Source organism: Castor canadensis, chromosome 10, assembly GCF_047511655.1.
Source record: "Castor canadensis chromosome 10, mCasCan1.hap1v2, whole genome shotgun sequence".
NCBI classification, from domain to species: domain Eukaryota; kingdom Metazoa; phylum Chordata; class Mammalia; order Rodentia; family Castoridae; genus Castor; species Castor canadensis.
Genome location: NC_133395.1, coordinates 117,074,012 through 117,145,687, shown reverse-complemented (window position 1 = coordinate 117,145,687; position 71,676 = coordinate 117,074,012). Strand labels below are relative to the sequence as shown.

Genomic DNA, 71,676 nt, shown 5'->3' with positions numbered 1-71,676 from the left:
TGTGAAGGACTCACCAAAAGGTGACTTCAACAGGGGATTTTAATAATCAGGTGGGTAGAATGACTCATTCTGTGAATAACAGTTGGTCTCTTTCCCCAATGACCCTGTCGCCACCCAGTGAGCTCATGAACAAAGTGGCCATGGTGGCAGGGATGGAGGTTACACATGGGCTCATCAACATGGTCTTCCACTCACCAAGTCCAACCTGGCTACAGCCACCACTGACTTTCCAGGCTTCCATAAGCAGAAACTAACACTGAGTTCCTGATATGACACAATTCTCCCAAATGGTAAGCCAGCTACCTAGGTTGATTACAATGAACCAATTTTATTAAGAAAGGGCAATATTTGTCCTTAAGTAGAATAGATACCTACTCTAGATATGGATTTGCTTTCCCTGTATGTAATGCTTCTGCCAGGAAAAAAAAAAAAAAAACTACCATGCACAGACTTCAGGATGCCTTATCTACTATCATGGTATCCTATAAAACATTGCTTCTGACCAAAGAACTCGTTTCACAAAAAAGTACAGCAACAAGCCCATGCTCATGGAATATCCTAGACTTACCTCATTCTGCTCCATCCTAAATAGGCTGACTTGGCAGGATGATGGAACTGCCTTTGAAGATCTCAGTTACAGCACCACCTACATGGTGATACCTTGCAAGGCTGGGCCAAGGTTCAACAGGAAGCTGTGTATGCTGTGAACAAGCATCCAATACATGGTATTGCTTCTTCCACAGCCAGAATTCGTGGGTCCAAGAATCAAGGTGTGGAAATTGGAATGTATCATTCACTTTTGCTCCTAAAGGTCCACTAGCAAAATCTTTGCTTCCTGTTCCCACGATGTTATGCTCTTCTGGCACAGAAGTCTTAGTTCTTAAGGAGCTAAGGGAACACAACAATAATCCTATTGAACTTGAAGTTAAGACTGCCAGCCAGTCAGGTGGGGCTTCTCGTGCTTCTGAGTCAACAGGCTAAGAAGGAAAAAATGACATTGGCTGTAGTGAGCGAGTCAGACTACCAATAGGAAATTGGACAACTACTCTACAACAAAGGTAAGCAAGCTTGTCTGGAATCCAAGAGAGCTCTTAGAACATCTCTTAGTTTTACCATGCCCTGTGAAAACTACAACAATCCAATCCCAGCAGAACTACAAATGCCCTGGCCCCTTCAGTAACAAAGACTTCAGTCACCCAGCCAGGTAAAGAGCCATGACCAGCTGAGATACCTGACGAAGGCAAAGGGAACACAGAATAGGGAGAAGAAGGTATGATAAATACCAGCTACAGTTGACCATGTGACCAGTTGCAGAAATGAAGACTGTAATTGTTAGGAATATTTCCTGCCAATTTTGTTACGAATACATTTGTTCATGTGTGTGCACACTAATCAAGTCTTTTTTCTCTCTTATTCTTATATATAAGATGTATTGACTTTATATCAGTATCTAAGTATTATTAATTATACATGATGGTATTTAAGTCATAGGGCATCATGAGAAGAGTAACACACTCAAAGATTTTAATTCCTCTTCTGCGGAAAGGATTAGTACACTTTTGGTTATAGGTAGGATAGCTATATCGCGTTAAGCAGATGTATAGCCTTGTTACTGTTATTTGGACTTTAATTATGGTCTAAGGAAATATGTATTTATTTGTGCCAAGCTGACAAAGAGTGGGCTTGTGGTGGTTACTTTTAGGTGTCAACATGACTGGGTTAGAGAGCCAAGAAAAAATTATTTCTGGGTTTGTCTGTCTGGGCATTAGCATCATTCAATCTACCGAAGGCCTAGATAAAATAAAAATGCAAAGGAAAAGCAAATTCATACTCTCACTTCTGGAGGAGAGATATTCCAATTTTTTCCTACCCATAGACATCAGAACTCCGGATTCCTAGGCTTTTGGACTTGGGGACTTGCACCAGTGCCCTCCCCCCAAGTTTCTCAGACCTTCAGCCTTGAATTGTTATGCCACTGCTTCCCTAGGTTTTAGGCCTTTGGATTCAGATGGAAGTACAATAGTGGCTTCCCCGGTTCTCCAGCTTATAGGTGGAATATTTGAGCCAATTACCATAATAAATTCTCCCTTCTCTACCCACATGAACCCTACTGGTTCTGTTTCTTTTGAGAACCATAGCCTTATCAATAGAAATCACAGATGTTTTCCTTGAGTATTACAGTAATTGCCAATATCTCAATTTATCACTTACAGTTAATACTATTTTGAAATTCTGAAATTCTGGATATTAGACTCACTGCTTGACATAGTTATTTAATGTACTAATTAAAAAGCATTAATGTTTTAATAACTATTCCAATATAGTTGATTTCCTTCATAATCATATGTATTATATTAAAACTTTCTTTTGAGAAGAGGTACACAGGCTTCTCCAGGTTACCAAAGGAAGCCAGGACACACACACACACAAAAAAAAAAAATTCAGAACCTCTGTTCCATTGAATTGAGCACTGTGTCCCTAGTATACAGGCAACACCAAGGAGATGGTAATTTCTAGAGCCAAGAATAGGGATGCTGATGAATCAAGATCCATTGCAGCTCATTTCCCTTCAGTCCTGACCCTTTTCTCCTCACTGGGGGAGCTACCTGTTGAAATGCAGATTTGCCTGGAAGATCCTAAAGGAAGGGGGCCTACAGTGTCTTTGCTTCGTTCCTAACTCTTCCTTAATCTGGGACTTTGTACAGGGTGAGGTGAACAATGGCTTCCTACTTGGGAGAATGTGGTTCTTAGAGCCTAAAAGGTGTTTTAATTAATGGAGGTTTTGCCCCACCTGCACTGTCATTCTCAGGCAAGGGTCCCCAAGTGCCATGCTGGTGGTTTCCAGGCCAGATGCTTTATGGTGGCTGACGTTATGTCTTCCTGCTGGAGTGATTTGCACTCTGACAGTTATCCAGCTTGGCATGCCCAACCTTTGCATGACCCGCCCTTTATCACAGCTGCCAGTTTGCCCAAAGCCATTTGTCCAGACTGCAGCCTCCTGGCTCCTTGTGACATGACTCCCATACGCCCTCTGGGGAGCCAAAAGAAATAAAATGTCACATCCACAGGATGAGCAAAGGTCATTCTTTCTCTGTAGCAACAGAATATTTGCCCTGGGGAGATGACTTGATGACCATTTCATCATTCGTACTGATAAAAACAGTCAACTTTTTTACCCTATTGTGCTTGGCCATAGAACATAGCCAGGGTCTGTGAAGGAAAACCAGGAGATCTCACACGCTTCTAGGGGGTCCAACATTGGCAGTGACTGGGTGGATGAGAGTTCAAGTCATCTGCTACCCCAGCCTGGAGTCGGGAGAAATGTGCCATTTTCGAGCTTCTAAGAACATTGAATCCACCACTAATTCCTTTCAGGAGTTTTATAGTAAAGCTGCCTGGGCTTTGGGGTAGTGCTTTGCACCTGGAGTTATTTGGCTTGAGTATAAACCCCACCACTTGGTAATGTAATAAGATGAGCACACTCAGAGGGAACGGACTATACAAGCAAATGAGTACAACGAAGTTAGAACCACTGGCAGCCTTCCACAATGGGTAGTTCTTGTGAAACTCTGTTCAGACTTTTTGTATGCATTGCATTTCCGATTTTTTGTTGTTGTTGTTCTTTTGTCTCCAAATCACAAATACAGTTGGCCCTCTGTGTCCATGAGTTCCACATTCATGGATTCATCCCAGCACGGATCAAAAGTTTGTCTTGTCATTCTTCCCTGCACAAGGCAGCATTCAACCATTTCCATTGTGTGTACATTGCATTAGTTATAAGCAACCTAGAGATGATGCAAAACATACGAAATATAGCAGGGGTTACATGCAAAAACTGCACCATATTATATATGGGACTTGAGCATCTGTGGGTCAACAAGAGGTCCTGGAACCAATATCCACTTGATGGATACCAAGAGACAATTGCACACTGTAGCCCAACCCCAGAGGTTCTTAGCCTGAGGTCTGTGGACATTGGGACTTTTGGAAGTCTCTTAAAGCTAGGGGTCAACACTGGGTATCTGTGGAACTGCTACAAGAGGGTCTGTAGTGTTCTCGAAACCCTCCCCCAAAGTGCTTGTGAGGCCTCCGTGTTTCAAAAATGCTCTCAGATGGCATCAGAAGACAAATGGCGGTACTGGCCAGCTGCATAGCAGATGGAGCTGGTGGAACTAAACTGGCCTACTCTGAGATGATCTCATCCAACAGATAGAGAGTGGCCTGGAAAGAGGAACAGGGGAGGTAAAGGTACTAGGTACCTGTCAGGTTTGGAGGCCAGGGTTTGATCTGTTTTTCCCATGCTGCTTTCATTGCTACCCAATCTCACTGAGAAGCAGAGCTGTTTTAGTGACTGCTCTGCAAACATGGATCTTTGCAAGCAGATGGCCATATATGTTGCATTAACACAGTGTTCTGACAGGTAAGATCCATTCTCGACTCCTTCCTTTCACCTCCAGTTTTTTTTTTCTTCTGACTTGTTGAAAAACCTTGCATCATACTAAAATACCAGGACAGACAGTGAATAAGCAGTCACTTAAGAAATGTTTACTGCAAAAGGAAGATGGGCTAAAGATGCAGGCTGTCCCCTGGATTAAGCCACTTTTGCAGAGGTGGTCCCCTCCAATTGAACCAAGTATATGACTGAAATGCCCCAACGAGAAGCATATTTCATTTTCCTAACCCTTCAGCACTGTCAAGATATGTGACTTATCAGTTTCTGATAAATGGAAATAACAATAATAGGTCCCACTCCATAGGACTACAGGGATTAAATCAGATACTAGCTATGTGCACTTAACTCAGCACCTGTCCCAGAGTAAGTCCTGAAAAAACAGAGCCTGGCAATCTCTTTTCCCCTTTAGAATTTCTAAAGTCCAAGGAGCTTAAGCAAGATCACAGCTAGTGAGAACACATGGCTTTTCACTGCAGAGTATGTACTTTTAATTACTGTGGTACACAAGAATATTGGTTAAGGACCCTGGAGTAAGGGTCCTTGGTTTGAGTCTCCTCTCTGACCACACCAGGTTTAACCTTTCATAACCCACTGCCCTCTCAAGGCCTCATCTAAGCAGGTCAGGCTTGCTCAGAGATGCTTAGAGACACAATAAACTTGCTGTCCTACCCTCTAACCTCCTCCACAGCTACCCATGGCAGACATTACCAACAATCACAGCACCTAGGGAGGACAGAGTGAGCAGGCTTGTGATCCATTCTCTCTACAAGGAATGCCTTGGAAAAGAAAGTAAATTGCCCAGTCAGTTTCTCTCCTAAGTACACGAGTGACATTCTGGAAAACAAAACGAAGATGAGAGACTTTATCCATAGAATGCTTTCAGCAAGATATACCTGAGTGCCTGAGTTGCTTATGGCAAACAAATCTGGAATTCATGGGTCTATGGCACATGTCTCCCAGGAAGATGCTGTGCAATCTTTGTCATTGTTGGAATGACAGAAATAGCTCTCTTTCGTGGCAGTGTTGCTACCACCAGCATTGCGTAAGGAGGTGGGCATCCTGGTGTATATTGGCGGCCCCAGGCTTCTCCCTGCTTGCTTGGTATGCTTAAAGTTGTCAGTAAGCCCTAGGTAAGATCTCTGAGTCTTCCAAGTCTGATTTGGCAGGCCAGCCTTCTGTGATATGTCAGCACCCCGAGGCTATGTGATGTGAGCTGCACACACTATAACATCACGGACAATGACCTCGAGGCAGAGCCTCCCTCATGTTTCTGCTTCCCCAAAGCAGGTGCTCTGAAAACACAGAATCAATACTTGCCTTTCTGGGCCCTAACTGTCACCAGAAACCTTCAGTGACTATACCTCAAGTAGGGGGCAGGGACGACATGGAGGAGGGAATTACACTCCAGACCCATTTTGAAACCACTGAGCTCCTACGCAGACATGGCTGCCAAGGTGACAGAGCCACCTGACCAGTGGGAATGCCTCTCTGAAGCAGTCTCAAAAGCTCAATAGGTTTATTCTCAGTCACTGTCTTCAAAAACTCATAAATCAAAAAGTTATTAGTGACCAAAGTTATTACAACCCAAGAGGCTGAACTTGAGAACTTTGGGGAAACAGCAAGTTTTAAAAGCCTGTGAGGTCCCTGAGAAATAAGTTTCCCAAAGCTTCTCTTGCTAAGGAATAAGAGGACCAAATACCATTGTTTTATCCCCAACAAAATTTAATAATTAGCCTAGAATATGTTTTATAGGGCCAGAAATGGCAAAGAAAATGCAGTGGGTTTGGTTGATCCATTTGTCTAGGATCTGCACATCTTTTGAAAAAAAAATAATGTGGCAAAGAGAGAGAAAGCACTCAGAAAAAAAATGAGATTCAACATTTTATTTGGGGATAATTTTCTACTGCAGTATAATAATCCATTAACCCCAGAATAAACCCAAGTTAACGATTATTATTTTGAAGCAACATCTCACATTTTCCAAGGCAAACAAAACCATCATTAAGTACAACAATGTCTCCTTAGAAGCTCTCTAATGTTCATTCTTGGTAAAATAAAATTCATTACCAGAGAAGGAAATGCCCAGTGCTAAGTACAAGGTTGCATTTTATAGTTCAGTGCCAAGATGGCATCACACACCTGTTTTAATAGGAGAAGGGCCCTGAAATTGAATTACTGCCTGAAGATTAGGGGGTGAACAGGACATTGGGAAAGGACCTGGCCAGATCACAGACTGTTTTACAAGCATCTCAGAGCACACGTTTATATCTCACAGATTTTATGCTAGAGCAAAAGAGGCCTGGGGCTGTGAGCACCGAGGTGTCAGAAAACAGAGATACACTGAAATAAAATGCTGTCTCTTCAGCCTCTGTCATAATTCAAAGTTTACACAGTGATGCTGGAAAAAAAAGGAGAGTGAGAGAGAGGAAAAGAGAGGGAGAGGGAGTCGTATCTCCTAGAAGATGCACGGGCAGGCCTGTTCTATTCCTTAGTTAATGAACTGCATTAGGGTTTCTCAGCCTTGGCACTATTGACATTTACAGCCAGCCTATTCTTCACTGGGGAGTGGGGAGTGGGGGGGTGGGAGCATTGTGTGCATTGTAAGATATGCAGCTGCATCCCTGTCCTACTAGTGATGCCAGAAACACCACCCACCTCCCAGTGTGTCATCAAGAATGTCTCCAGATATCCTCCATGGGCAGAATGGCCTCCGTTAAGAACCGCCGATCTGAGGGACTGTTCGGTGGGTAGCAACAAGTAAGAAAGGAAAGCATGATGAGGGGTGAATATGGTCAAAGTGCATTATATATGTGTATGTGAAAAATCACGTAATGAAACCTATTAAAGATGTCAAAAAGGAGCAAGCAGAAAGGACAAGTATTAAAAAGTAAAATAGTGTGAATTTGATAAAACTACATTATGTTGCATGCATGTATATATAACAATAAAACTCCTTTGTACAATTAATTTATGCTAATAAAAAAATTTTGACCAAGGGCCTTCAGAACTATGAGAGGTAATTCTCTTTTGTTTATAAGCTAACTAGTTATTGTATTTTTGTTATAGCAGCCCAAACAGACTAAGACAGCATTTGTTCACTTTCTCCTTTTTTGAATCATTTGGCAAGTAATTATTGTGCTCCTGCTACTTACCAGGCAGGGGCTACATTTTGGACGACAGACATTTGGAAAGTCAGAGGTTCTGTGAGCCAACTAGAACCCAAAGCTCTTCTGAAAGAAGTTATGGGATCCTGGGGCAAAGTCAGGTCAGCCAGGCCAGCTCCCTGTAAAATGTTTAGGAATAAGGCCAGCCAAAACAGGCAGGTAGATTGAAAATGAAAGACTGAGGAGGGAGCATTAAAAGGCAACCACAGGGCTAGAGGAATGCCTCAAGTGGTAAGAGCACCTGCCTAGCAAGCATGAGGCCCTGAGTTCAAATCCCAGTACCACAAAAAAAAGAAAGGCAATGACAATCCCATAAAAGTGGACCAGAGAAGAAATTCATTTTAATGAATTATTACCTAAAATAACAAATGAGAAAGTTACAATAACCCTCAGTACTTGGGTATGGAGGCTGCCTTGCTGCTCTAATTAACAAAATGAGGAATTAATTTATAAACCAAATGTTCATATTAAAAATTCAGAGGGTGGCAATCAATATTTTTCTGCTTATGCTAAATTCATTTAATTTTCTGTAATAAACAACATTTGAACATGATTGTTGAAAAATTAACAGAATATTCTATTGAAGCACTTCTATGTGCATGCTAATTTAGGGGGCTTGTTAGTGAAAAACACTGTGATGTCACTGGGTCCTCATTGAGTCATGCAAAGGTTCAGTATGAAAGTCATGGTGACAAATCAACAAGAACCATTTAGGGAATTAGGAAATGAGAGATAGCTGCCTTTTTTTTTTAAACAAAAAAAAAATTAGGTTTTGCCTCTTCCCACCCATGGAATCTGAACTCAGTATTGACCTTAGCTAAGCCAACTGGTTATTATTTCCCAGGACTTTGGATCTTAGAGACAATGCCAGGAAGTACAGTGGAAGGTGTATTATCCCATTTTGATAGTGACCCACTGCTGCCTGGCCCCAGCAAAAAGCCTAGACTCTCAACTATTTTCAAGCCCTCCACCAATTCTGAGAATTCTCATGTCCTGCTAATAAATTCCTTTCTGCTTCGGATGGCCAGTGTCCATTTTTTTCTGGCAACTAAGAATTTTGACTGAGACATAAATAACTTGAAAGAGGAGATAAATCATGCATGAATTAAGTTTCCCATTCAGGTTGGGCTCTCTGTGTGAAGTAAGAGGAGCTTGCTTTTAGAAATAGGGGAGGTGGCAACAAGAAGCTATTTAGCTTTGATAAATGTGGGGAGTGTGGTTTGGAGGGCACCTGTCTCTGACTGAAATGAGAACAGAAAAGAATTATGGCCAAAGAGAGGTGGGAGAGGGCAGTTGATCCATTTACCAGAACACGTGAAATGAAGTCATTATCCAACAAACAAAGGGCAAAAGTGCTGTTTAGACTGGCACAATTACTTGAGGCCCCTCCTTAAAAGAATTATTAGGAAGAAAGACAAAAATTCAGGGCTGGTTATGAATCAAGACTGAAACTCTTCCTGGCTTGTCTGTCTAATTCCTAACTGTGCTCCTGGGGATATCTTGCCTACGGGGCTCCCACTGGAGAAGTCCTAAGCCAAGGCATCACATCACAGGTGCTCAATAAACATTTGTTGAAAAAATGCACAAATTGTTACTTCAGTGTTAAGCTCCTTCTTATGAAAAGGAACAGTAATACACTCTCTAGAAAATGGTTCTGCCTGTAGCCATTTAAGAATATGTATCGCCTATTTAAGGGTACACATCTAATCATTTCATTCTTGTATAGGTTAGTTGTCGAAGCCCACCTCCAAGATGGTCCCCAATGACTCTTGAATCCTAGAATTTAATCCATTGTATACCCTCCCCCACCCTGATCAGGGATGAATAGGGCTGAACAGAGTAACCAATAAGATATTGCAGAAATGATGAAATGTGACTTCCAAGTCTACATCATAAAAGATACTGCAGTTTCCATCTCGCTGTCTTGATAACTTGCTTTGGAAGAAGCCAGTTCTATAGGTAAGAACACTCTAGCAGCTTTTTATGAGGTCCACATGGCAAAGAACCAAAGTTTTTTGCCAATAGCCGGCACGAATGTGCCACACAAGTGGGTAAGACATCTTGGAATCTTCCAGCCCCAAACAAGCCCTTTCAGAATACTCCAGTGTCATGAGAAAGCACAACACAGAACCATTCAGTAAAGCCATTTCCTATCAACAGAAACTCCAACCCTAAGAATGGAGGAAAAGAAGAGGACGAACTCTGTCCGAAGTCTATACTCCAAATGGAAAATATGAAAAAAAAAGAAAAAAAAACGTTAAACCTGACCTTTCATACAATGAGGTTCAACCCACTTTCTCTCCAGCATGTCTCCTATGTTATTATACTGAGTACATCACAAAGGCCAAGCCAGTCTAACACCTGGAACCAAACAGCTGGTTCCAAAATAAAAATGATTAGAGAACTCCAGGCTTCTCTCTTCTGTGATGAATGTTTTAGCTGAATGTTTCTCAAGCACAAAGGACGCTAGTCTCTTCTTATACCCAGAGTAGAAAAACAAAAGACTCTAGGCACTAAAAAGGGAAGGAATGGCTGTGTTCCTTAGCCCCTTCTTAGAGGTCTACAATACGCATTCATATCCTACAAGTAAGACTTTCAGTAAGGAAACCTGGGGAACCCCAGATAAACAGAAGACAACAAACATGGTTTTAATTCTTGTACCAAGAGAGTTCTTTGTACCAAGAGAGTTCTTTGAGAGGGGACAAAGAATTTCCACTAGGTGGAAGTTCACGTAGAAAGGTCTCTATGCAGTATAGCCAAGCCTGAAAAGAGAATGCTTTTTAAGATGTGCAAAGCAAGTGTAATAGTAAACATACTAAATAGGAGTGACCTGTGTCACCATCAGGTCATTACAGAAATGATGCAATGTGACCTCCAAGGCTTGGTCCTAAAAGACAATGTAGCTTACACATTGCTCTTTCTTGGATCACTGTCTCTGCAAAAGCCTGTTGCTATGTCATGGGCACACCCAAGCAACCCTCTAGAGAGACCCCAATGAAGAACTGAGCCTCCCACCACCAAGCCCAAATTGGCCAATCATGTAAGTAAGCTCTCTTGGATACAATCATCCAACCCTAACCAAATCTCCAGGTGATTGTAGCCCTAGCTAACACTTTAACTACAAACTCTCTTGAGACCCTATGGGTCTGAGCCTGAATCACACAGCTAAGCTGTTTATAAATTCCTGAACCACCAGCATTATGAGAGATCATCAGTATTTATTGTCTTTTGAAGCTGCTAAGTTTTAGGGTTGTTACATGGCAACAGATAACTAATAACCAAGGCTGAGTTACCAAATGACCAGTTAATAGAACCATCAAGGAGAGGAATAGGCTAGCACATCATGTCCACAGCATTGGACCCCCACCACTCAACCTCCTCCTGGCAGGCAGTAGCCAAGCTAATTGAGAAAAAAACAACAACAAACTTTGGGTATCTAGTTTTTTTTAAGTTTCCCCAGTGGTCAGATACCAAAATGCAATAAAATCAGTTTGCACCTAGTTTGGGGTCCCTGAGATGGTCCAGAACAGAAGAGGGAGAAAGGGAGGTGACAGGAGCAGCCCAAGTGCATTGGCAGCATGAAGGCCTGGAAGTTTCCCTCACTGATTTTAGCCAGAATACCTGGCCCTAACGTGCCCCACTCCTCTGGAAGAGTCCAACCTTTTAAAGCCACAATAAAACCCTCTCCTTGTTCAAATATCTCAGATCCCCTTCTGTCTAGTTCTGCTCCAATTATGTGAACAAAGGCACACACTGGCACCCAGAGTGGAAAGCTAAGCCCATATGAAAACTTGGATAACCCCTGGTCCTGATAAAGGTCGGTTGTGTGTGAAGAAATTACACCCAGCAATAAAACATGTGTTTGGTAGAAGGAAATTAAGACATGAATGTATTTGGCAAAGATTACTCCCCGTAACCTGAAACTGCCAGCTCTTTGAACAAGCATTCTTGCAAACATTTGTTTTCAACATATATGCTTTGTGGGTGTGGACAGAGAGAGGAAGAAGCAGAAGAAAAGGCAAGAGAACTTACTTCCAAACATGGCACAGGGGATGAGTCTTTACCAAACACTTGCTGGCCTGGTTAGCTGGGCAGGAGATAGGGAATAAGATCCAACCACTGATCAGAGGCAACATTGGGTAACACAAGAAGGGAATCCCCCATTGCATTGGTGAGTACTGACCTCCTCCAAGGAGAGAGATGTTGAGTATCAGAACACATTGGTGCCCATCCTCATGGAGAAATGCCAGACAGCCTCATATGACAGGAAGAGCTAGGAATGGGAGTGTATGACCATGGGCAACCCCTTTAACTTCTCTATACCTTATCTGTAAAACAGGAACAACAATTATTATACAACATATAACATATTGACCATTAACCATGCATCAGGCAGCAGGCTAAACAAACATACTTTGATTAATTCCCACAACCCTAAGAGCAGATAAGAAAGTTAAATAACTTGCCCTGATGTCACAGCTAACCAAAAACCAAGCTGGGCTTTCATCTCAGGTCTGAGGCCAAAGCTTATACTCCTAACCACTGGGCTACACTGTCTCACAGGATCAAGGCAGTTAATGCAAATGAAACCACTATCTCAACTATAAGATGTCAATAAGATACCAGAGCTGGCTATCATTATTATTACTATAATAGCTAAGAGGATGATAGAGAATACAGTGGTAGATTCTAACAAATAACAGTCCAAAGATACCACGTTGGATACACACATTTATAAAATATAGACAAGAGGAGGAAATGTAAAGCAAAACTTTGACAGGTGAGTGGAAGCTAAAAATAAAGAAAAGGGACTAAAGTCAAGTAAAAAGTCATAACTGGCACATCTTCCTATTCAGTTAGGCCATGTTTCCCTGTCTGCTGAGCTCTTGGCCAGTTTTGTTGGTGTCTGAGAGATAAAGACTCCAGGCGAGCCAGATGCTGATGGCTTGTGCCTGTAATAGTAGCTACTTGGAAGGCTAAAATCAGGAAGATCATGGGGCAAATAGTTCCCGAGACCCCCATCTCCAAAATAACCAAAGCAAAATGGACTGGAGGTGTTGCTCAAGAGGTAGAGTGCCTGTTTTGCAAGGGCAAAGCCCTGAGTTCAAACCCCAGTTCCCACCAAAAAAAAAAAAAAAAAAAAAAAAAAACCAACTCACAGGTGAATTTGAGTGAATTGTATAGACACAGCCTTCTGATAAAGACCGAACTTCAGTTGACACTGTTCCTGAACAACATTTCTTTTCAAATACAAGGGTTTAGGTCCCCTAACAAGCCAGTATCCTTTAACAGAGACCCTACACAGTGATCCTAGGCATGCATCGACCTATTCTCTTTATGGACTTAGGTCACTGTGGGCTGCTACAACAGATTTCAACCATTGTTCTAGTGACCATATGTGTCTAGAGATGGAGGCTAGGAGTGAGGATGGGACCAGACAAAAACCAGAAATGGTGCCAGGAGGATGAGATTTGGCTCTAGGAAAATGTATCCTCTGAGCTGGTGAATCAGGATCCTCCTAAAGGCAGCTGGATTTTGGTCCTAGAATCTACCCAGAACCCAGATTCATTCACAGAGTTGAAAGAAGACAAACTGCCTTCTCCCAAAAAATCTGCTCCCTGACACAAGTGCTGGGAGTGTACTTCCCAGTCCATTCACTGGGGTAAAGAATTGCAGCAACATGGAATTCTGAAATATTAATCTGAGAATCGGCCTCACAGAATCACTGAATTCCATGTACTCTCCAATGTCAGGAATTCTCTCTGCATCACTGCATCATCCAGAGTTTATCTAACCTCCACAGAATTGCCTCTGGAAATCAGAACACCCATAAAGTAGGAGCATTCTCTCCTGAACCCTAAATTACAAGGAGCAAGAGGCCTCAGTCAAAATTAAACCCACAAACTTCTCCAAATACACAGCACCTGCCACATAAGGATGCCCAAGAAGCAGTGAGGAAAGGAAAGTACAGCAGGGAGAGGGCAGGAACAATGGTAGGAACAATGGCTCTGCCAGGGCCCAGCGCCTGAGCCAATGGAGGCACAGCTCAATTCCCCAGCCTGTGTGGGCTATGGATTCAGGATGAGCTGTAGCCCTAAGACCCTAACCTTTGATTCCTTTGCTGCTTTGCTCCCACCATAAAAACAAAGGCATTTTAAATTGCTCACCCTACTTCCCTCTTCCCCAAGACTTCATCGCTTAGCCACAGCCACTTGTGGGGGAGTATACTTCAACTGAGAGGCACAAGAGCCCTCATTAGACTTGACATTGAGGACATATTTTAATTAATGCACTAACACCCCCACATTGTCCCCTGGCCACTCAAAGAAATAATCTGGCACCATCTCTCTAGCTCTGTAAGGTCCTTCTTTCTGCTCACAACTAAGGGCTGATGTTCCACGCTCATATGTGCCTGTCAAGAAGTCACAGATAAGAAAATCCACTTCTCAGCAGCCCCGAGGGGCCACATCAGCCTGACTCGGAGGCAGCAACTGGCAGAGGCTGGAGTGAGGGGAGTGATTGGCAAGTCTCAGCACTTTCCAAAACTCTAAGTGTGCTTTTCCTTTATTGTGTGGTTGGGCAGCCATCCAACAGTACCAGCTGCCTGGAGAAGCTGCTTCTGGAACAGCTGAATGGGCTTCACGGGATGGGAGCAGCTGAACCGTGATGTGATTACATACAAGCTGCAGATGGGGGTTATTCAGCCCCCAGCAGTGGGAAGGTTGGGGCAGGATGGCTTTGGGAAGGGCAAGGGCCATGAATAAAGCAGTAGGGCTTTGTCCTCTTTGGACAAAGGTTCAGGAGAATCTAATAAGGTATTTAATAGGAGAATGAAAAATGAGAAATTTTCATTGCTAATGGTACCAAAGAGCCTATCCAAAGCCGCCTTTTCAGTTCACAGCAAATAAGCTTGTGGAAGCACCTGCTGTGTGCTAGGCCCTGTGTGATGCTGTATACATGGCTTAGAAACAAATTAGGTATCTATGAGAGACTATTTAGTACTATTTCCCAGCTGACAGAGCCCAGTTAAATCCCAGCTCCTCCATTCATTGACTGTCCCTTTCTGTTATCAGACCACTCTGTGACTCGGTTTTCTCATCTTAAAAATCGTGTCTCTTACAGATTGTGGGGATTCATGTAAAGGACATAGCAGAGTGCCTGCACATCATCAGCACTACAAAGTTGTACATGATGAATTTTAGGAAATTATTTTTTAATAATGTCCAAGGCAGGCAGTGCTTACCTGGGAGAAATTCAAAAGGAGAGAAAGGGACATGAGATGAGGCAGGGAGGCCTCATGAAGGAAGAGACAGGCAAAATGCACAACACCTGGCCCATTATTTAAGGTCCCGCTGAGGAAGGCCTTGAATTTACACTCTTATTTTAATCACTGGGCTTGAAACAATAGAAGTGTCTGCAGATAAAACTGTACCAGAAGTGGAGGTTATTTCAGGAAAAAAAAAAACCACAATAGCTGTTAATGATCAATGTTTAACTCTCATGTGTCATGGAATCTAAGATACACCATTATTTAAACCCACAAAATGAACAATGAGACAGAGGTGTTTTAATGGCAATTATAAAATGCATCCCAATTTCAGATATGTTAAAAGGTAATAAAAAAGAAAGCACCTGAGAATCAGTGAAATATAGTCTTATAGACTACTTGTCATAGTCTATAAGAATGCAAACTAAAAATTGTGAAGATTTTTCATTGAATCTTCACAATTAAATGTGTAGAATGGAACCTGTTTGACAGATGGGGAAACTGAGACACCAAGCAGTGAAATAATTTACCTAGGATCCTGTAATAAGTAAACACTAAAGTTGGCAATCAGATTTGGAGTTTCCCCTAACCTAAATCCAATGACTGATCTATCATATTGTACACAAAACATATAAAATCCACAGCAGCTGGGTAAAAAGGAAATGGGAAAAGTATGGCAGCTGGTCCAAATTTATAGAGAGCACTGAATGCCAAGGTAAGGAAGGCTTCCCAAGCCCTGTGTTATGGCAGACACTGTGCTGGCCCTGAAGGGAAAGCAGGACTGAGGAGGAGATAGACCTGGTCCCTGCCTTCACTGAGCAGAGGGTCAGCAATAGGTGGGACCCTTCAAGGTGAAGAGTGCATACAGCACACATAAGAGGAAAGTGAACCCAGTGCTGAGGGTGGGGTGATAGCTTCCAACCGGATGTTACTTCCCATAGAGACCAGCAGAACTGGTAGGATGAGGGGAATGCTTGGCACCAGCAGTAGGTTTCAACAAGTATCCCAAGTGTTTCTGTACATTACCCAGTCTCCCTTGCAGATAGCTTGAAGCCATGTGACCCATTCTGGCCACAGAAAGTAGTATGTGCTACCTCCAGGTTGACACAGTTAAAGTTCAGGTGCCTGCTCCCTTCTCTTTTCTTTTGCTGCAGTGACCTTGATGGAGAAGTGATGACATGGGGAAGGACCACCCGACCCACACTGCACCTCACAGTCACAATTGTGTTAATTCATTAGCACCACATAACCTACCTGATCCTGACTGATCCAATAGGGAAAAAGTATTTCTTGCAGGAAAAGAGAAATCACAAAGGCAAGAAAGAACTTGGCGTCTTGGAGGAAGCAAATACTTACAGAGGCTGGAGCAAAAGCACCAAGGGCCAGGGGCCTGGGAATAAGTGGCATGAGTAACTTCCCTGCAGGCCACAGACAGAGTGTGAGCCACTCTGTCTCAGAGAATGGACAGAAGGGTGACAGATACTAAGGCTCAAAGCTCTGAAAGTGACAATAAGCATGAATATAAAGAAGCAGGGGTAAGAAATACATGTGGCAACTATTCAAATCAATTCAAATGTGGAGGACCAAGAGAGTGCCTGGCCAAAGTTGGCCCCAAAGTTTTTAGCTTGAGCTACCAGGATAGTGATCATATCCTCAGTAGGAATGAGACAATCCAAAGTGAAACTGATTTATGGACGATGCTTACGGTCCTGACTCAGAGCATGGTCCATGGGAACTCATAAGAGCAAGGCTGGGCAGTGCAGATGTACAAGCTAACCTCTGCTATGCAACTCCTTTCTGCTTCCCTCTGTTCACAACAGGTTCCACTAGACATGCTCTCTCCATTAAGGCTTCTTACGTCAGGCTGGGTTTTCCTAAATGGTTTATAAAGACCAATTAATTGCACTAATTTGTCTATCAGCCTTTTCTGGAATGAACTTCTAAGATATAATTAGACAATTGTCATTTAACCCTTGGAACAGCTCCCTGAGATCAGTCAGCAAGGAGATGCTGTGTTTTCCTTTGTGGCTGCCACCTGAGGTGACTGGGAAAATACAAGGAAATAAGGTAGAAAGGTGAAGGAACTCTCAGATGTCAATGCCATCTTCTGGCCAAGGTTCCCAAGAGAGGAATGTGCTGAGACCCTGTGGTGGTTTTTGTATTGGAGCTGACCCTTATTAGCTCACAAGTTCTGATTAATATTCAGGATTCCTGAGAACTGATGGATAGCTTGAATCTGGCCATGGCATAAGTATTTATAGCACAGAAGTCAATAAATGCTACAAATCATGGCTTGTGGTGGGGGTGAAGGGGCATAGAGGGAGAGCCCTTTGCCTACCCACCACTGGTTCACACCAAAAGAATTTTACAGGCACATGGCAGGTGGGTGGAAAACCATCTTAGTGGCTCTGTCCAGTTCTCAAATGATAATCTGAGTCATTTATGACAACTGCTTCCCCCTCATCGTCTAGGACCAATCCATCAAATCCTCTCAGTTCCCTCTCTCAAACAGATCTACATGATATATCTGTCCGCTGGCTCTGTTTCCTTCTCACTTGCAACCCCATAACCCCACCAAGCACTTCCCCAGTTGTGGTCTTTGTGTACCCTGACCTGCCTCCTAAAATGTTCTCCCACACCCCATTAAGAAGTGGCCGGGGTCTTCCTCACCTTTCCAGTTTCAACTTCAGTGTCACTTCTCTTGAAGACTTCCCCAGACTATGCCACCTAAAGTAGCACTCCTATATCTTTTCTTTTTTCCTTTTTTCACTTTGTCTCCTTCAAAGCACTTTTCACATTTTAGAGTTAGTTAGTTGTATAATTTCTTTGTTGGCTTCTTACCAGACTGGGAACTCTATGCGAGCAAGCTTTCAGTTCATGGGACCTGGCCCATAGTTGGGGAATCAATGAGTATTTGCTTTGGGAACACTGGGTGTGATGGCTAATCTTGATTGTCAACTTGACTGAATTAAGAAATATCTAGGAGATTAGTAAAGCACACATCTAGGTGTGCCTGTGATGGCTTTCCAGAGACGATTAGATTACGAGGGCTGGGATGTAATGAATGAATTAGTCCCTTGATGTATGAATAAGATGGTGCCATTATTAGGAGGTGGTGAAAGCTTGGAAGTGTGATCTATTTGAAGGAAGTAGATCACTGGGGGAGTTGTCCCCTTCCTGTATTGTCTGTTCTCTGCTTCCTGGCTGCCATAATAGGGACTTCCTGGCCACCTTGGCTCCACCACACCCTTTCTGCCATGATAGACTGAACCCTCTGAAAATGTGAGCCAAAACAAATCTTTTCTCCTTTAAGTTGCTTTTCTCAGGTCACAGGGACACAAAAACCTGACTAATATACTGGGTAGAGAGATAAACTCCCCAATTTTGTAATTGTGAGTGATACCAGGATCCCCCACCCCTTTTCAGGTCTGGGGCCCCTTAAGATTGGAGAATTTTGCTATAAAAATCTCAAGCAGCCAAGCTTAGTGGTACAATGCCTGTAAACCCAGCATTTTGGAAGTCTCAGGCAGGAGGACTGAGAGTTCTCAACCAGCCTTGGCTACAGTGAGCATAAGACAAGCCAGAGCTACATAGTGAGACCCTGTCTCAAAAATTTAAAAAAAAAAAAAAACAAAAAACCTCAAGCAAATGAACTCAATATGAAAAATTTCACTGATACCCTGAAGCCTTTCAGATGGCTCTATGGAAGTAAAATGAAGGATCTCCTGCCTACCTGATATTGGAGTGAATGACAAAGGAGACCTAGCCAAGTTACTAAGCATTGCATCAACCTATAATATCCCGCCCCCATGACAACTACAGATAAAATCTAGGAGAGGAGTCAACCTGCCCTCTGAACTTCACTCCTAGCCTTGAGGTGTTTCTTTTTGGCACTCTCTTCTTTTCCCTGAAGCTTCTAAATGTCATAGGACATTCACGACCTTCCTCAGAAGTACAAAAGGATTTGGGATTGCCAGACATTTTGGCACCAAGGACACCACTTGGCCTCTCCCACTAGTTCAACATTAGCATTAGATAAATACCAAAATTATATAGACCCATCACCCAACAAGAAAAAGCAGTGTTGTAAGGTGAAGCCATGTGGGGATCACTGACTAACTCTGCTCAAGAGCTAAAGCCATGGATACCATGTGAAGGTTGGGGGCAGGATGTGATCTCAACGTGATCTCCAAAGATTTCTGCCACCTGGAATGCATATTCAATATAATTCCCTCTCGAGTGCAGACAGAATTTGTGTCTTGCTTCTGGCCAATAGAATAAGACAAAGATGAAGGATTTTTCTAATTTCACATCCTGTATAAATTTATTTGGATTTAACAGAAAAAAAAAAAGAGGTTATGCTCAGTGGGCATATTTAATTGATGAATGCCCTTAAATGAGGGACTGCACTCACCTTGAGGTGGCAGAGATGCTCCCTGATGGAGGGATGAAGTAAGCAGTCATACTGAGGAGCCCACATGGCCGGGAACTATAGTCACAGTCCCTATAGCCTGACGGTGGCCTAAAGCCAGCAGCCAGGAGACATCTGGGGCCCTCAATCACATACTGCAAGAAAACATATGACAACCTTAGTTATATAGCACCATGAATGAACTTGGAAGTAAACTCTTCCCCAGTTGAGCCTCCAGTGAGAAGGCAACTTGACTAACATCTTGATTGCAGCCTTGATGTACCTTGACCCCTGGCCCAACAGACTGTAAGATAATAAATGTGTGGTTTTTTCAACCATTAAGACTATGGCAAATTAGTTGGCACCTGTGGCTCACACCTATAATCCTAGCTACTTGGGAGGCTGAGCTCCAGACGTTTGAAATTCAAGGCCAGCCTGGACAAATAGTTCATGAAACCCCCATCTCCAAAATAACCAGAACAAAATGGACTGGAGGTGTGGCTCAAGCAGTAGAGCACCTGCTTTGCAAGTGCAAAGCCCAGAATTCAAACCCTAGTCCCACACACAAAAAAAAAAAAAAAGTATGACAATTTGTTGTGCAACAATAGCCAACTAAGGCAAGTAGTAGCAAGTAGTACCCAGGAAAGAGTAGGAAAGAAAGAGTAAGCAAGACTCATCACACCCGCCCCATAACACCCTACTTGTGGCAGTTGTGGGTCATCTCTGTTTCCAAACAAGCATTTCAGGCACTCCCTAGAGTGTAAACGTGGCCATTCATCAATTTACTGAGCACCTACTATGTATCAGGCCCTGTGTTGAGGACTAAGGTTTCAAAGATGACTATAACGTGGTCCTTCTTTTAGGGAGCTGGACACTAGTGCGGAAGAAAGCACAAGAGACAATTTAAGTCGCTCTTTCATTAGCAGATATTTACAGAAGCTGCCAGCGAGGCAGGCACTGTGCTAAGCACTGTGACCAGAAAAGGAGAAAGACCTGCTCAGCTGGTGTCGATCAGATGGGGGGGAAAGTCTCACAAGTGTTTTGGAGTCAGCGCATAATGGCTGACAAATGGCTCTTCAGAGCCCTTTGTGAAACACAGCCATTATAAGTTTACAAGTAAATACATATATTAAAAACAAGCAAAAAAAAAATACTCAAAACCCATCCATTCTTAATGCTCTATCCACGTTTTGCTGTTCCCTAGGTTTGGAAGCTAATTATGTATATTTCACCTGGGTGGTAGGAATACTATGTGGTACAATGTTGCCACTTGTCTTCTCAGTGGCCCACTTAGTGATTTCACAAGGGCAACTTCAGGTAAGTGTCATGCCCAGTGTTTTGGCACGGAGTGGATTCGCTGGAAAATTGAAAGAAGTCACGCGGAGCCGGGGGCAATTGCATATAGGCAGCTTTATTGCAAGCAACACCACAGCAGAGGGGAGACAGGTGGAACTAGCCATCCCTGCCTCTTATAGGAGGAGAATAAACGTGGCCCAAAGCCAGTTACAAAGCAGCTCGGGCTTGTCATAACACACTGTTACATAAGTGTACTTTGGCATCCAGGGCCTGACGGCTCAAGGCTGCCCATTCAAGGCTGTGCGGTTCCCAAAACAGCATTCCCAAGGCTGCCCACCACCACCACCACAAGGCTGCACCTGTGTGACTGAGACTATGGTCTCCATATCAGCCACAGTGCGTGCATTCACACCACAGAAATTGGTAGTCACTACAACTCTGGGCTTGACTTGTTGCTTTTGGTTGTCTGCACCCTAGGCTTAATAAAGTGATGGAAACTGTAATCCCAGCTGAGGCAGGAGGATTGAGAGTTTGAAGCAAGCCTGGGCTGCATAACAAAAACCTGTCTCAAAAAACAGGAAGGAAGGAAGGAAGGGAGGGAGGGAGGGAAGAAGGGAGGGAGGAAGGGAGGGAGGGAAGAAGGGAGGGAGGAAGGGAGGGAGGGAAAGAAGGGAGGGACGCAGGGAAGGAAGGAGGGAAGGAAGGGAGGGACGCAGGGAAGGAAGGAGGGAAGGAAGGGAGGGACGCAGGGAAGGGGGGAGGGAGGAAGTTAATAATGCAGATTAGACATACAAATATGTCAGGCCTACAGTCATTACATTGGGAATAGAAAAAACATGGGGCACATGCTCTCACAGAATTCAAAAACTGTTACCTGACTCAGCAAAGTCACTCATGCTATAGGGTGAAAGACATATGACTGTCTTGTTACTGTCATCTTGCTCATCAACATAAGTAAAAATGTCAACCAGTGTTCTTGACAGCACTCCACTCGGTCATTCTGACTCTGCTGAGTCAGAAACTAATCAAGTATGTATTCAGTCTAATGTTAAATCAAGGTCACGCTGCAACCACAAGTTGGCTTCTACAAGAAGCTGGCAAAAATGAGTGACAGGATGCTGTGAGAGCCAATTGTCTACATGGAGTTCACACTCAAGAGTGGTTTCTGTTTTACTATTGTGTAAATAATGCATGTGGATTTGCTACATGTCTTTTAGACCAGTGCCACACTTTGAGATGTATAGATTAGATGTGCATACATTTTTCCTTCTGGGGAGTTGGTTGTTGAACATTTATCTGCCACCACTGGTGGAGACAGCCGTGGAAGACTGTTGGTGTCAGGGGATGTTTGGAACCCAGATTTTTGAGTGAGAGAGAAGTGAAAAATGCTAGGACACTGCTTTCAATTAGGTTGGGAGAGGTGTTAAGACATTAACTATGCCACATTACCCCACCCTAGCCTGGTCCCCCAGCAGCTGGATGGGGACAGAGACACTTGGGGAGCAGCATCTGTCCAGGAGTTCCCTGTGCTGGTCCCAGTCTCAATCCTGGCTTCATCACCCTCCTCAGAGATGGGGGACTGCACCCTGAGGTAGTAAGTGCTCCACCAAGGAGCAGTGGATTCCAGGGGCTCACAAAGAGGACACAGGCTCACCGGAAAGGAGCAGCTGCTCTGGCCCAGACTCTGCTGTGCACTTGACCTCCATCATCTCACTGGTGCAAATTAAGCATCATGCCAGTCCGATACAGACATCTCTTTTGTCATCCTTATTTTGCGGAGAAGACTGGGGCATTTTGGAGAGGAGTGACCTATCCAAGCAAGCTCACACAGCTGGTCAGGGTTGGTGCCAGGATTTGAGCACAGGTAGCCAGACTCTGTGTGCCTCAGAGTGACTGGATTGTTCCCAAACATCTTAGTGAAGATGAAGGAAACATGAAAGATGTAAAGACTCATCATGTCCATTACAATGATGATGTCAACAATGAAACATGAGAATCAGACCCAAAATTCTACCATTTCATTTGACTTTCAGATTTTTGGGGGGAATGGTTTGTTTCCTCCAACTGGCAGGTAACAAATTTTTCATTTTTTTCACAAATTTTGAGTCCCTCTTATCCACTAGGGATGTATTCCAAGACCCTCAATAGATGTCTGAATCATAGATAGTACTGAACCAAATATACACTATATTTTTCCTGCACATTCATAAGTATGATAAAATTCAATTTATAAGAGAGACAAAGTAAGAGATTAACAATGATTAATAATAAAAGAATAATTATGACAATATACTACAATAAAATTATATGTTATCATCTGTGTGTTTATGTCTCATAATATCTGTTTCCATTTAAATATTTTCAGACCAAGAGTAACTGAAACCTCAAAGAGAAACCATGGAGAAGGGGGATACTACTGTTAGCATAGGCATAGGAGACAAAGCAGAAGTCAAGATAGACAAGAGGAAACAGATGGCAGAGCCCCTGTAATGGCATCCACACCAGACTGTATCAGGAAGCAGGTATGGTTTTGCTTTTCATTGTTTTCACAGGCTCCAGCCTGATTTCTGACCCAGAGAAGTTAATCATTAACTATGGACCAGCTGGATGAATGCATGCCACAAGGGTTAGTCAGACCAAGTACTCCTGTCCCTTCCCCACTCCAAAGGTGCCTGGAGACAACCAGGACAAGAAAACTCCCAATGGGTTCTGCCTGCACCTTCTTTGGGCTGCCCCAGCTTTAGGCCCTCATCCCTGACTGGCCCACCCACTCAGGATGCAGCCACTCTGTTCCTCTGTCTATCCTAAGCCTGACATCATTATAGATGGTCAGTTTGGAACCAGTCTGCTGCCTAGAAGCTGAGAAAAGTGAGCCCTCCCCAGTGGAATGAAAGGACAATAGCTATGAACTCCAGTAATGAAAGTTATGTAACCATAAAGGCTACCTACTTCTTTTCCAGGCTCCACCCAAACCCTAGATGCCTAGAAAGAAAGTAGCGAAGTGGGAGAGCGAGTCATGTCCAGTTCACAGTCCAAGATTGTCTCTGCATTGTTAAACTGGTGCCCACACCCAGGAGAGCTTGGCCTGTGGGGAGCCTGGCAAACACACAGCCGAAGGGAAAAGCAGGAGAGAAGCAGCGCAGTGTGTAATGAGCTCTATGGTGATTACAAAGTGATGTCTGTTAACTGTAGCAAAAGGAACAGAGGTAAAGAAGAAAACTTTACCTCTCAGGCCAGGAGTGGAGCTCAGTGGCAGAGGAGTCCAAGGATGCATAAGGCCCTGGGGTCCATCCCCAGCCCAGAAAGAAAGAGAAAAAGAGAGGGAGGGGGGAGGGAGGAAGGAAGGAAGGAAGGAAGGAACAAAGGAAGGAAGGAAGGAAGGAAGAAAGACTTGTGGAGACTGAAATTCCAGCCACCCAGACATACAGAGGTTTGAAGGGGCATGGCTCAAGCAACAGAGTGCCTATCTAGCAAGCACAAGGCCCTGAGTTCAAACCTAGTACTGAAAAAACAAAACTATGATATTTCTTATACCCATGGTATGGGGTGAAATTCATGCCAGCTGGATGGATGGATGGATGCTTGGCAATAAGGCAATAGAGAAGAACAGAAAGGAAAGAGAGAAAGAGATAAGAGAGACACATATTTTCTCATGTTGCATAGAAAATTCTATAAGGATACTTAGAAACTGGGGAACCACAGTCCATCTTAGAGAATGAGAAAAGGTGGGCACTTAGATAGATATTTTATATCACTCTTCCCTACTCTAAATATTTTACCATGAACAAGCATTATTTTTATAATTCTTAAAACATCCCAGTTCAAATATTATGAATATGTAATATTCCGGGGCAAAGGGAAATTAAAGTTATACAAGTTGTATCATTACTGTGGCCAAATACCTGAGAAAACCAACTTAAAGAAGGAAGATTTTATTTCATTCAGTTTCAGTCCATTGTAACAGGGAGGGGGTGGCACAGCAGAGCAGTTCACATCACAGTGGCCAGGAAGCAGACAGTGAGAGAGAGAGAGAGAGAAAGAGAGAGAGAGAAGCCAGCCCCCTAATGACCTCCTCCATCTAAGTCCCACCTCCTAAAGTATCTCCCACCTCCCAAAATAGCACTCCAGCTGGGAACCAAGCATTCAACACATGTGCCCATGAGGGACATTTCATATTTAAACCATAGCAAAGGTGGCAGCTTGTTCGTTAGCTGATGTCAAGATAGGAAGTGTAGCCTGGACTATCCAAGTGAACCTGGTGTAACCGCAGGGCCCTTAGAGTGGAAGAGGCAGGCAGAGTGGAGAGTTAGAGAAGTGAGGAAGGCAGAACATGCTACATGTGAAGATGGAGGAAGGGGCTACAAGCTGAGAAAAGTGAAAGGCCTCTAGAAACTGGAGAAGGCAAGGAAATAGTTTTCCCTGGAGCCTCTAGAAAGGACTGGACCCTTTAGCTCGTAAGACTCACATCAGACTCGGGAAGTAAGTCAGTCATCCTCTCCCTGTCCCTCCAACAGCAGGACAGTCACACTATAGACGGTGTGGCCATCTATGGTGATCCAGGTCCTGATCCCCTAAGTGTCCACCCCCGCTGCCCACTCAGGTCCTACAACCAATGTAAAGGTTCTGTCCCCACTGTCCACTGTCGCTGTTGTCAAAGGAACAGCAGGAACATAGAAGTGAATAGAGGAATGAGTTATTAATGCTCAAAAGAGAAACCTCTAACTCCATTAGTATTCTATCCCTTTGTCTCTCTTGCCAAGCCCTGATTTTATTACAAAGCAGATCAGGACACAAGGCACATGTGGCCACAATGGATTTGGTCAATTAACAAAGGTGAGGGAAACTGTAAATTGTTGGTGGTTTATTGATGGCACCACTTGGCAAAGTAATGCTTTGTGCCTTCCTCCCTCAGCCTAAGAGCACACCTGGCTTCCTTTTGTTATCAACACCCATCGGTGCTGTGAAAACTGTTTCCAATTTGATGCTAAAATCTCTGCCTAGGTCCTAGTTCAGTTTCTCTTCAGATTAGAACTAGAGAAATCACCGTGGTGGCCATTTATTCATGATGAACCAACTCGTCTGTCTTTGGGTACCCAGAAGCTCAAATTTAATCCTTAGAAACCCACACATCCAAGTCCCCCAAGCACACACATGCACACTCACACCTATGGGCACCCACACCTGGATACACGCCTACGTGTGCACACATGCCTGCTAGTTAACCACATCAGATACACACAGGGTGATTCTGCTTTGCCATTTGCTCTCAGACAGACCAGGAGAGGGTTTGCTTCTCTATGCTTCTTCCTTTGAAGGAAACCACCCCAGCTCTAGGGAAATAAACAATCTTCAGATTAGTTTGTCTGCCTGACAGAAAAACAGGCCTGTGCTCAACAGAAAGAAAAAAAAAAAGCACTTTGATTCAGGAAAATGCCGAGGCCTTCAGTGGTCTGAAGCCCCAGGGAGGCTGCTGCCATTGTGTTCTGGAGCCTGAAGCTGATGCATGAGGAAAAGGGTGTGTGTGTATGTTCTCACACGCTAGCTGTGCCAACAATAAATTACTTAACCACTCTGTGCCTCGGTTTCCCTATTTGCAGAAGTTGTAGGTAATAAAATTCTCCCGTTGGGGGACTGTCATTAGGATGAATTAAGGTTATGCATGCATCTTATTGAATAGAGTGCTTTATAAACTTTGGATTCTGTTATTCCCATTCCATATTCATCTATCTTCCTACTGTTGAATACACACACACACACACACACACACACACACACACACACACACAAACACACACACACACCTCGCTCAAAGAGAGGATGCTGGAAAACTGCCCTTCCAGCAAGAAGGCACTTTTCCCCATGGTTTTCAAAGCACCTTGACAGCTGTTTCTTCTTTTGAGCCTCATAAAACTTCGTGGGGTGAGAGGCTGGAACTGTGGCTCCATTTTTTGATAAAAGAGCATATAAAGATGCACAAATGTCACAAGAGCTGCTAGCAAAGATTCACTGCAGTGAATTTGTAATAAACACACACATTACACACCACACACACAGACACACACACACACACACACACACACACACACACACACACACGGAAAGGATCTAAATGCCCCGTAGGTGGAACAGTAAATGAAGATGGTGCCTCGTGACATGTAATTGTGTGTGGCCTTTAAGAAATCATACTACATACTTCTAATGGCAGGGAAAGTGCCTTGGCTGTGACAATAAGTGAACAGAGAAGCTTCTAATGCTGTGCTCAGAAAGAGTCACACCATTTGGTTGGGGGAAGATTTGCCTGATTACTTTTCCTTCACACTGTTTGGTGTTTTCTAAAATTTTCATGATGGGACTGTATTGTTTTTATAATTAAATAAGGTAAGTAAGATTTGGCATTACAGTGACTTCCCTGACTGGCAGCAGAGCCAGTGTCCCAGGTTTTTTTGCCAACAAAAAGGATGTTGTGACCCTTCCACTTCCTTCTTGCCACTGGGTCAGCATTTGGCACAAACACCCCTACTCACACACCAGGAAATGAGAGATCAACCATGAAATGCCAATCATTGCATTTTCAAGACCTTCTGCTCCTGCCAAACTCTGTATCCAGACTTGACACAGCCCCCTACTTACTCTGTGTTATCATCTGAGAAAGAAGGGAAGGCATCCTGGCACCTTTCACCAAAGTCAAATTCACAGGTGACAATCCTAACAAGAAGCCATGACGATCACAATCCAATTTGTGAGCACCTCCTATGAGCCAGGCCTTCCAATATCCTCTGCTTTATCTCCATAACCACCCATAATGCGGTTCTCCCATCTCATAGTTCAAGAAGGGGTAACCATTCCAAGGGGACCCAGCTAACCAATAGCAGAGTCAAGACACACACCCAAGCCATTCTAACCCAAGGTCAATGTTCTCCACCTGTGTGGCAGACTGGGCAGTGGGGAGCTCCTAGCCTACACAGGCACCAGCACCAATGCCAGACCCAGCTGATTCTGAGTGCACACTGGGGTGAATTTCCCTCAGATGGATGCTTCAGTGGGGCCCTTGCCTTTGGAAGGAAAATAGCAGATGACCTCAATGATGAAGAACTTCTCCAAAGTGTAGTGCTCTCAGAGAGAGCATTCATCCTCCTTACCTCCCAGGGCTGCTGGGAAAAATGTCTGATACCCAGATAAGGACAGGAAGCCCAGATCATACAACTTTGAAGGAAAGCATGAGTGTCACAGCTTCTGGCTCACAGACCCAGGGCCCGCTGTGAGGACACTGATGCAGGAATAAGCCGGCACTTGTTTACACTTCACTGGTTATTTGGCAAGTCCTCCCCGAGCACCTGCAGAGTCCCAGGTACTGTTCTAGTGCACAGTACCAGTGGGGTCACTGCCCTCTGTCCCTTTTTTGAGCAAAAAAAGGGCAACAAGTAAAAGCCAGTATTGGGGGCTCAGAAAACCATACCCCAAAGTGTGGCACTCTGACATGCTGAGCTGAAGAACAGCCTCAGACTCCAGGTTTCTCTGGTCTTCTCATTTCTCCCCTCAAGTGTGGGGTGGAAGGCATTTCTGGAGTCACTTTATCTGATAAAATGTGACAAAGTTTTCCAAAAGAAATACAATCATCAGCTGGGTGTGGTAGTTCATGCCTGTAATCCTAGCTACTTGGGAGTTCAAGACCCCATTTCAACCAACAAAAGCTGAGTGTAGTCAGTGGTGTGCACCTGTCATCCCAGCTACATAGGAAGGGTAAAAAAAAAGGATTGCATAAACCCGAGACTCTATTTGAAAAGTATCATAAAAGGCTGAAGGAGTGCTTCATGTGTTGGGTGCTTACCTAGAAAGCACAAGGTCCTGAGTTCAAACCCCAGTACCACCAAAAAAAAGTAAGAAATACTATTGTCTTAAACTCTTTAGGTATCCCATCAAATACACAGGAATGCTGAACCCTAAAAGAAAAAAGGAGATAAAAGTCATTAGCACACTTTTATCAGCCTATCTTAAAATAGTCTGGATTATCAGGTGGGCCTGGTGTTATTACAGGGAACTTAGAATGGAAGAGGGAGGCAGAAGGGAGTTAGAGGCAGAAGTGAAGAAGGAGAAACCCTTAGAGAGACATCAGTGCTGGCCGTGAAGGTGGGGTGAGGGGCCAGGGAATGCAGGTGCCTCTAGAAGCCAGAGAAGACAAGGAACAGATTCTACTCTGGAGTCTCCAGAAAGGGAGAGGGGGAGCCCTACTGGCACCCTGATTTAAGCCCAGTGAGCCTGTGTCAGATTTCTGACCTCCAGAACTATAAAATCAGAAGCCACCTGGTTTGCAATATTTGTTACAGCAGCCTGAGAAACTCAAACAGCATCTCAGAGATCCAGTCCTCAGAGAGGCACCCTCACCTCCTGCTGAAGAAGTTTCCCTGGGTTGTCAGTCCCCTTCACAGGGTCTTCATAGAACTTGTCACAACACACACACACACACACACACACACACACACCCCAAGATTAAACCCAGGGCCTCATGCATGGTAAGCTAGAACTTTAAAATAATTTGCTTATTTATCTGTTTACTTTGGGAAGTGACAGGGGAGGGGCCTCCCTAGGGAGGTAATACTGAAGGGTAGGTCTGAATAACAAGAAGGCAGCAGCAGCCTTTAGTCCCATCAGAGAAGGGGAGAAGAAAAGGGAAGGAGCCGGATAGCACTGCCAGTCCAGGACTGCACCCCCCAGAGGCCCCGCCTACTCTGAGATGAACAGCTGGAGCAGCCGCTCTGAACACCTGTTCCTAGGGACCTCACCCTGCTCTTTCCCGGCACTAGCCCCTGGACACTCCTCTTTTTCTTTTCCTGACCAGCTGTTGGACCTGATGTCCCTGGATATTCACCCCAAAGGGTCAAAGGATCTTGTGGTGTGTGAAGACTGGGGGCAGGGGGGGTGTCTCCTGGGTGACAAGTCATCCTAAGGATAAAGGAGAATCATGATTAGATACACAGCCTGGAGGGCTGGGTGGGGACAGGGGATAGTGAGCCCCTGCAAAGGCATCTGGGTCCTGGAGAGAGAGAGAGAGAGAGAGGTAACACACCGCATTCACTCTTTTGCTAACGGTCTACTAGGACCGCCCTTCTCTCTTTTCCACTCCTTCCCTTTCTCCCTCTCTCTCCAGCTGTAACCTCTTAATTCTCTGTACCCAGCCCAAGTCCAAAGTCTTTTTCTATATCACCTTATCTCCCTGTCTTTCCTCACTCTTGATTGGGCTCCCCTTTTCCCTAATCAAGCTTAGTATCTTGCAGTTACCTTTGACCCCTCCTTCTTTGCGGCACCCCTGCCCTTTTCTCACCCCAGGCTCACTTCCCATCTGTGCCTCCAGCAGCCCCTGCCCTGTCCAGACCTTCAGAATGGTGACCAACTCTCTCTGTCTGCCCCATCTCACCCACAACCTGGGGAGGTGTCAGCACAGAGCTGAGGTTTTGTAGGCTACCACCCAAGCATCTTCTGGGAAAGCTGGGACAGTGGTGTGGGGAAAAACACAGGCACAACCCTCCCTGTGCCCAACCAGCTCTAGACAAGACTTTAGACTCATTTCCTCTCCAGTGAGCTCTGAAATTAAACTTCCTCCTTCCTGGTAAGACTGTTTAACAAGGCAGGGAGAGTTTATGACAAGCCTCCTCCAAGGAAGGCAGGAACAGCTGGCCCACCTGAGGGACCCATGAGCTGCCCTGGCTTTCCTCTGGACCACCGCGTCTAAGAGGAGCAACCCCTTCCAGAACCAGGAGACTGGACCAGGTGCAGGGTGGAGGTTGGCTGGGTCAGGACTTAAGGCACCAACTGGACCATCTCACCTTCACTGAAGCACAGAAGTGGGAGCCCTGAGCCCTCAGGTATGTTTCTGCCAGGTTGCGAAGAGCTTTACCTTAATTGAGAGAAAGAATGATGGTGGCTAGGAGGGTGGGAAAATGAAAAGTGAGCCTGACAGAGACAGATAAAAGAAAAAGAAGAAGGAAAATACATAGCCAAGGAGATTTCTGAACCCGGAGTGAGAAAGGGTTCAGACTTCATCGGAGGGGCCAAGCCTGATCCATTGATATGAAGGCTTCCAAAGCTGGGTTCAGGCTTAGTGCAAAGACATGCTATGACTGATTAGTTATATCTGCCATGGGCACAAAGATAAGATATAGGGCACACAGCCAGGGAGCTGACAACCCACAATACAGGCTTTTTTCCTCAACTATAGGACACTTGGACACCTATTATTCACTCATCTATCCATTAAAAAAAATTCTGAGCCACACAAATATTTGGATAATGAATAAAGAAAGAAGGAATGTTGCTCTTAGGCTACAAATCTCATTTTTCTTTGAAAAGTTATGACAAAGGTATATGGTCTTGAGAGGTTTTCTAGTTGTATGATGCTGAACCAGTCCCTTCTCACTAAGATTTGATTTTCTCATCTGTAAAATGGGAGCAATGGTCTGAATATCTTGTGTCAATACCTCTAGTTCTACCTGTCTATGATAACAATCACTAAAACACAACAGACTTTGTGTGTGCTACTGTAATCACGTAATAACACTGTTAATCTTCGTATCACCTCTGTGAGCACAGTGTGTGCTCACAGTATCCCTTGTTTCCTGCTCTTGTGCTACACTGCCCTACGGTGCAGTTGATTCAAGTCCATGACCGAAGCAGGCAGCCTGAGTACTGGAGTGTCTTTTTGGATGATTCATTCACTGAGCATTCATTGAGCACTTTCTGAATGTCAGGTAAATGGGGATACACTGGTTAACAAGACAGGATAACATGCACACATTGTTCTAGCCAGAGAGCAAAACACAACTCACACAGGTAGTCACTTTCAGAACAGTCTGACATATGCCATGGAGATAGTCTGAGAGTCAGGGCAGACTCATTCAAAGAGATGGAATTTGCTAAGGCAGTTTGGGTCCTTCCAGGGTAGGAGGACAGAGAAGGAAGTAGGAGGCACAGTTAAGAATCTAAAAGGAGTGGGAGGAAGGAAGAAAGAAGGCAGTTCAGCTAGAGTGGGAAGGAGGTGTCACATCCAAGCCAAGCACAGTGGTAGGGATGAGATTGGCTTTGCTCAGTCCGTCCATCTGTGTGTCTGCTCTTGTACATCCAGAGGTTTAGGGGTTTCTGATTTATGGCCATCATTTACAAATAGCTTTCTTAGCTCTACTCCATTTATGCACATAGGCCCAGCAATTCCATTCCAATAAGAATTTCAGACCCTGTATGCTGAAGGGCCTTGGCTCCTCACTGGCACTTTCCGGGAGTGGAGTCATGATTTGCCAGCATTTCCTTGGGCAGGGCAGCTACCCTCCTGGGATGAAACGCAGGCCTGGTGTGGCTTCCGGTAGGCAGCAGACTGCCTGTCTGAGGGACTAGAAGCCTCACTCAGCCTGGAGTTCCATGGGGCAAGCTTGGAAGATAAGTCAATGCTTCCTACAGCTGGTACCAAGTCTTTGCTTTTCAAGACTTTAGAAAGCAAGGTGGGAACGCCGAGGTTTGCTCTCCCAGGGTACAGCCTGGAGAGACAATGGTGTAGAAATTGTGGGGAGAGCACCCCTTACCTTTGGTGTCTGAACCCCAGCTCTGCCTTTTTCTCAGCTGTGTCTTCTTGGTGCAATTGTTTCATTTTGTGAAACAAAAGAATGGGAGTACTAACAAATTCCTTTGGGGGCTAGCTGATGTGAATTTTGAAAGGGACAATGTGTGTAAAGCACTCTTATGAGGCTTGGCACATAGTAGGTACAGAATACAGGATGGTGCTATTCTCAGAGTTAAGTGCTTACTATGCAGTGGGCACTCTCAAGATACTAGGCATTTAAAAATGATGAAACACTGTCTCAGGAACCCCACAGTCTTTCAGATGAAACAGTCACGCCAGTGACTGAGGGGGACACTTGTTAAGAGAGCTCCTGTGTTAATAAGCTTTCTGTCACTGTGACAAAATATCTGAGAAAATAAACTTAAAGAAGAAAAGACTTATTCTGGCTCATGGTTTCAGAGGTTTCAGTCCATGATCACCTGCAGTCACTATTTCTGGGTCTGTGGTAGGGAGCATGTGGTGAAGCAAAGCTCCCATCTCATACGGCCAGGAAGCAAAGAGAGAGAGCAAGCGGAAGTCACCAGGGACAAAATATACCCTTCTAGGGCACACTCATAATACCTACTTCCTCCAATGAGGCCCCACCTCATCTCTCAATAGCCCATTGAACTATAACTTCATAAATGGATTAACCCATTGGTAAGGTCGAGCTCTCATGATCCAATCATCTCCTCTGAACACTGCTGCACTGGGGATGAAGCTTTGGGGGAACATTTCAGATCCAAACCATAACAGATGTATACAAGTTCTATAGAATCAGTACAAACAACAATCACAATGATGTGAACGGAGGCTGACCCTGTGTCTAGAATGGTGTCAAGCACTTTACCTGGATTAGCTCATTTAAATATAACAACTTTGCATGGTAGGTCTGATTATTCCCATTTTACAATGAACTTTTGAGCCCTAAGGAAGTGAGGTAACCAAGGCGGCAGGGCTGAGAATGGTAGGGAGAGATTTTGTGGCCAGGCAGTCCAGGTCCAGGAAGAGCTCAGAAAGGAGAACACATTCTACAGAGTACAGGAGTCCATGATGAGCAGAGGGAAGAGAGTCATGGGGGAGAAAACCACATGATCAGAGGTGTGGAGGTAGGATCTGGGAGTCAATCAGAAAAGTGAGGGGGAAGCTGGACAGGCACGATGCCCAGAACTTGGATCTTTCTGCAGGCACAGTTAGTTCTGAATTGGAGGAATATTCTGGTGAAAATGTCAGGAGCAATGTAGCTTCTGGTTAGGGAAGCTGTCAGAATGGAGCTGTTGCTGAAGACATAAGAAAATCCAAGAGTTGACCTAATGTTTTAGGTTCTGCAAAGATTGTAAAGATCAAACCTCAAGAGAAAAGGGCTAGGGTGGGAATTTAATTTGAGACTTTCTTGGATAGGTACCTGTGATTTGAAATGGGAAAATCTTTGTGATTCAGGAAGACTTCTGGGTACCACTGAAAGAACAATTCAAACTAGCCCAACAGGTGATGGATGTGTGTTGGTACATAAAGCAGGAACATCCAAAGATAATTCTGACTTCAAGAAAGGATGGATCTTGGGGTTCAAATGATATCACTAGAACTCTGTCTCCATCTCTGGGAGCCTTTATCCATTTAACTTCATTCTCAAGTGGGCTGTCCTCACAGGTTGCAGAAATACCTGTCAACATCTCTATTTCTGAGTCATCTTGATTCAGCAGCCAGCAGAAAGACAGCTCTTCTTTCCTGGCAGGTCCATCAAAGCCCCCAGGAGGGCTCTGATCTTAGCTTGGGTCACCTGCCCATAAATGATCCCATCTCTGTGATCAAGGAAAGGAACACACTTCACTCAGGGCTGGATCATATAACTATCCCTGGAGCCAGAGAATGGGGTCAACTCTACCCAACTGCATAAGAGGTAAGCATCAGAAAGAGGAGAATGCATGCTGGGCTGTCTACCACACCCTCACTCCTGCCATTCCAACTTTATTTAACTATTTACAAAAGTAACAGGTAGCAATGTTGCCTACACCATTCTACTTAGATGACCCTGGGTTTTTTAATGTCTCTAGGCCTCAGTTTCATTCAAAAGAAACTGAATTCATAAAAAGAATCTGCCTGACAAGATTGTTGGGAAAATTAGATTTTACAGGACAGGGCTCAAAAATGGCAGAACGGTAGTGCTCATTACAATCATTATTGTGATTAGTATTAAGATGGTCTCTTCTTCAATGAGATCTCTGGACACTATGCATTCCTGGGTGTAATTGATCTCCTAACACATTCCCAAGACCCCATTGCCTTTGTTGTGGGGACCACCATCTTGATTAGTCAAAGAGGCCAAGATCTAATTGTCTTTGATGGAGAGGAATAGAATTTTATAGTAGGTGGGTACATTTCTTCATGCTTGAGCTGGTGACATGATTCAGACAGAACGAAACAGACCTGTTGTGACCAGGGGATGAACCCATATGCTCCAAGCAGCCCCACCCTGATCCATTTAGTCCTCGTATGGCTCTGAGAACCACAGTCAGGTTCTCAGTGAAGAGAATTCAATGATTTAGGCTGGCCTCTGAGCCTAAGAGACCCGAAGGTGTCCAGCCTCCTGACCTTGCTCCCACCCCGTCAGAAAATGGAGGGAAGGGACAGGGCTATGTGTTTTAACAAATGGCTTCCCCTTTTGTCCAGCTGCTCTAGCAGGATCTGGAGGAACCCATTCCCAATTCAGACAACACCTTCCCCTCCCAACTTAGCAGAATTTGTAAGAGAGAATTGAGAGCACAAGGGGCACCCCAAGGGAGAGGGCAGGGGGGCCTACTTCCTTAACTACCCCTGTCATTTAGGGAGCTCTTCCTCTGTGCCAGGCACATGTTTTAGGTGCGTTCTTGCTTTTGATCTTCATTAAATAGATCATGTTTGTAGTCCCCAGGAAAAACCCAGATAGGGATCCATGACGGATACTCTGAACCACGCTGTGGTACACACTCCCACATTCTGGGTCAGAAAAGGCTCTGTAAGACTAAAGGAAGCAGAGGACTAGAGCTGCCATTTTCCGAAAGGCCTCTTGGGGGCAGCACTGAACAAGCACAAGGCACCTTGAGCCATTTACTCAGGCTGAGAGGAATATCCTCCTAAAAACCCATGTGAGGACAGAGGACAGGCAGCTGACCCTGCAAACTAAACAGGGGCTGGTGGGTATGCCCCTTTAAGATAACGGTGAAGGACAGAACCTTAGAAACTCCCTTTTATACCAGGGACACCCTTCTCTATCACCTCGCTGAGCCAAACCCAGAAAGGCCCAAGCTCAGCCCAGGGAGCACCCAGGATTCATGTCCACCTTGAGCTAAAAAGGTACATCCAAAGCAGGGCTGGAAAACTATGGCCCATGGGCCACAGGCAGTCCAACACCTATTTTTGTTTTGGGCTGTTTATTTGTTGTGGGATTTTTTTTGTGGCACTGAGGTTTGAACTCGGGGCATCTGTACTTGCTAGACAAACACTCTACCTCTTGAGCCACACCTCCACCCCTTTTTGTTATAATTTTATTTTTATGCTTTTGGCCAGAACCAACCTTGGTCAGTGATCCTCCTATTTCTGCCTTCTGAGTGGCTGGGATTACAGACATGAACCACTACACCCAGCTTCTTTTTGAAATGTGGTCTTGCTAACTTTTTTAACATGATGGTCTCAAATAATGACCTTTGCCTCCCACATGGCTGGGATGTCCCAACACTCCCAATCACCAAGACCTGTTTTTATAAAGTTTTATTGAAACACACCCACATTCATTCATTTACATGTTATCAAGAGCTGTTTTCCTGCTCCAATGGCAGAGCTGAACAGTCTTGACTGAGAAAAAATGGCACACAAAGCCCAAAATATTGTCTACCTGGCAGAAAACTGCCAACCTAGGCTTCAGAGCAGTTGAGGAACGTGGTTAAGAATATAAGCTCCCAGCCAGCCATGGTGGTTCACACTTGTAATCCCAGCACTCAGGAGATTGAGGCAGCAAGATCTTGAGTTCAAGGCCAGCCTGACCTACATAGAAAGACCCTGTCTCAAATTTAAAATTAAAAAAAAAAAAGATTGTGCACTCCTGAGACAGACTGCCTGAGTTTACTTCTGGGGTCCTTTCTTCCTCTGACTCTTAGCTGTGTGACCTGACTGCTCCGTGCCTCAGTTTCCCCCAGCTTCCTCACTGAACTGCTGTAGGACTAAATTGGTCAAAATAAAGAACTACAGTAGTACCTGGTGTGGGGTATTTGTCCTCTTATTCTAGGAAACTCCCCAGGAACATGGGGAGTAAAAACCCCCAGAACCCTGTCCTCTTCATACTGTCTTGCATTTCCTGTGTGCAGCTCTGTGTGGCCCGATCATGCTACCATTGGTCAGAACTGGAGAAAACGGTTAAAGCCAATAAATAAGTCAGAACAGGGCATAATGGAAATAATGGGCTTATATCCTCCCAGTGAAATAAATGTCACTGGAACAAATTGTTCCCACCAGCAGCCTTATTTTTTATGGATTTATTCTCTGTTTATCTCTCTGTGTATTGGTGACATAATCAATAATTGCCTGTAAATTACTGTGGGTTACAAGGACCATTCAGAGAGTGAAAGGTGGCCTCCGGTGACTTTGATGACTTCACACAGGCCTGGGACACAGGGTGTTTGGGATGGATTTGGAAGATGATAGAAACAGCACCAGGAACGGACTAGACCTGGGCGGGTCTGCACGCAGTCTTGGTTCCAGGCAGGACCCTCATGTGTATAATGTGCGTGTGCCTGTGTGTCTGTTGATGTGAGTGCCTTTCAGTCTCTTAGAGTCGGTTTCTTTTTCATTCTGTCCCTCTACCTCAGTCTTGTCTCTATCCTCCTAAGTCTGTCTCCCTCAGACCCGGTCACTACCTTGGTGGAGTTTCCATCTCCCTCACTTGCACTGTGAAGAATCTGTCCTTCCACACACAAGATTGCTGTTAGAGGCCGGTAGAACAAATAGCGCCCCCTGCCTTTGCTGGCCTTGCTCAGTCTGTAGAATGTCAGGGAATGACAGCAAAATAACCAGAGGAGTCAATTTCCTAGAGAAACTCTAGTCTGCACATGTTCTCTGCGCAGAGTATAGTTTTGGAGGAAGATGTTTCACAAGAAGTGAAAAGGAAAAGGCCATTCAGATGGAGGGAGAAACCCAAGGTATCTTTTCCCCTGAGCTTACTTCCCAAACAGAAAGTCACTTCCTTCCTTCCAACAACATTTACTGCACACCTACTGGTGCCCTGGTACCAGCACAGGACACGGATGAAGAAGACCCTTGGAAACCACTGTCTAAGGGGAAAGATGGCCCCAAAATCAGGGCTGACCATGAAGCAGGAAAAGGTGCCTTAATGGAGGGGTCCTTGAAATGCCAGGGAAGTACCAAGAGCCAGGATTTAAACAGAGAAAACACAAAACACTCACTGATGTCTCCACCAGGGCGCTTGGCTCAGCTCACCCAGCCCCCAGAGAGAGGACACTTTTCTCTGTCCATCTTGGCTCTAGAGCAGGTCATAGCTAAACTGAAAGTTACCTGCGTACAGAGGACTCAGGAAACAGGAAGGAAGTGACATCCTGGCTCCTGGAAGGTCATTAGGAAATGTCACAACAAGGGCTGGGGGAGGGAGCTCAGTACTAGAGCACATGCTTAGCACTCCCTCCCAGCACCTTCAGGAGGAGGAGGAGGTGGAGGAGAAGGAGGTGGAAAGGGAGGGAGGAAGGAAGGAAGGAAGGAAAGGTAAAAAAAAATGTCATAGCCAAGCAGACAGACAGCTGCTGAACACCAGATTGGGAAAGTCAGGGAGGTAGATAGTAGGAAGCAACAGGGATGATTGGCCCTGCAAACAGGGAGGAGATGAGGCTGATGCTGTCAGGTCAGCAAATCCCTTCCAGACAAGTCGCCTCACTGCCAGCCACCCCTTCCAGGACAAAGGGACAAATTGAGTCCGAGAGACTCAATGTGTTATTGTGCCCAATAACACACAAGTAGCAAGCAACAAGCCCACGTCTGTCTGATTCTACAACATATCTTCTTTCTCAACATCACAAACTTTTTGCTCCCTAGTTCTTTCAAGGCTAGAACCTCACACATTGGCCCATCTGATCAGCTCCTCCAGCAGGCCACATCTGCAACAGGAGACTGCGAAGTGGCCAAGAAGGGGACCGCAGCAGCTCAGACTTACCGATTTCCAAGCTTAGCATCTCCAAGGAGTAAAGAGCTTCTCCCTCCTGGTTTCCATATACACATCCCAGGGAAGGCTCTGATAGGCCTGGCTTGGGTCACATGCTCACTTCTGATCCAATCACAAGGAAATCACAAAGCTCTTTTTGGCCAACCCCTTATGACAGGGTGGGGTGCCATGATGGATGTACCTTCATCCAAGTACTGCATGTAGGTGTATAACCTTGACTTGGAATATTTCTACACTGAAACCAGAAGGGTGATTGAGAGTGTTCCAGGCACAGAAGCACAGAATTGATCTTCACACAAGGAGCTAGCAAGTGCAAAGGCCCAAGGAGAGATGTTCCAGGGCATGGATCACTTTGGGACTCGATTTGTCCTGGTGCCCAACCTGTCTTCCCACAGATGCTCAGAAAATGCTTCAGGAATGAAATTCATAATTGACCGTGTGGCCCTAAACAAATCGCTTGGCTTCTCTGTACTTCAGCTTCCTTCTCTATCTGGTGATTTAATCACCTTAATCTTCCAAGACTATGCAAGAATCCAATTCATTCAGACTCCAAATACTTACTGAGCACTCCCTCAATGCCCAGCGCAATCCTAGGCCTGCAGGGCACATGGCCTGCCATGGAAAACAAAAAATTTAGGGCTCATAAATATGTCTCATCTGATCTGCAGTCAGAAATCAGAAAGGTGCCACCCACAGGGAAGGGAAGGGCAAGGGAGAGGTCCAAAGACAGTGAGGGTGGTCAGTGGCTGTCTAGTCAGACAGAGGAGGGACAGCTCCCAGCAATTCAGGCCCTCCCATGCCCACCCTTATCCCCTTCCTTCAACCCTCCCATCTCACCTACTCACCCTGGGGCCACCTTATCTGTGCCTGGGCCAAGCCAGCATCAAGAGCAATGGGACCTTTCCTCTGCAACTCTGTAACCTGAATAACAGGTTGTGACAATCTCCAGCTGGGACAAGGAGGAGACATACTTTTTTCAGGTTTTGGTGACTACAGAGAGAATTCTTCCCACCCCATTCCAAGTGTCACTCCCCTCCCCCCAGCATGCCTGTCCTGGGCCCTACCTCCAGAGCCCCCACACTACCACAGTGAGCAAGCTGGGGATTCAGGAGACCAGGGAGCCCTTTGGGTGCCAGATGGACAACTGGGAACTCAGCCAGGAGAGATATTAGGCCAGCCAAGCTCTCACAACCCAGCCAGGACCGGCCCCTACTCCTCCCCACCCCCACCCAGCAGCCAGGATCCTGCTCAGCATGGGCTTAACAGCAAGAGGCTAGACCCTGCTTAGGTATGTGCCTCCTACCCACCACTTCTGTTCCTGGCTCTCTCCTCTGTCTCTGAGTGTCTCAGTATGTCTCCCTCTCTCTCTCTCTCTCTCTCTCTCTCTCTCTCTGAGTCTCCGTGTGTATCAAGACTACTTGTTCTTATCTCTGTCTCTTTCTTACCCTCTGTTCCTCTCTCTCCATGTCTACTTTTGTCTTGTTCTTTTTGTCTTTTTGTCTCTCTCTGTCTCTCTGGCCCTGTCCACACCACCTGGCTCTTTGCACACTCTGTGACTATCTGTGTCTGGCTGAACTTGCCTTTCCATCCTGTCTGGTGCACAACTATCCTGGAGGGACCCCACAAATGTCCTTCCAATCTCATCCAATAGCCTATGTTCTTAGCTCTAAGTCACATCCTGATCATGATATACTTTTATGTCTGGAAAAGGAAAAAAATAATCAGGTAATTTGAATTTCAAGAAGTTAAAGTTCTACAAAAACTGCCTGTGGGTAGAGCCAGGAATGCCTCTGGCCTCTGCATACAAATGGGGAGGCCCCATGAGTCTGGGAATTGTACAAGGGGCAGGGAAAGGGTGGTCATGGCTGTGCCCCGGTTAAGTCCAAGTCTTCTGTTTCAGGCCCCGTCCTTGGCAGTTGAACTTTGGAGGCCATGTCTGTTGAGATGGATTCCTAAGACAAAGATTCCGAGGTGGGGAGGAGCAGGAAGAGTGGTAGGAGCAAAGGCACAGCAGAGTAGGCCACCTGCTGCCAAAGGCCTAAGGACAGGCCTGCTCTAGGATGGCTGTGGGAGGTCCCAGACCCAGTGCACTTACCTCTGTCCTGCCCTCCCCACACCCACCACCATCTCCACAGATCTTTGGGGCTTTCAAAGCTGCCCAGTCACTGGTAACTGCTCAGCACCTAGAGGTGGCACCAGAGGGTGGGGGGGAGAAGGATGACCCAGCCCTTGCCGAGGACTCGAGAAGGGAGGAAACTTTGGTTTTAACTCTCCTCTGAGACAAGGAGTATTGGCAGTGGTGCAGTATGAGGAAGCAGTAGTTGGAAACCTGTGTCCAAATTCTAGCCCTCACAGCTGATTAACCCTGGGCTTAATCACGGTGAGTCTTCCTTACTTATCTCTAAAAGGGGAAGATATATATGCACAGCACCTGGCACAAACTCACCTGTCATATGCAAGTTCTGATTACTCCACATTTTGATACATCAGCAAAGATCACTTGAGCTCCTGCTCCCTGATGGTTTCACTGTGCTAGCTAGCTCACTATCTCTTGGCAGGGAGGGAGTGAGGGATGGATGAATGGATGGATGGATGGATGGATGGATGAATGGATGGATGGATGGATGAATGGATGGATGGATGGATGGATGGATGGATGGATGGATGGACGGGTGGATGGATGGATGGATGGATGGACGGGTGGATGGGTAGATGAATAGATGAGTGAATGGATAAATGGATGGATGGACAATGTATAGATGATGGATGAGTGCATAGATAAGTGGATAAGTGGGTGAATAAACAGATGGATGGATGGACAAGTGGGTGAACAATGGGTGGATAAGTGGATGGACAGATGAATGAGCAAATAAATGCTGATTGCCTGCCAGACTGCATCGTCCTCTATTTTCTAATCTCTGTACTTAAAAAACACATGGTGAATTAAATATAAAATTCCCGAAGTATGAGTGAAGGGAAGATGGAGGCAGAAAGGAAACGAGGAGCGTTGCTTTCCTGTTCATCTAACAGGAGGTGAGAAGTCCAACTCAGTTAAGGCACCTGTCCTAATCGTCAGTCTTGTTCATTTTTAGACCCCAGACACCATTTCCGATTTGATTTTCTTCTCTCCACAGGTTAACACTGACAGGAAGCCACTCTTCACTTGGAGAGGATGAGAGTGTCAGGTATGTCAAGGTTCTGAGGATTCTCAAAGTCGGACTCTGAAATTCACTTTGGATCACTTTTCTGACATCAGTGTCTGCCCATCCTGGACTCAGAGGTGGTTTGGTCTATCTGATCTCAAATGGCCCAGTCAGAATTCCAAGAGGAAACTGGAACAGTGGGACCGGTGACCTCCTACCTCTAGGCTGAAGGGCTGGAGAAACCGCTGCCCAGTAGCCTCACTAGCTGGGATCACGGGATTTGACTCCATCTTGGAAACACCTGCCCCTAATCAGAAACTAGGGACAAAATATATACTTCCAAGAGAACTACTCTAGAATCCTAAAACTAAAAGTGCACAATAAGGCAAAGGCCTCTAGTCCACACCAACTGCACCCTCTTTGTACACATGGAGAAACTAAGGCACCGAACATAAAATGCACACACCCCATTTAAAGTCCCAAATAGCTGAGAAGGCAGGAGCACTGGATTTCTAGTCAGCTCTCTGGGTCCAAACCCTGCTTCTGTCAAAGCAACTGCCTCTCCAAGCCTCAGTTTCCTCACCTGTAAAATGAGAATAACCAACATTACTAAGCACATAGGGTTAGTGGGAAGGTGAACTGAGGTGATGTATTTAAAAGCTGTTCACACTGTGCCTGGCACAAAATGTGAGTGTTACCAAATATGAGCTGGTGCCCAAGGGGAATTCTGGGTACTCAGAGCTGCACCCCATTCTAGAAGACAAGGGATTTCCCCAGATTTGTGTCCCATTCTGCAGAATTCAGGGTGCCTCCTCCCCTACCCCAAGTAGCTAAGACTTGTTCAAGGCCACAGAACAGAGTTCAGGACTAAGGAGCCAGGGAAAGGCTGACAGGGGTGTCAGAGGAGGATGCAGGACCTTGACCTGAACCTGAAGGATCTGAGTAAAGAAGGCAGCAGGGGAGTGAAATAAGAACTGCTCTCTGATAAGGTAAGGGAGTGACAGAGCTCTGGGTGCCCCTCCCCTTGTGGGATTGTTCCCAAGTGATGGAGGTAGCAACCTGGCAGTGAGGCAGAGACCCCGGGGATCCACAGCCTGTCTCGAAGCTGCTGAGCAAGTCCAATGTGTGGTGGTTTTGACTTGATAGAAAATTGGGGAAGGGGGCATTACCAGGCCCTCAACCCATCCTGGAAGAAGCCTACTTCATTATAACTATAACATCCCTACCAATAAACCATGACCTCAGTGGGGAGGACATTGCTGTGCCCACTCTGTGACTGACAGACTCCAGGTCAGAGAGGCTGAGTCCTACCTGAGGTCACCTGGCTTCCCTGAGCATTAGACACAGCTTTTCCAAATCCTGTTACAGGATTCAGGGAAAGACTTGAGAGCCTGCCTCCTGCTCTTCTGCTGCAGTTCTTGGGCCTTACCTGATGGCCAAGGGGTGTTCTATATAAAAGTGCAGACTCAAGGCCTCATTTCAAGAGATTCTCTCTGGGGGTCTAAGTGGGCCCCAGAAAGGAGTGTTTAAAGTTTTCTCTCCCTAGGGCCTACTTGGATCGTGATTCCACAAAACCTGGCAGCATGTTCTCAATGTCTGAGCACTGCATGGATTTGCATGTGATCTCACCCCATGATCCCATGGTCTGGTCTGCAGCATGGGTGTGGTCTGCACCTACAATGTGGTGGTGGTAGTGGTGGGATTTGGATAAAACTTGCATACAGACTTTATGCGTGGCCATGTGCTGTGGTCTAGTGCCGTGATCTCCTGGCAAAGTCTCCTTGCTCTGCAGGTCTGATCCGTCTCTTGGCCCTCGTCTTTGCCCTGGTGGCCACATGGCTCTTCCTTCGCAGCTACATGAACCTCAGCAAGAAAACTATCCGTCTGCCACGCTGGCTGGGTGAGTAGGGCTCACTCCCAGGGTTGGAGTCTGCAGCCCAGAGCAGGGACATGTTTTTCCCTGTGTCATAGGGTGACCCAGGAGACAGTCAGATGTGGCAAAGTTTGCATGTGCCTTTGGGACGACCGCCCTCCCCCAGCCATTGTGGGGGCAGAGTGTAAGGGAGGAACCCCAGGCTGTCAGGAAGGCAGGAGCCATAGAGGACAGAAAAGTGTTCCAAAGCCCTGGAACACATGAACCTGGACCAAAGAAGGACAGGAGAAAGGAGAAAGAAAAGGAAGGATGAATACCGTGTGCCAAGTGGCTTCACCTGCATTTGGTCTTCTCCCTCCCTGGAGCCCTCTTCACACAGACCCCTGGGGTCCTGCTCCTTCTCGGTCTTCAGGTCTCTGTTCACATGGCCCTTCCATGACCTCCTCAGCTCCAGCCATGGCCCTTGCTCCTCATTCAGCCTCTCTCCTATTGGCCTGTGTCCTTCATAACTTCATTTCTTTGTTTCCTTATTGTTCCCTGTCTCCACTTCAGAGAATGTCTTGGATGGATGGATGGATGGATGGAATGGCAGGTGGGTGGGTGTATGCATAGGTGAATGATTGGATGATGGATAGGTGGATGGGTGGGATGGATGGATGGATGGATGGATGAAATGGCAGATGGGCGGGTGGGTGTATGTGTAGGTGGATAAGAGGATGAACAAGTAGATGGATAGATGGATGAGTGGATGGTCACTGCTTTTCCTGCGTTAATCTGCATAAATGCCTCAGGGAGTAGTCTGTAGTGTGGTATGGAGAGGAGTCGTGTGATCTGTGGTGTGGTTTCCTGTATTCTGAAAACAGAAGCTCAGGGAGATTTTGAAAAGTCACCCAAATTCACCCTTAAGATGTCAGAACAGGAATGGGTTCCCAGTTCTCCACATTCAAGTCCTTTCTGATAAAGGAAGGAGGGGAGGCTGGGATTTATGCCTCTGCGTTTGTCCTCCTGGAGGACCAAGAATCACCTCTACTCACAGAGTCCTACATAATCTGCAAAGAGCCAGGCCAGCTCACAGCTTCCCAGGACAGTGAGAAACCAGTCACCTGGCCCTAACACAGCCCTGCAGCCGTATCTTTTGTTTGTTTTAGGTAGTACTGGGGTTTGAACTTGAAGCTCCATGCTTGCTAGGCAGGCACCCTACCACTGAGCCATGCCTGCAGCCATTTTTGCTGTCGTTATTTTCCTGGATAGGATCTTGTGTTTTTGCCAGGGGCCTGCCTTGGACCAAGATCCTCCTACCTATGCCTCTGTGTAGCTGGGAAGACAGGCACAGACACCATGATGGTTGAGATAGGGTCTTCTTAACTTTTTCCTGGGCTGGTCTCAAATCACAATCTTCCTGATTTCCACACCCCACCCAATATCAGTAAGCCACCACACCCAGCTCCCTACCTGTACCTTGTCAGAAGGCCTGGCTTTTGGCCACCTAACGGCATCAGAGGAGATTGTCCCAGGAGTGCAGGGGTCTCAGGGTGGGAGTGCAGCTCAGGACATAGCTTTAGCCCAAGGGGGATGGGCAGCAGTTGAATGAAGACCCCCCTCCCCCAGTAATTATTTCCCTTTCAGCCCTCAACTCCCTGGGGTTGACAAACCAACCCCTCCAACACACATTCATCAGATGCCAAGTTCTGCATAAGGTCTCAGGAACCCCAAAATGAGAAACAGGTAGCCCCTGCTCATAGTCTGAGTGAGAGAAATGAACAGACTTGATCACAGTGTTCACAAACACAAAATGCGTCCACATGACCCAGAGTCTCCCAAAAGGCAGCCAGGGACAGGCAACATGCCCAGTGGGAAAGATGGCCACTAAAACCAATGGTATTCCACACTCATGGGGGTGACTTTCACATACCTCATAGGCTCCTTCCCTGGGTACCCCCCCATCTTACTACTTCATGTATTCATATTATAGCAGATATTCCTGTAACTCAATTTCATTTCAGTTATTATATTGATAGATAATAATAACAACAATAATTGCTTTCCTTGGTAATGCAACTTATTTTATTTTATGTATTTAATAACTTGCAGTCTGTTGGAGAAGGAAATACTGAGTGTCTCAAGGGGTGGGGATAATGTTTTCTGAGGGAAAATCACAGGCTTTTCCAAAGCGCCAAAGGGATCCATGACACAGAAATCAGAAGAGTAAAGCCTCCCGGTGTAGCTGGTGAATTAGGCAGTGTTTTTTCAGATGGAGTAAGAAATTCAACTGTAACTGGTTTTGGAAAACACACACACACACACAAATGGATGTCTTGGGTAATTAATTGGGGAGTTCATGGGCAATGACTGGATCTAGATGTACTTGCAGAGCCTCCACAGCCTGCCTGTCTGCATTCTTAGGCTCTACTTGTTGCTACTATACTTTAACAGGTTAGAACCCACTTCCATGGGCACACTTTTCTCCAAGGCAGGCATGATGACTACCAGCTCTCCTCATGAACTTCTAGCTTAGCTAAAAAGGCACTTGTTCCTTTCTCTCCCAGAGTCCAGGGAATACATCAACCCAGAGAAGGGCTCTGTCTCCAGAGGAATGTAATATCATGGTTTGCCCAGCCTGGCTCACCTGAGGCCTTGGAGGTAGGAGTAGAGTCACGCCAGGATCGACCACCCCCTGAGATGGAAAGTGTGGCTACGTGGGGCCCACAGAAAAGGAGTCTTCCCTCCACTAGCATTTCTGTTTCCACTGGGGCCGCTGTCCACTAGAACTTACCATCAACATGGTGGGAGAGCTGACAGAACCACAAAAACAGACAGAACACACAGAAGATGTCAGAAAGTGAGCAAGGTCCTAAAAGCCCAGCACAGACAGTCTACACTGCAGGCAGTCAGGAGAGACACCCCAACACAGGCAAACCAACAACAGCAGCACAAGTCCACCTTTCACTGGGGCCCAAGGTCAGGCACTGGGCTAGGCCCCTTTCACACTGGTCTCACTGGATTCCTCCAAGCTGGGTAAGGGTGGCTATGATGTTCTCCATGTGTGAGCAAGGAAACTGAGGCTCAGGGAGGTTGAATGTCATACACTAGGAGTAGGGCTCAACCTTCAGAGGCCTCCACAGCACAGCCTGGCTTCTTTTTTAGACTTGAAAGAAGCCAGGAACAGTGGCTCACACCTATAATCCCAGCTACTGGGGAGGTAGAGAGGTAGGAGGATTCAGTTTGAAGGCAGCCTAGGCATAAACTTAGCAATACCCCATCTCAGTCAATAAACTGAGCATGATAGTATGTGCTGATGGTCCCAGCTACATAGGAGGCCATAGGTAGGATTGCAGTCCAAGGCTAGTCCTGGGCAAAACCACAAGATCCTACCTGAAAAATAATCAAAATCAAAAAAGGGCTGGAAGCGAGGCTCAAGTATTAGAAAGCTTTCCTAGCAAGTACAGGGCCCTGAGTTCAAACTCCCAGTCCCATTACACACACACACACACACACACACACACACACACACACACACAAAAGAAGCTATTTGTTGGAAGTTATTTGTGTCTGTATATGTATGTGTGTGTTCACATATGCATATGTGTATATGAAAGTTTGAGTGTGTTTTTGTGTGCACATGTATATATATGTGTGTGCATGTATACATGTGTATGTCTATGTCTGTGCATGTCTACAGGTATGCACACATGTATACACAGGCATCTCTGTGCATGTACATGTGTATGTGTGTATACATGGGTGTCTCTGCTTGCAGCATGTGTGTGTGTGTGTGTGTGTATGTGTGTGTGTGTGTGAGTGCCTGTGTAAAGGGGTGACAGCAAATGAGAGAAGACTCCCAGGTGAGGGGGTGGCATTCATTCATGTTAACAGTGCAGTTTTAATTTCTTCCCACCCAACCTCCCTCCCACGTGGGCCAAAGTGCTTTCTCGATAACCACATCCTGTCTCTCTCCAACAGGCTTGGCTCCCAAGAAGACTGGTGAGTATCTACCCAGCCCTGCCCCATCTACTCTAGGGTGGGATGTCCCAAGGCCTCTATTACCAGCCCTGCAGGTCCCAAAGAAATCCCCGTTGTCCAGAGTCTGCCCAGTCCTTTCCTCCATGGCCAAAGTTGTCTACAGAAGGTTCCTGTGGTGAGGGTGGCCTTTGCTCTGTCACTCACACTGGTAGGGACACGCACGGCTCAGCCGTTTCCCTTGCCCAGCCCCTCCCTGACAGTCTAGACCACAGGGCACCCTTGCCTCCCTCCCCTGGCACACCACCACCTTATCACTATCACAATGACCCCAGGCTTACTCAGCTCTTCCAAAAGGCCAGGGGCCATAAAGAGCACCACGGGAACCCCTGATCCAAGCAGAGGGGCACTGATTCTCTGTTGGGGTAGAGATGGCAGCTGTGCCAGGGGATTAGGGCGAAGTGCTCTGGATTCCAGGCGCTATCATTATTCCCTTTCTACCAGCGAGGAAAAAGAGGCTCAGAGAGGTGAGACCTCTCAGCCAATGCCACCTAGCTGTAATGGAGAGTAGGGGTCAAACACCCCCACCCTGCCAGTCCAGAGGCCAGCTCCTCAACAGCTCTTTGCATGAGGCCACACTGCCAGGCCTCTCTGCCCCCGCCCCCAACATGGTGACAACCCTGAAGAGGGCTTCAGCTCCAGGGATGGGATTTTAACTAACTAAGAAGGATATGGACACCCAGCGCACAGTGGAATTGCAGACAGCAAAGCCTGTGTGAATGAACACAAGCCATTCGTACCTCCAGCCCCATCTCCCTGAAGCCTCCTCAGTCAGAATCTGAAAAGGGCAAAGGACATCTTGCAGTCACTCAGATGTCATCTGCTAGGGGAACAGCAAATCCCAACTCACAGGTGGCCTTCCACCCTACCCACTCCAGGGGCAAACATCACCAATCAATCCCAGCACCATTTCTCTCCAGGTCCTCAGGCAATCTCAAAAACTTTATCATTAAACCTCTGCAGTAGGTCCCAACTGACATTTAAGAGGAAAACTATCTGACCACTCTGATCTAAACCAGCCCTCTGATGTCACAGTTGGCCAAAATAGCCAGAAAGATTTCTAGCAAGTCACCCAGTAGACTGGTAGAAGAGCAACCCCAGATTCCTGACTTCTCCCCACCCACCCAGTGTTCATGCTAGCAGACCCTGAGTAATAGCGCCAGGTTCCCAAGGGTTGGGGTCCAGGGTTTGGAGAGCTGGTGGGGGCAGCACCCTCAGCCAGAGCCTAGAGAGGGACTCCCAGTGGCTGAGGCCCCCAGGCATCATCTCCCTTCATCCAGCAGTCTGGCTGTGAAGACTGGATGGTCAGAAAATCAATTCCGGAAAAGCTACTTAAGCCAGGCTGTTGACATTAGGTTTGTCAGACTTAGCTGTAGTTCATTAGGCTTTGGGCAAACTCTAGGGGTGGCTCCAAGGTGTGAAATCACCTCCCTTCCCCACACAGAGGTGAGGGCCTCTGGTCTCAAGAGTAAAGTGGCCTCTCTTAGGGGGGTGGGGGCAGATGGATGGAGGTAAGGCTCATGGGCGAGGAGGAGCCTCTGCCCTGACAAAGGATCTTCACAGAATCCATCCCCAGCCAACCCTGCAGGCACCAGCACCAGGGTATTGCACTGGGGGAGGAGGAGGGAAGTCAGGCCCACTTCTCAGTCCAGCCCTCCCCTCAGCCACAGCCTTTTGCAAGGGTCCCCACTCCCTGTCCTTGCTGTCTCAGTAGTGTGGCCTGATTTGAGCTCAGGTACAGTCTTCAGGCAGGAGCTGAAACCAGGCAGGGGTCTTATGCTAGGCAATCCACTTAAAACATCCTGCTGCCCTTTCAATCCAGGAAGCCCAAATCCAAATGTAGCCCCAGTGTGGGCTACACTCAGCCCTAGAAGAAGCAACTTGCTGTACTCAGAGGTGCCACAAGCTTGTGGCCTTGTGCCAGTGGGTTGTGCGCCCCCAAAGGGGCCCATTTTCTTGATTCATCTGAAGGCTCCCTCTAGACCAGTCAGGGCCCAAGAGGCTCTACATATGCCAGCCACATCGTCCCTCCCAGCCTACGGCCCAGTCTGGTCCAAATGCTCCATGTGTTCATGCAGTGAAGATATATTGAGTGCTTACTATGTGACAGGCACGGGATCTACCAGGATGCTTTGATGAGGTGACAAATATAAAATGCTCACCATGCTGCCCAGCACCCAGCAAGCCCTGGGAGTGTGCAAGGAAGCCTGGGGGTTTGCTCCAAAGCCACACTGACAGAGAGTGGCCGATGCCTTACACAGGGTAGGGCAGGAGGCGGGGAGAGCAGCTCCCCACACTTGCTGTCCCCTTGCAGATGGACTTTCTTAAATCCCACATTTGCCCTGTCCTCCTTAATGCTGTCTTTCCCACTGTCACATGGTGCTAAAAGACATGAATTAGAATAATTTAGAACCTTTCAGGCTGGAAGCACAGATGGCGTCCCAGCTCGCCAAGATCACATTGAGGGCTGAGCATCTCACGTATGCAGCTTGCGATACTATCCATGTCTTCTGCCAATCCCAGGCCTCATGGGTTTGCCCTGTGAGAGTCTCAGTAACAGCTACAATCATGACAGGTGCTACATAGTGAGTGTACAGTGCGCTGCAATTTTGTACTGGGCAGGAAGGTCAGTACTACCTTTCTGTTCCCTCCTGTATGCCAGGGTCTGGTATGAAATAGGTGCTCGGTAAATGAGCACTGAGTGAATGACTCGTGAGAAGGATAACAAAAGTGTGCTGAGCATGAAGTCATGCTCATGTAGTCCTCACAAGAAGCCAGTGAGGAAAGCACCATGGGTACCCATTTTACAGATGAGGAAGATGAGGTATAAGGAGCTTGAAGACTTCTCCAAAGAAACCCAACTAAACAGAGTTCTCTCAAACATCAGGCTTAGGCCAGCAGGGGCTTCTGGGAGCTCACAAGGATGCTGTGACCCCAGAGAGAGATTCTCAAGAGAGTCCCTTCCTCATGGTGACTCAGGTTGTCAACCACCTTCTCCACACATTTACCAAGACACAGGGCTAAGGTCTGTGATGAGAGATCCCCCAGATTAGTTCTGGAGTGGCCAGACACACAGCCAGAATCCCATGTGCTTTGTGGAGCAGAGAAAGGTCAAATCGCCCGACTTGGCCCCTTCCCAAACTGCTGCCACCAAGGCTGATCTGTTCCCCCCGCAGAGGTGGAGAAGACCAAGTGTGGTCTCAGCAAGCCCTGTCCAGCCAACTTCTTTGCCTTTAAAATCTCCAGTGGAGCCGCCAACGTCGTGGGTCCCACCTTATGCTTTGAAAATGAGATGTAAGTACCTGAGGGATGGCTGTGTCTCTTTTCTTATATTTCAGTGACAAACCAGGGGACAGTCTGTGAGGCTCAGGGGACCTCCTATAAGCTTTTCCCAGGCTCCCTTCGGCTCCTGGTGTGAGTCACAAGTCATCCAGTGAGTGCCCAGCTCTGCCACACCTTGCTTAGCACTTCACCACGACACCTCACTCTCTCCCCATCACCCTGGGAGGTGGGCTGTTATTGCCTCTATCATAAAGACGAAGAAAGTGAAGCTCAGATAGGGTCACCTGCTAAGCTGAAGGCAGAGCCAGGATTTGAACTCATGTCTATCTAACAGCCAGGCTACTGGGCTTCCTATAAAAGGTGATGTGATACCTACAGGAAGGGTTCAAGATCAAGACCCAGGTGTTGAAGCCCAGAACTTCTACACAGGAGAAAGACAGTGTACCTCCTTACTCAACCTAGATAGCCCTGGGATGACCTCATCCTACAGCAGAGGACAGACTGGTTTTTAAGTCAGGATTCAGAGCCCAAATACAATTTGCTTAGGCAAAACAAGGAACACATTGATTCATGTACATAGTGGGCTTCGGGATGAGCTGGATCCAGAGGTTCAAACTATATAGCATGGGGCCTCCCTCTTATGCCATCTTTAGCTCTACTGTCTGTAAGCTTCATTTTTCTCTCCTGAATTTTTCTACGTGTCGAAAAGAGCTGGTCTGACAGATTAACCGCCCCCCCACTCTCCCCACCGTCCCCCCCATCCATCCCACCCCCCCACCCTCTCACCCCCTCACACTACCAGAAAGAGCCTTCCCAAGACTGGGTCTCATTGACTACCATGGGTCACATGACCATGCTTGGCCCAACCACTGTGGCCTGGGGCACAGAAGGCTCTTCTTGTCTAGGCCTTGGGGACAGAGTTGGGTCCCAGGAACCACCCAGCCTGAGAGTGTTGAAGAACAGTTCTCCCAATGAAAAGCAAAGGACAGGGTGTGGATGGTGGGCCAGCAGGAACACATCTACACTCCATGTGGGGACCACTCACCCAGGATGATAGTAACTCTCTGAGCTTTGTCTCCTCCTGGCCTGGGAGGGGGCTCATCCCACCTTCAGCACCTCAAAGCCCTCAGAGAACTATCTGTTCTCTGAGGAGTCCATTCTGACCCAAATGTGCCATGGATGACAGCTCAGAGAATGCAGCCCACCGCTCACTTCCAGGATAAAACAGACTGTCCAGGTTATGCTAGGTATGTCCTGGTGCTCTGCACCGGGCCACAGGGCCCCCTAGGGGTCCCTGTCACAGAGCATCCATTCCACGCTGGACCAACAGTTGTCTTTTGTTTTTCTTCATCTTTAGGATCATGAGTCCTGTGAAAAACAATGTGGGCAGAGGCCTGAACATCGCCCTGGTGAATGGTGAGTGACCAGACAGTCCCCACACCAGTCTGAGCACAGCCTTGGCTCAGCTCCTGTCACCTGTAGTGCTCCTATAAGCTGCTATAGAGCTTGAGAAAGGAGGTGTGGCTGGCCTGGGAGAACAGCAGGTCTCAGAGACTAGGTTCATCCCAGGCCCTGCCATGTTGCTGCTAGCTATCCCAGGAGGCTTCACTTCTATGAAACACGACCCCTCCTCAAGGCCATCCCAGCTCACACCAACACACTTCATGTGTTGCCCTGGGACAACAAATGGCAGTGAGTGATCATGTACTGAGTACACTCATGCATTCATTCATTCAACAAATATAGACAATAGCTAGTATGGGCCAGGGCGCTGGGGACAGCTGTGAACTAGGAGGACAAGCCCGGGCTTCCCAGCTCCCATGAGTGTCTCAGTGAGGGGGCTGGAATGGAGGGGAATAGGGTAGTCAGGGAAGGTCTCCAGAAAGGGATGATGGTCAACTCTGATGGCCAGAAAAAAAGTGAGAGGCTCCTTCCAGGCAGGGGCAGCAGTGTAGGGAGCAGGAGGAGAGGAGACTGGGGACAGTGCAGGGTCTTATGTGCTGAACAGGGGGAACAGTCAGCAAGGGAAGACAAAGCTAGGAGGCCAGCAGGACTGGGGACAGGAAGCTAAGTATCCACCTAAGAAGTGTAGGCGTGAAGCTGAGAGCAGGGGGGAACCAGAGAAGGCTCTGCACAGGCACCAAAGGCCAGCCTTACCTCCCAGAGACCCCTTCCAGCTTGGACTTAGGGAGGTCAGAAGCAGTGGCAACCCATGGTCACAATAACCCTGCAGCTCCAGCAAGTAACAAAATCAGGAGGCCCAATGGCATCCAAACCCAAAGGGAGCGGCTACCCGGTCAACCCTGCCATGCATGCTGGACCCCAGGACACTGCAGAGCCTGTTTATCGTCCCGCGGTAGGTAGGGACAGGAAGGATTCCAATTGCAGCAAAGCTGGCTGAGTGCCTCTTCATTTAGACAGGCCACAGCTGAGAAAAGCTCTTTGCATACTGTCACCAGAGTGGGCCCTCCTGCCCAAACACCAAAATGAATGTTTTTAAAATGATATTCTTCCCTGACAAGACAGCTAACATGCACGGAGCACTAGCTGTTGCATTTAACCTTATCCCCTGCTAGAATGAGCTCTGCATGGTATCTCCATTTTCCAGGTAAGTGACAGAGGCTCAGAATGGATAAGGAACTTGCCCAAGGTCACACAGCCGATAGAATCATCTAGACTTGGACCCAAATCTGGCTGACTCTAGGGGAAGCACCGCCTTAGGCGAGCAGTCTCCAGGCGTGTATATGGCGCCTACTGCGAGACGGCTTCTAGCCGCAGATCTTCCCAGGGCCTCGGGCTCCTCCTCTGTGTAATGAGCCCGAACAAAAGCACTGCTGAAGAGTGGTGTTCTTAACCTTTTGGTGGGCAGTTTCCTTTAACAAGCCGCTCAGACTCTGCTACCCTCCCCATCCCAATTCCAGAAAGATCCACAAACGCACACAAAACAAAAGCAGTTTCAGAAGGCCAGAGATCCCTTCCAAGGACCCCAGGTGAAGCCCTACGTGGCTCCAAGAACCCGGAAGGGAAGGTGACCCTGTTCCCGTACCTGCCAGGAGAGGTGCAGGACAGAAGCCTCAGCTGCCATCTCCTCTGCAACACCGCCATCTCGTGGTGAAGCGTGAGAACTGCGACTTTCCTCCAGAACCCCAGGTTCCCTTAGAGGACTTGCTGCAAAAGCAATTTAGATTCCCACAGACTGTGGGGAAATGTGTACCATGCACCCCACTGTAAATCCCTTTGCCTTTAAAAGTTGGAGAAGTCCAGTTGCAGATTTTCTATTTAGGTGGTAATGGCGACGATCACCATTTTAATTACTGTTTTGCAGCTAAAATGTGTCTTGAATGTATCTATTCGAAATGTATCTCATTTAGTTCCTACAGCAAGGCTGGGGGATGGCTCAAGTGGTAGAGTGCTTGCCTAGCAAGCATGAGGCCCTGAGTTCAAACACCAGTACTGCCAAAGGAAAAAAAAAGTCATATTTCATTTAGTTCCTACAACCCAAGGTACACATGCAAACACTGAAGATAAAATGCTAAGTCATGTGTTAGCAATTGACTGGACAAAACACAGGCTCTGACTGGTTAGGTTCAGTTTGATTCTAGACATGTGGCCATATTCTTTCTTGCCCCTCTCAAATCAGCCCAGCAATTTTTGGGTACATAATTTGGTCCTGCACACTCTTTACAGGACCTGATTTCATTCATTTCTCATTGTTTTTAGAGCACCCAGTAGCCATGTTCAGCAAAATGACTCACATTCCAGAAGTAACGGTTCTTCTCTCTTACCCCTAGGATCCACGGGACACCTGCTGAGAAAGGACTCTTTTGACATGTACTCCGGAGGTAGGAGCCTCCACAGGCACTGTGTAACCGGGTAGGCTGAGCCTCTTCCTGTGGCAAGGAGCTGTGGGGCTGAGGGTCATTCTGCTACCTTTGAAATTCCTGGTGATCTTCAGTGGGATCACCATGCACATGTTCTGAGACAAGTGTTCAAGTGCAAGGGTTTATTTGGGAGGGAACCTCCAGAAATGTCGAATAACAGAGTAACAAAGGAAACCAACAGAGAGTATCCTCAAGCCATTTCACATGGCCACTGAAGCCAGTGTCCTACTCATGCCTCAGTGAGAGCCCAGAGGAGTCAGGAACTGGGGCTCACAACCCTGATCCCTCAACACCTGCCAGCACTTCTGGCCTGAATGGGACAAGTGGGCTCTGGAGCCCAGTGCAGACCTTCAGGCCAATTAATGCCAGTGCTAGCCTTGGGGCCTGGCCTGCATGCACTGATGTCCACCCACTTAAACTCTACTAGGGAAGAAGTAATTTATTTCAAGGTCACAGGCATCTGTAGGAGTCCCAAGAACAGGACAGAGTCTTCTAGGCTCCAGAAAGACCTCCCTGAGGCTCTCTGCATCTTTCTGCAGAGATTTTTTTCCTCTGTCTCTGCACAGACACACTTCTGAGCATCTCCATGCACATGGCTGTCACTTGGGAAGTCACTGCTCTCCTTGCCTCAGCACAGCCAGGCAGGACAGGGCACTGGCCCCTCTGTGCTGAAATTCCAGACGTCTAAGTTTCCATCAGTGGCTTGGCTTGTAATTTAATGCTACATTAATCTTTTTTCTTCTTCCTCTTTGGTGGTACTGGGGTTTTGAATGCAGAGCCTTACACTTTCCAGGCAAGTGCTCCACCACTAGGCCCACACCTCCAGCCCTTTCTGCTTTAGTTTATTCTTTTAGTTAGAGTCTCATATTTTTGCCTTGGTCTGACCTCAGACCACAATCCTCCTACTTCCACTTCAGCATAACTGGGATTACAGGTGTTCTCCACCACATCCAGCCCTTGAAATTCTTAATAATCTTTAATAAGAGGCCCTACACTGGGCCACACAACTTATGTATCTATTCTGCTAATAATTTATAATTCCATTCACTGTATGCGCAAAGCTATTGTTACATTTGGGCTTTGCAAAGATGCTATGTGCAGGGCTATTTCTCATCCTCGTTTTCCAGATGTAGTCCCTGCTTTAGCCACTAGACCTCTCTTTCCCAAACTTCAGCCACTCGAGAGCCCCTTTCTTCAAGCTGTAACATGTGTATTGTTCATATTTTTCTTTAAAGTAGCTCACTTTTTAACACAAATACATATATCTTAAAAAGAAACTATATCATTACCCTACATACGAAGCCATTATTGGTTGCTATGCAGGGAAGGTGATTACAAACATAATATAATAGAAACAAATCAGTGTGTTTATAGAAAGCTCACAAGCATCTCCCCCCTCCCAGGTGCTTAACCTAGGCCCTGGGTTCCATTCCAAGTACCACCAAAAAAAATAATAATAATAAGATGTATACAGAGCCTCACTCCCGGAGGCAGCAAGAGACTGGTAGAGACTTGTGTTCTGTCACCAGTATCCAAACCACTTCCTAAGTCAGCAGTGGAGAAGGGGTGGGGGGTGTACAAAAAGAGCCCAGAGCCCCTGAGAAATGAGGGTGCTCTGTTCCTTGAGGGTAGACCCACAAGGACCCTTGGACCATTGGTTCTCACCCCTTTTGCACCTCACAGTACACAGGGAGCTTGAAAATGCCATCTACAGTCATCACTGTAGGCCTCCTGAACAAGGACCCCTCACCCTGTGCATGTTGCCCTTCCTAGGACAAGTGCCAGCAGGGAGCTCCACCCCAGAATGGCACCTCACCCTGGCTTCTGAGCCTGCCCCGTGTAACCCCTGGGTCATCAGGATAGTAGAGGAGAATGAGAATGACCAGCAGCTGCTTCCCCTAAATGAGCAGCACCTCATTTTTCTTCCTCCTCAGATGTCAAGCTCCTGGTGAAATTCCTTGTAGAAATTCCAGAGGGCATGCTAGTGCTGGTGGCCTCCTATGATGACCCTGGGACCAAGTGAGTGGGAAATGCTACGTGCCAAGCCCTGTGGTGACGCACACTAAATACTTCCACACACTTCACCCCCTTTTCTATCCTCCCGGCAATTCATCCTAAGGAAAGGAGCAGGCGAGTGTGCAGAGAGATGTTCTAAGAGGCTCCTTGCCGTCTTCAGTACAATGGTGACAAACTAGAAATAGCTTCCTGTCTCATAACAGCTGAGTGGTAACAGAAATTATGACAGACCATGATATGTGGTATGTTATGAAATATGTATATAAGGAGATATATATTGCAAAAATAATGGCGTGGAAACTATTTAAGGACATAGAAGAATATTCAACCTCATGGCTAAGTGAGAAAAAAGTAATACACAGTCATGCACCACATAACATGGTTTTGGTCAACGATGAATAATTGCATATTATACAGTCCCATAAAGTTGGATCATTTAGTGACATTGTAGCCATCTTAGCTTGTGTAAGTACACTCTATGATGGTCACACCATAATTAAATCACCTAATGACACGATTCTCAGAACACATCCCATTGTTAAGCAACTCATGACCGTGTTAAAATGTTTATGATGATTATGTCATTGGAGGGGGTGAGATCTATTTTTCAGTTATTTCTTTATGATGTCTCATATTTCCCAGATGAATGTGTTTTATATTTATAAACCTCTCCAGCTCCACCCCAGGCCCTCTGGGAGAGGAAGTCTGTGACCCCTCATCCAGTCCTCCCCCATGAACTCTGGGTGCCATCCAAAGCAGGTGCTGCCCAGAGCAGAGGGTGGGCAGGTCCCTGAGGACCTCACCCTGCTCCCAGCCCACGTGGTGTCCTTAAATCCACCTCACCCGCCACTCTTTCCTTCTCTCTGGTCTCCTGCAGAATGAATGATGAAATCAGGAAGCTCTTCACCAACCTGGGGAGTTCCTATGCCACACAGCTAGGCTTCCGGGACAGTTGGGTCTTCTTAGGGGCCAAAGACATCAAGAGCAAAAGCCCCTTTGAGCAGGTGGGTTCCTGGCTTCCTCCCTGTGCCAGAGAGGGATGGGCAGACATGGAGTGTCATGGGGGCAGCAATGACAGTCATTCCAACTACAATGGGCATAATAATTGGTAGAAGTCTCCACACAGGGCCACCAGAGAGGGCCACCCCATGTCATTCACTCCAATTCTGGGTGATCCAATTGGCCAATCTGCAACAGGAAACTGCCTTGATCATTTTGTAGGAGGCAGGTCATATATGAATACATAAAGCAGAACCCAAGAAGAGAAGGAGAAGGAAGAACAAAGAATAACAGGACAGTGGCAGAGGAAAGAGAAAGAAATGTAGAGATGATGTCTGCATCTTAGGGATGGGGGAGCCCAGAGCAGAAGGCAGAATGCCTAGCTTCTGATCCTAGCCGTGACCTTGACAAGTCCCAATCACCCTGCCTGGAAAGGGAAGGGTTTGGACCAAGGGAGCCCAGAATCCCCTTTGAACTTCCTGTGGAGATAGTGAACATGTACCAAGAAGGAGACACCGAGAGACCCCACCTGGACTGGTAAAAGTCAGGAAGTGTCCCCAAAATGTAGCTCTGTAGTCATGACCCAGAGGTGGCCCTGAGCAGTAGGGTCTTGAGGCATCCAGATGTGGAGTTTGAGGCACATCCACAGGTGGAAGGGGGAAGCGAATAGACCTTGGGGTACCCAGGGAAAGGTGCCTTCCTTTTTGCCAGGGGCAGCCCCAGTCTCTGAATTTCCAGCTTGGAGCAATTCCAGAAACCTAGGAGAGTTAGCCAGGCCTTCACAGAATGAAGTGAAAACACTCACTGACACATGGGACCCTCAGGAGAGTAAACTCTGACCAGAAGGCAGTAGGGCACCATGGGAGGCTTAAGCAGGAAAGTAGCCAGGCTGGACTGATAGAAAAACTATCATTTAGCAAGTGCTTGCTCCGTGGAGCTACCTGCAGGATCTTATTTAACATTCACAATAAAATAGAGCTAGTATCTTAACTCATATAGGTGAGAAACCAGAAACTTGGAGATTTTCAGCCAGCTGGCTCAGGTCTCAAACCCTCTCAGTGAGGCAATGCATTTTACAAGCAGTCTTCCTGCCTCCACAAGGATGTCCTGTCCTTACAAATGCAGGAGGGCCTCCTTGGCTGGGCACAGAGAACATGGTGGAAGGGAAGAAGTCAGAGGTAGGGAGGTGGCTGGTGCAGTAGTAGGCCATGCCACCTAGAGGAGTCAGGGCTGTGAGAGGCAGGGGGGGACCATGCAGGAAGCTCTGCTGAGCCCAAGAGGGGAGCACCATGGAGTGGGAGCACTGGTCTCCTTGTCTGGCTTATATGTGTGTGTTTCTATAAGGATGTAGTTGAATTAACAATTACATTTTAGAACTAAGGACTGGATGAGGTACCCACATGGGAGGAAGAATGGAGACTTCCAATACACTGGAGCCTGGGCTGGGGACTCCAGGTCTGCCTGGGCAGGGCTCTGGGTGGAAACAGGCTGCATGGGTTGGGCAGGAGCTCATCCTCCTTGTAGCAAGGCTCAGACCCATCAAAGTGACCAGACAGCAAGTGGGAAAGACGTAAGGCAAGGAAGCTCAACCATCTTCTACCTGATACTCATGATCCTTGGGGCCCAGCACCCCAAGACCACAGCAGGACCAAAACCAAGGTGCCCCTTGTTCCCACACAAGGAAAACTGTGTTTAGAGAACAGCAGTGAGGATTTCTTTTTTTTTCTTCCTGATTATCTCAATTATTTCCATGGGAGATTTTTCCCACTTTTTTTTCCTTCATAAACTAAACCTGAGCACTTTAAATATAACCTTAAGTGATTTTATTCTCTTTACATATTTATTAGTAATATTCATAGTATTTCTTAGTGGTTGTACCATCTACCCATTGGGGGACCACAGGCACTGACTTCAGCTCTCTGTGCCTCAGTTTCCCCATCTGTAGAATGGGATGGTAACAGTAGGCACCTCCTAGGACTATTTAGCAGATTAAACATATAAGGCAGTTTAGAATAGAGCCTGGCATATAGCAAGTACTTGAGAATTGCTAGGAGCATTCTTCATATCAATGCTATTATTATTGTTGTTGTTATTTGGTATTCCTGGTGGGCTAATGGAGACTTTGGAGCTCGGATTCCATTTCTGAGACCCTGGGCAAGTTGCAGCCTCTCTCTGATCCTCCATCTTCCCATCTGTGAAATGGGGCTTTGGTGAGGGAGCCATTTAAGTGTTGAGGCACAAAGTAAATGTCAGCCTCGCCACTGTCCACATCTCTCTCTCTCTCTCTCCTCTCTCTAGTTCTTAAAGAACAACCCAGACACAAACAAGTACGAGGGATGGCCAGAGCTACTGGAGATGGAGGGCTGTGTACCCCAGAAGGTATTCTAGGGAGGCTATGGCCTTTCGTGGGCCAGGACAGGAAGAAACTCCTGCCTCACCTGGGAACTGGAACCCAGGGTCACTGGATCTGGGCTAGCACAGCAGACCTGGGAGGAAGAGGGAGCAACCCACAGAAGGCGCCCACCATCTCTGCACACTGTGACTCACTGCCCCTCTGTAGCAGCAGTAGCAATGGAGCTCTCCCACTGCCCTGAGCCACCAGCCTGGGCAGTGAGCAGCCTGTGGCAAGGACAGGTCACCTTTCATCAGGGACTGCTGATGGTCCCCAAAAGACTGGCAGCCCACACTTAAGCAAGATTAAATTTTATTTTTGCTGATTTGGTACGGACTTTCTGGTCACTCAAGTTACCTTGTTTTTTCCCTAGGATGGAATTGCTCTAGATGCAGTTAGCGTGAACTCCAAGGTCTGAACAGGTTGGTGACAGCCTGGAGTCACCTCCGGGCAGCTAGAATGGAGCTCGCTTTCATAGGAATGTCAGTTAAGTGTGAAAGAGTCCGTGGTTCCCAGTGTACCATGCAAGATGGATGGGGACAGAGAAAGCCAGAGGACAGGATGCAGACGGGATGCAGTCCTAACCCAATGGAAGAGATGGGGAGGGAGAGGAAGAGGACAGATCTGAGACTAGGGGAGAGTGGCCATAGCGTGGGGCAGGCATCAGGGGAAAACAGCCTGCCTGGCTTAGTTTGCCTCCCCCAGGAACAGAACCTGAGGGAAGAATTCAGTGCAGGTGGTGAACCTGGGGTTCCTCCAGGAAACACCAATAGGGGAGCAAGACAGGGAAGGGGGCAGCCAGTAAGGGGTGTGCTGTCAACCCAGCTTCCACTGCCAGGATTGGAGTGAAACCCCACAGGAAACCTGTAAGGAATCTGTACAAAACACTCACTTCAGAGACATCCTGAGGCCACTGGGTGTTTATATACCAACTCCCGCCAGCCATTTGTTGAGAGCTGCTGGCACTGGGGTGACATGAATTCCTAGGCATTTCTTGTCCCACATAGGGAAGAGTGGTCATCTGTGGCTTGAGGATGAGACCCCTACAAAAAGATGCCAATGCCAGCTGCTCATGAACCACTAAAGGGGAACAGCCCAGGGAACATGGTGCTAAGACCTGCTTGGGGTCTCTTGGCTGTTTCTAGGCTCTAGATGTATTCGCAGGGGCTCATGGGAGCCAAAAGCTTGGAACTCAGCCTTCCGGAATGTGTGCTAGTGAAACAGCAAGCATTCATGGGAGAAGCCCCAGCCCACAAGTGTGTGTGGGGGGAGGGCAGAAGGATCAGAATCAACACCCAGAGCCTGGTGGGGCAACCCTGAGCAGGCTAAGCTAAGGAAGCCAGAAAAGGGCGCCCACCCAGCCATCCCACCAAGTCCCTCCTTCCCAGTCCACCCTAGAATATCTGCAGGGATAAAAGGGGCAGTTTGCTGCCCTTCCACCCCCCACCCCACCAACAGCCCCTACACTCACATCAATATACTGTCTGGGAAACTATCTGGCCAGAACCCATCCTGCAATGAGCAAGGCAGGAAGTACCATAAAACACCTTTATACACCTGGAAAATGTTCTTTACAAGAACGTCATATAAAATTTAAAACGAAACAATAAAGACTCCTAAAGTAAGTCCATGGCTGAGATAGAGAGCCCTAGGCAGCGGCCACTACTTTAAAAGGACCTAAGCAGCCACCTGGGTATAAGACACACAAGAGGGTGTGTGACACAACACTTTAAAGAGGATTGAGGGCATGTGGCCAGCCCAGTCACAGAATGGAGAGGGTCTTCTGGAGACTAGGGTGCTTGGAGAGGTCCCCTGTCCCAGCTTCAGCTTCTACTGATCAGCCTAAACTCAGCAAGGATGGCCCTAGCTTTTCACTGACTGTGAGGAGGTAAGAAAGCCTGCCCCATGTCTTGGTATAAGCCTAGCCCATGGGATCTGGCTAAAGCTGTGACTTTGCCTTAAAGTGTCCTTTTGCCCTGCTGCCTCCCCTTTCCCACCCTGTCCTCCTCTCCCTAGGGTGTCCCTAGGGGCCAGTCCTTCATAACACACCTCACCCCAAAATTGGTGTCTGGGGGGCACTGAATGGGCCAGGTGAGTGGGACTGAGCCTAGGCTGGGAGGTGAGACCTCCAACCTGCAGGAACTGTCACAAAGGCCTCAGTTCTCCAAGAGGCAACACTCAGGGAGGGTACTTAGTGCTACCTCATGTTCCGTGACAGGAACATCAGGCAGACGTCTGGGATCATGCTGCCCTGGCCCTGGCCTTGACAAGGCTCAGGGCTCCCCTGGCTCAGCCTCAGATGACCCCTCTGGCCATGAGTTGCGCCCACAAAGCCCACTGAGGAGCCAACTGCACAAGCCACTCGCGTTGCACCTTATTGACATGAGCGTTGCACATATGACAAACACCATAATCCACTCAACATCATTTTCAGGGTATGGGGGCCACTGTAGATGCCAGGTCATCCCAGGCTTGGGGCAAGACAGAACAGCCAAGCCCACAATTGCAGAGTATTAGATCTTCCTTACTCAGCCAATAGTCAATATGGGCCTGCCATGCTTCCAGCACCATGGAGAAATTAGGGGTGAGGAACACCAGGCCCAGTCTCTACTGGGTGAAGTGGGGCTGCAGATCAAGAAGCAATATGGCTGAACCCTCACTACAGTGGAGAAAGATGCAGGAAGCTTGCTCCAGCCTTGTGGGATCAGGGAAGACATCTAGGAGGAGACAGCCTCTACATGGGCCCTTGGGGATGTGTAGGAGTTGGCCAGCACAGTGGAGGGTGGAGTGTGCCAAGCTGGGGAACAGCACACACAAGGCCTGGAAGTTGTTGAGGCCTAGAAGGAGCAGAGGGAGATGATGGGACTGAGTGGGCAGGTGAGCTCAGGAGGGTCTTCTGAGCCAGGTGTGGACATTGTCCTGGGACAGTGGGGACACATGGAGCTTTAAGGTGGGAAATGACATGGTAACAGGTGCACTTTTTTTTGTCATTTTTCTTTTATTATTCATATGTGCATACAAGGCTTGGTTCATTTCTCCCCCCTGCCCCCACCCCTTCCCTTACCACCCACTCCGCCCCCTCCCTCTCCCCCCCACCCCCTCAATACCCAGCAGAAACTATTTTGCCCTTATTTCTAATTTTGTTGTAGAGAGAGTATAAGCAATAATAGGAAGGAACAAGGGGTTTTGCTGGTTGAGATAAGGATAGCTATACAGGGCATTGACTCACATTGATTTCCTGTGCGTGGGTGTTACCTTCTAGGTTAATTATTTTTGATCTAACCTTTTCTCTAGTTCCTGGTCCCCTTTTCCTATTGGCCTCAGTTGCTTTTAAGGTATCTGCTTTAGTTTCTCTGCGTTAAGGGCAACAAATGCTAGCTAATTTTTTAGGTGTCTTACCTATCCTCACCCCTCCCTTGTGTGCTCTCGCTTTTATCATGTGCTCAAAGTCCAATCCCATTGTTGTGTTTGCCCTTGATCTAATGTCCACATATGAGGGAGAACATACGATTTTTGGTTTTTTGAGCCAGGCTAACCTCACTCAGAATGATGTTCTCCAATTCCATCCATTTACCAGCGAATGATAACATTTCGTTCTTCTTCAAGGCTGCATAAAATTCCATTGTGTATAGATACCGCATTTTCTTAATCCATTCGTCAGTGCTGGGGCATCTTGACTGTTTCCACAACTTGGCTATTGTGAATAGTGCCGCAATAAACATGGGTGTGCAGGTGACAGGTGCACTTTTTTAAAACTTCTGGCTGAGCTGGGTGTTGTGGCACATGCCTGTAATCTTGGCCTTGGGAGACTGAGGCCAGAGGATCAAGTGTTCAGGGCCAGCCTGGGCTACATAGTAAGACTGTGTCTCAATTTAAAAAGACAATATCCCGAATGTTGTGGAGAGAAGAGAGTGGAAGCTGGGCAGCCAGGGAGTTGCAGTATCATCAAGGAACAGAGGTGGTCTGGACCAGGACGGGACATGAGGATGAAAAAGAAAGCCCCAGAGAGAAATATTCAGCAGGTAAAATGGGTAAGACTTGGGGCAGCTTTCAAGAACCTCTGCAAGGTAATGGTGGCCTCAGAATTTGGGGCTTGTATTGGCCTCTCTGCTCAGTTCCTCCCTCGCCACCCCAAGAGTGAGAACAGGGGGTGAATGGCAGGTAGGTACCTGTTCCATCAGCCACAGGGATTTTTTCAGAAGCTGTAATTGTGGTTTTCACCAGCAGGTGGCAGCCCAAGATTGGAAGGGAAGGTGGCAAGGTACCCATCCTCACCCACCTAGGGAGAGGGTGTTGCCTTTAACAGGTGGATTATATGGGGCTCCCCACCCAGCAGAGCATTTGTCATTGGTATTATTACAGCATCATAATAGCCATACCTCCCCGCTATGGGGAACCTCAGATTCCAGACACCGCCAGAGCTTCACGTGAATCACCTCACCATCCTCACAGCACCACATAGTGGAGGCCATTGTTAGCCCACTTTTACACATGAGGAAAGTGAAAACCAGAGAGGTCAAGTGACTTCTCCATAGTCACACAGATAAGGCACCTGAGAATTAGGACTGGCACCTCCACCACTGCTGGAAGCCAACTCTTCAGATACACTTGCCTTAAACTACTCAGAGGCAAACAGTATTTTTCTCTCCTCCCCTCTCTGCCCCCATCCTGCTCCTCCTGAATCCCTCTGAGGATGACACAGAACCTCTAGGCTGACGTCCCCAGCCTCCACCATCACTGCTTTGGGAGAAGAGTGCCTCTTTTTTAGGGTCCTCCCACACTGTAAGCCTGTCCTCCTCCCACAGGTGTGGGCCAAGGAGCTGGTGTTTATCCCCACTTTGCAGATGGAGGAGAGGTGAGATGTGCCCATGACACCCAGTGAGACAGGACAAGGAGGGACCCAGAAGGCTTGACCCTTGACTGTCTACCCAGTCACTATCACCCCATAAATCTCCTGGAAGTAGCCCAAGTTCCTCTTCTGTGCCAGGCACTGCACTAGGCTCTGGGCCACCTCCATGCCTCCTGCCCATGAGATGGGCTTTGGACATCGCATAAGGACCCTGTCTGGCCCAGAGCTGAGTTTCAGAGGGCAATCAAGTTCTGTCACCATACTTCCCATGCTGTCTGTAAGTCATGTTTCACCAGGACTCCAAGCAGATGGAAGGAAATTAATAAATGAGTTTAACTCCTTTTCTCTCCTCCCATCCCACCAAGAGCCAAGCTGGTGGGTAATTATGGGATGGCTGCCAAAGAAGTTTGATCTTCAGTGTTGACTTAGGACACTTTTACTGCTCCAGCTGACTGCCAGTTTAGTATTTGCCATTCACAATCTTGCTATTTCTTTACTGCAGGAAAGAAGCTGAGCCCAAGCCAGACTGCAAGAGGGGAAAAAAGGGATGGGAAGCAGCCAAAGCATGGGCCAGACCCAGGAGAAGGGGTCAAGGAAGAATAAACTGAGCCCAGGAAGCCAAGTTGCAGAGGGGGGCAGAGAAGGCTTCTCTGTGGAGGTGCTAACTGAGCCTGAAGGATTAAAAGTGAAAGAATTTTGCAAAGGTCAAAAGACAAGGAGATGGGAGTGAGCAACATTCAGGCAGAGAGAATAGTAAGTGCAAAGGCCCTGTGGTAGAGGAGCAGATGCTATGATCCCAGAACTGTCAGGCAGAGAGAGGAGTGGGAAATAAGGTCCTGAAGGCAAGCTAGGCTTGGGATTGGTTCTGTTGGCCCTCCACCAACAAGTGCATTTTAAAAAGTCCTATGTAAGTATTTCAAGCACCACTTGCAAGTTAGGCTCTGTGCTAAAGCAAAGAGGAGATGGCAAGGTTACCACCCCCAGCCTCTTGGGAGAGGGTGTTGGGTTTAACAGGTTGGTTATCTAGGATGCCCCAACAGGTGGAGTGTTTGTCATTGGTATCGTTGCAGCATGGTAGCCACATCTCCGTGCTATGGGGAACCCCAGATTCTACAAGCTGCCAGAGCATCACATGAATCACCTTGAGTCATCCTCAACGGCACCATGGGGTAGGGGCTGATGTTAGCCCCCTTTGGTCAAGAAAAAGATTATAAGCAAATGATATGATCCAATTTATGCTTTAAGCAAATGACGTCAGATGCACACGCCTCATCCCCTTCAGCCTTGTGCAAATGAATGGTTCTCTCTCTCTCTCTCTCTCTCTCTCTCTCTCTCTCTCTCTCTCTCTCTCTCTCCCTCCCTCCCTCCCCTCTCCCTCCCTTTCTCCTTCCCTCCTCCAGGGCTACCCAGCTATGAGGGGCAGAGCCACAATTCACATCCAAGGTAACTCCAGTCTTAATCTCTGCCCCAAGCTAGTGTAAAGGAGAAGGGAGGGTGCAGTAAGAGGAGAAGGGTGACTGCCAGGGGCACATTGAGAACTTGGCCTCAGGCCTGGCTCTGAGCCTCCAGACACTTTCCTGGCTTGAGCCCAGGCCAGCTGCCCTGTTGAGGAAGGCATCTACTCTCAGAGTTTCTGCCCTGGGAGAGCCCTGAGATCTTCAGTAATCTATTATTTACAGGGCTGTCCAGTCTGATGGTGCTGTCCACACAAGCCCACCCTAGCCCTGCAGCCAAGCAGCCTCACTGCCTGCCCTATCTCTGAGCCAGGTGAGAAGACCAAGTCCTGCCTGCTAGGCCAGCCACAGGTCACTGGCCACACTTGAGCTGTGGTGTGAGATAACTGTCTTACTTCTCCTCTGTCTGTCCAGCTGCCTCAGTTTCTCTCCCTGAGAGAAGCAGGGGGGCCAGGAGGTGAAGCATTTCAGGGACCCCAGAGGGCCTGTGAGCCACCTGGAGACATGAGGCCCCTCTGACAAGATCAATCGCCCTAAGCCTGTCTGAGGCACTCCAGGCTTGGGGAGCAGCCATGAAAGCTGCCTTTGTGCCTGGGAAAATGAACCACATGAAGACAGGGGGCTCTGTCCCCAGGCATCCCTTGGACCCTGGTTCCTGAGATCAGCACCAGCAAGGAGGACCTGCCCAGTCACCCACAGCCCACCCAGGTGTGGTACCTGCCTCATGCCATGGGAGCAGTCCAGGGGAAGAAGGTAAGAGCCCCTGCACATCCTGTTGGAACCCTGGGTGTGGGAAGGGAGACTGGACCCACCAGCCACCCACCATGGGTCCCCAGCCAACTCTAGCCATCACTTTCCCTCCCTGATCTCACAGCCACAGCTGCCTTTGGAAAACTGGCTGGGGTTCAGGGCAAAGACCGTGACTAATCTCTTCATTTCTAGATCACATGCAGGTAGCCCAGTCTCTCCATCTCCCTGGCCTTAAACACACATGTCTCTACTTCCCTGAACACAGGCTAACCTCGCCATCCCCACCCCATGCCCCAGGGGAGGAGCCAGCACAAGTGGACGCAGGGGAAAGGCAAAAATAATGCAAATTATAGTAAGTTGGCTAAGCAGCTGTTACCAGATGGACAGCCGTGGGCAAGTTTTTAAGCTTTCTGTTCATTTTTTCCTCATCTATAAAACAGGGACAATAATAGTCACTATCTAAGAGGCTCGTTGTGGAAATTAAGTGAATTAAAATATGCAGAGTTTCAAACAGGGCCTGGCACACGGTAGACTGTACATACACTTTGTTCTGTTATTAGAATTATATTCATATTATCATTCATCATCCTCCAGGTCTAGGCTCAGAGCTGCAGGGATGCAGACAGCTCAGTCTGTGCAGTGTTTCAAAAAAATGTGGTCTGTGTCCCCCCCACACACACACACACATTTATCAGTATTATGGAGTGGGGAGCGGGACTTTCTGGGGGTCACCCAGACCTTCTGGATCAGACTCTGGGGGGAGGAGATCTGCTAAGGGGCACCAGCTCTTTGCAACACTCAGCCCACATGCATGCAGGCTACAATCCCAGCAGCGAGGTCAGGCTGCCAGGTCACAGCCACCGCCTCCCTACTGTGGTGAGGACCTGAACCCCTCCAGATCTCAGCTCCTTGTCTGTAAGATAGGATCAGACCCCACGTTAGGGGAAGTTCACAGGAAGATGCCTGTGAAGTGCTGGCATACTACCTGACACCCAGACAGTGCCCCTTGGTAAGTGGGGAGCTCTGAACCACAGACATCCTGTGAGGACATGTTCCTGGAAGGATGAGGGAATTCAGGTTCAGAGGAGAGAAGGGACTGCTTAGCTGGGGTTGCAAAGCTAGTGGGGAAAGCGTGTCACAGTGGGAGTGGAGATGACAGGTCAGACCAGTGGGTTAGGTGAAGCCACCCTTGTTCCCTGGGGAATGCCAAGGGTGTGACTTTACCTGGACCTGGTCCTAGCAAAGCATGAAGGTGAGATCGGGTGGTTGGTTGGGCCAACCGCAGCCAACCCTTGAGCCAGGGTCAGCATCCCTGTGACCTGGCTGCTGGTCCATGGGGGTAGGGTGGGTTAGGTGGAAGACATTTCATTGTCATGCCCACCTGGGGAGAGATGGAAAAATGTGAAGGGTGACAAGAATGCTTCTGTTAAGCTTAGGCAAGTTCCAAACTTCCCTGGGCCTTCATATTTTTTAATCTGCAAAGTGAGTCCCCTAGCTACTATTGTGGCTTTTGCAAGGATCAAACTAAGGTGTTTTTGATACATGGAAGCACTCTAATACTGTTTGGAACATTCTGGAAGCTTCAAAAATAAACTAGGCGGCCATGATGAGTGCAAGCCAGATGTCCTGGATGGAAGCCTTATTTTAAGCCCTTACATTACATAGCAAGATTGCAGGTTCTTGGGCCACAAAAGGATCCAGAAAAAGCAACCACCATAAACTGCAGACGCTAGCTGAAGGGTCAAAGAGGCCAACAGGACCTGAGAACTCCACCCTTCCCCGACCAACACAAGCTTCCCGGGCCTGCTCCTGCACAGATCTCCAGACTATGACCATAATTTTACCCCTAAAATAATGGCTAATCCCAAGAAGAAAAAAAAAAAAAAAGATCCTCAATGACACCCTGACACTCAAAGAAAATGTCACTGATAACAGCTCATGTGCCTTCTGGCTTCTGCGTCAATCACCTCAATCACCTTACTCACTCTTCAAACTGCTCTTGGAGATGGAGAGTTGTGTTTCCCAGAAAAGAAGAGGCATGGAAAGGCTAAGAACGCCTCAAGGTCACACAGCCAGTGAGTGGTGGAGGTAAAACTTGAAGCAGGCGCTCTGAAGAGCCCGGCCCTCAGCTCCATGGAGCTCAAAGGTTCAAATCCCACCTGGTGCCTAAAAAGGCAACATGCTCGACCCCCTGCGGCCTTAGTTTCCTTGTATGCTAAGCAGGGTGGATGGAGATTTGCCTCTCCTGGGAGGATGGGTGAGGTGCCTGGCATGCAGTGGGTGGCCAGGGAATGGTGGGCAGTGCTACTCCTTTTGCTCAGGAGGCTGGGACTTCTGCAGGGAGGAGGCAACTGGATGCTCATGCCCCTGGCATTTTGTCAAACATTTGCCCAAACCCCACAGCCCCTCCTGTCTTCGCTGATATTGCCAAGACATCAACATTCGTGTTTGCATTCATCTTCATTAAAAGAAATTTTCCTCAATTGGAAACAAGCTATGGGAAACACAGCGAAATTTGATGGATGGCCTAAAAGGGAGCACTTGTTCTGGCAGAGTCCAAAAGGCACACAGCTGGCCGGGCCCTGCCAGCTCCCCAAACAATTACCCCCACCCATGATGGATGGGCCTGCCAGGCACTTAGGGCCGCCCAGCCCAGCAGAGGGCCCTGCTTCATTGCCCCCAGCACAGCAAGTATGACGACTTCATTAGGAGGCCTCCATGCTGACCCCTCACCCCACTCCACCCACTGCCTCAGACTGCATCTCTGAGGGGAACTGAGGCTACACGCCTGGCTCCTCAGCACTGTCAGGAGGCCATGGTTGGGCCCCACAATGGGAGACCAAAGACAAAGGAGACATTTGGCAGGAGTCCAGGGTGGGTGAGGAGAGACACCCTGCCCCCAGTAGAGGCAGAGCCCTCTTGCTGAGCCTGGACTCCCAGGGTCCTTCAAGCGACCCATTTGTCACCTAACTAAACAGCCTCATGACTGATAGCCCACAGCCCAGTACCACCCTACCCACTGGGGTCACACTCGAAGCCGGTGCGCCTTGAGTTCCTACCACTGTATTGACAGCCATCCCGTGACAGGGAGCCATAGAAGATCATCAAGAAGAAAAGGAAAACAAGTATCAGTTATGGACCACTGACCCCACCAGCCACTATGCTCCAGCACCCCAATAGCCTGGCAGAGCAGAGCCACTGTAGCTACTTTATAGGCAAAGCCACTCTACCTTCATGCCTGCTCTGGGCTTCACGTGTTTTAGTCTCAGAGCCACTTTTTATGCCTCTGCCCTACCTAACCCTGACCCTGAACAAGGCACTCCACCTACTTTTTCTCATATAAACCTCACAAATGCCCCACAGGAGGCTGCTAGCCATTATCCCTACTTCACAGATCAGGACACTGAGGCTCAGAGGTCACCAGCAAGAAGTGGCAGAGCTAGGGGTTGCCCTGAGATCTGTCCAGCCAGGCAGCACTCACTTAGGGTGGCCAGGCATTCTGCATCCTTGTCTCCTCCCTAGCACCCTGGCCCCCACTGCACAGAAGAGGAAAGGAAACCCAAGTTTTAGAGTTGCGGTTCTTGGGAAAATATGGGGGAGTGGGGGATGCCTCTGGGACAAGTAGAGTCTCTGGAACTCACCTAGGTGATGCCCGTGCCTCAGTTTCCTTTTGTACAGTGGGAATAAAAATAGTGCCTGCTATTGGTGTGAGAATAAGACAAGAAAATGCTCAAGTGCCTGGGATGTGTTCTTCCCCTCGGGCCTCAGTTTCCCCATCTGGGAACTGAAGAGTTTGAATTAAATGATTCCCCATGCCCCACCCCATCTATGGTAACAATGACAAACCCCAATGGTCTTTTGAGAGAGGATGGGCACCTCCCTCGACCTTCGGCTGGAGCCCAGAGATGAATTTCATGGGGCGGACCTTGTCACTTTGCTCTTAACAGGATCCAGAGCAAAATGAAAATGGAGGGCCCCTTGTTCAAAAATGACTAAGAATCTCAGAGTCTTAACCAAGCATTGACCTTCTAAGCCCAGATTCCTGTGAAACAGCACAGGTCACAGGTCCAGAAAGCTGGCTGGGTCCTCCGTGCCAGCCAAGGGGACGTGCGTGTGTGGAAAGCCACATTTCTGAGGGCTCTGGGATTAGGCACTAGCGTGCATGCTAGGACCTTGAGCATGACTTTCCAGAGCCTGGACTTTGTCATTCCACTCCAGGCTCACTCTGTTACACCATCTGTTCACCCCTGCATTTGACAGTCCTGAATGACCTCCTCCCTGGCCTGAGAAAAATGGCAGACACTTTGTCCTCTCTTTGCCCCCATCCTCAGAGGCCTGGGCTGAAACCTTTGAAAAAGTCAGAGCTGAAATTTCTTCCCTAAGAAAGCCCAGGACCAGAGGCAGGGGTGGGGGCAGAGGAGGGTGCTGGCAGCAGCTGAAAGGGGCATTTGAAGGCAGGCAGAGTGACCTTAGGAGGCAAGAAAGGGTATGGGTTTCCTGTCCCGCCAGGCTTTCCAATGGGGCTTTGACTCTCCCCTGTCTCTGGCCTTCTTCAAGCTGGGTTCAGGAGTTGAATCTCAGGAACTGCCTCAACCAGATGTATAGGTTGGCACCGCACAAAGGATTTCAGTGGATGGGCTACC

At 47.3% G+C, this 71,676-nt stretch overlaps 1 protein-coding gene across 3 annotated transcripts; it reads left to right on the top strand.

The window, feature by feature from the left end:
- The first annotated feature begins 30,165 nt into the window (after nt 1-30,165).
- On the top strand, nt 30,166-60,305 carry Fam3d (FAM3 metabolism regulating signaling molecule D). Of its 3 annotated transcripts, XM_074044076.1 has the most exons (11): nt 30,166-30,451; nt 33,911-34,075; nt 41,512-41,562; nt 43,313-43,420; nt 47,354-47,374; nt 50,587-50,704; nt 52,050-52,108; nt 54,484-54,534; nt 56,508-56,592; nt 57,467-57,593; nt 59,887-60,305. In XM_074044076.1, the coding sequence occupies exons 3-11, from the start codon at nt 41,550-41,552 to the stop codon at nt 59,974-59,976; spliced, it is 672 nt and encodes a 223-aa protein (XP_073900177.1). In that variant the 5' UTR covers nt 30,166-30,451; nt 33,911-34,075; nt 41,512-41,549; the 3' UTR covers nt 59,977-60,305. The 3 variants fall into 3 exon arrangements, with proteins under 3 accessions (XP_073900177.1, XP_073900176.1, XP_073900178.1); XM_074044075.1 differs by lacking the exon at nt 33,911-34,075 and having other exon boundaries at nt 30,170-30,451; XM_074044077.1 differs by lacking the exons at nt 30,166-30,451; nt 33,911-34,075 and adding an exon at nt 39,471-39,665.
- The last annotated feature ends 11,371 nt before the right edge of the window (nt 60,306-71,676 follow it).

Excerpts from the sequence above, each read along its gene's own strand:
- Fam3d (XM_074044076.1), top strand. Across the intron at positions 43,421-47,353 it reads CCGTCTGCCACGCTGGCTGG|GCTTGGCTCCCAAGAAGACT; the intron begins GTGAGTAGGGCT and ends TCTCTCCAACAG. Across the intron at positions 57,594-59,886 it reads GCAAAAGCCCCTTTGAGCAG|TTCTTAAAGAACAACCCAGA; the intron begins GTGGGTTCCTGG and ends TCCTCTCTCTAG.